The 69,676-nt window shown below is 45.5% G+C and overlaps 6 protein-coding genes across 7 annotated transcripts in view; 4 read left to right on the forward strand and 2 right to left on the reverse strand.

Moving 5' to 3' along the window:
- Positions 1-2,092, forward strand: part of USP4 (ubiquitin specific peptidase 4 (proto-oncogene)) — a 38,484-nt gene extending 36,392 nt beyond the window's left edge. The window contains exons 21-22 of the mRNA XM_004676173.2: positions 735-823; positions 1,498-2,092. Of these exons, the coding sequence (XP_004676230.1) occupies positions 735-823; positions 1,498-1,656 (248 nt within the window). The 3' untranslated portion in view covers positions 1,657-2,092. The remainder of the gene's footprint in view (positions 1-734; positions 824-1,497) is intronic.
- Positions 2,093-2,188: 96 nt separating this feature from the next.
- Positions 2,189-8,259, forward strand: LOC101618571 (chromosome unknown open reading frame, human C3orf62). The gene is made up of 3 exons (XM_012720306.1): positions 2,189-3,502; positions 4,282-4,373; positions 5,833-8,259. The coding sequence occupies exons 1-3, from the start codon at positions 3,093-3,095 to the stop codon at positions 6,096-6,098; spliced, it is 768 nt and encodes a 255-aa protein (XP_012575760.1). The 5' UTR covers positions 2,189-3,092; the 3' UTR covers positions 6,099-8,259.
- A 5,464-nt stretch (positions 8,260-13,723) lies between these two features.
- CCDC36 (coiled-coil domain containing 36) lies at positions 13,724-35,842 on the reverse strand. Its single transcript, XM_004676175.2, has 7 exons — positions 35,785-35,842; positions 32,228-32,402; positions 28,955-29,118; positions 25,744-25,792; positions 25,318-25,405; positions 15,168-15,271; positions 13,724-14,848 (listed from the first exon to the last, which is right to left on the reverse strand). Exons 1-7 carry the CDS (start codon positions 35,838-35,840, stop codon positions 13,724-13,726), a joined length of 1,761 nt encoding a protein of 586 aa, XP_004676232.1. The 5' UTR covers positions 35,841-35,842.
- Positions 35,843-51,007: 15,165 nt separating this feature from the next.
- On the forward strand, positions 51,008-54,108 carry LOC101633689 (chromosome unknown open reading frame, human C3orf84). The gene has a single exon (XM_012720657.1). It carries the CDS (start codon positions 53,572-53,574, stop codon positions 54,088-54,090), a length of 519 nt encoding a protein of 172 aa, XP_012576111.1. The 5' UTR covers positions 51,008-53,571; the 3' UTR covers positions 54,091-54,108.
- A 1,380-nt stretch (positions 54,109-55,488) lies between these two features.
- On the reverse strand, positions 55,489-59,537 carry KLHDC8B (kelch domain containing 8B). The gene is made up of 6 exons (XM_004676177.2): positions 59,439-59,537; positions 58,081-58,580; positions 56,845-57,009; positions 56,318-56,542; positions 56,132-56,233; positions 55,489-55,690 (listed from the first exon to the last, which is right to left on the reverse strand). The coding sequence occupies exons 2-6, from the start codon at positions 58,454-58,456 to the stop codon at positions 55,494-55,496; spliced, it is 1,065 nt and encodes a 354-aa protein (XP_004676234.1). The 5' UTR covers positions 58,457-58,580; positions 59,439-59,537; the 3' UTR covers positions 55,489-55,493.
- A 3,067-nt stretch (positions 59,538-62,604) lies between these two features.
- Positions 62,605-66,249, forward strand: CCDC71 (coiled-coil domain containing 71). Of its 2 annotated transcripts, none has more exons than XM_012735029.1 (2): positions 62,605-62,670; positions 64,589-66,249. In XM_012735029.1, the coding sequence occupies exon 2, from the start codon at positions 64,641-64,643 to the stop codon at positions 66,111-66,113; it is 1,473 nt and encodes a 490-aa protein (XP_012590483.1). In that variant the 5' UTR covers positions 62,605-62,670; positions 64,589-64,640; the 3' UTR covers positions 66,114-66,249. The 2 variants fall into 2 exon arrangements, with proteins under 2 accessions (XP_012590483.1, XP_012590484.1); XM_012735030.1 differs by having other exon boundaries at positions 62,624-62,641.
- Positions 66,250-69,676: the final 3,427 nt, after the last annotated feature.

Below are 69,676 nucleotides of genomic sequence, written 5' to 3' on the forward strand. Positions count from 1 at the left end.
AGTTTTCTTTATCTACAAGATTAGATTGACTGTGAAGGACTATACTGGACCCACAGTTGAAACTATTTTGCTGCTGTAACGTCAAGAACAGACAATGCAGACAGGCCCTCAGCCCTTCTTTGCTGTGTTTCTGACCATTACTGCTTGTAGAAGGCATGTAGCTAGGAGAATGTGACAGGATTTATCCAGACTCACATAGTAGGTTCAGATTAGAAACCAGATCTCCTGAAATGAAAAGAAAAAAAAAAAGAAAGAAACCAGATCTCCATTAGATTCTATTGTATCCTAGAGTCTGGTTGGAGCAGGAATTGGGAATTGCTACTTAGAAATAATAAATCAAAACAGGAAGTATTGGCTGTCAGAAATACTTGGACCATTGGGGGAATTATAGCCACAAATTTTGATTCACAATCTTAGAGAAAGATAAATGTAATTCCAAATGCCCTTAACCAGGATTACTTCCACAGGCTCCAGAGCCCGTAAGAGGCATAGTCCAAATTTTTAAACTCTGGTCTCTGGCAGTTCATTTTTAAAACCCTTTCAGCAGCTGTTTGAGAATAGATTTTTTTTTTTAAAGGATGAGTTGTCTTTGGCTGTTAAGACAGAAGCTATGATTCTCTTGAGAGTGTTTCATATGTTAAGAGTTTTGTTACTATTTAGTGCAAACCTAATAAACTAGCCAGATTTTTTTTTCTCTGCTGATGGCTAAAGTATTTTCTTTGTTAACTTGGCAGATACTGCACATGCAAAGAATAAACTGAACGGGAAATGGTATTACTTTGATGATAGCAATGTGTCCCTGGCTTCAGAGGATCAGATTGTGGTGAGTAGACCTATTTTTTCTTTTTTAAGATTTATTTATTTACGCATACAGAACTGAGGTACAGGCCAGAGGTGCAGGGGCCGTGAGAGGCTTCACCAAAGACAGTGTGGGGAGCAGAACAGGCAGAATAATGAAGTACACTGCTGAGAGGAGCAAGCAGCGGGCGGATCAGGAGAGGCCGCGGATCAGGAGAGGCCTGCCACGCCATGTGGATCACCTCTGGGGTGGGGATCGAACTCATGCTGAAGTGGCTTTAGCTTCTTAGTGCTGTGCTTTAACCCGCTGCACCACCAGGGAGGGCCCAAGTAGACCTATTTTTATAGATTAAAACTGGGAAGAGTCTCTCCAGGGCAAGTTGGTTATTGAGTTATCCTGATGGGACAGTGGGAACTGGAAGAGTTAGTGAATGAGTTGACTGTCATTCCTCCTGGAACCCTTCCTAAATGAGGAACTTGACTCCCTAGGGTGATGTGGCACTGGGCCCTTTCTCTACCCGCTGGGCATGGGCAGTATGGGCGCTTCAGGGGTGATGCCCTTCACTGTTGCTACTGTGTGTGGATGCACAGAGCAAGATGGCAGATTCCTGAGATGTGGGTTTTGAACAGTAAAGAAAAACTGGGGTGGAGTAGTTTTTTTCCAATCAGTGAATGGATTTTTCCCCTCTTGTGTTTTAGACAAAAGCAGCTTATGTGCTATTTTACGAGCGTCGAGATGATGAGTTTTATAAGACATCTTCACTTGGTTTTCCTGGGTCCTCTGATGGAGGGACAAGACCAGCCAGCTCGCAGCAGGGCTTGGGGGATGATGAGGCATGCAGCATGGACACCAACTGATGCTGCCTCTGTGACCCTGCTACCCCACAGCACCGGTGTAATCCCCAGAAGAACATCCTTGACACTTGGAAGACTGCTAGGGTTCAGTCTAAAAACCAGATAAGGAAATTCCCTTTTATGAGCAGAAGAAAAAAAAAAGACCTTGTTTGCTCAGAAGGGTTATGTCAAGAGGCTGAATTATTTTTCTTTTTAAACAGGGGGTGAGAAATTTCTGTGAAACCTGTGGAGCTGCAGAGTGGAAGTTGGGAGGGGTGCTCACAATGTAGTGTGTCTGCTGGGTTCCAGAGAGTGCTGAGAGCGCTGTGCTTGTGTGTGCTGTGGCAGGCTTGCTGCAGGCTGCCCTGAGTTTCTGGATGTCTGATTCTGGTGCTGATTACTGGCTACCCCAGTAGCCTGCCCACCCAAACCACACCTCAAGTAAATTTAACGTCCCCTTTTCCCTCTCCATGCACTTAGATGGGTTTATAATTCCCAAAAAGTAGCTACTGACACCCATTTCTGTGTCCTTTGAGTCATCTTGGAATTCCCAATATTCTTCCCCCTCTATCTGAAGTGGAGCCTAGCAGTTCTGTTAGGTCCCTCATCAGCCTTGATGAATCCAGTCAGACAGATACTGTGGAACTTTTTATTCAACATCACTTTAAAGCAGTCGGTACATACAACTCTGCAGGGCATTGTGCCCTGTCCAGTAGTTTCTCCACATTGGCTTGAGAGTGGGAACCCTACTGGGGATTTAAATATCAGGTCCGGAAAGGGCTCCAGATAGCTTGCCCACTTTTGATAAGAAGTGAGTCGCCTGCCCCTCGGAATGTCGGCTCCGTGCCCTTGCCCCGCCCCCGCCGCCAAGTCCAGGCCCAGCCCCGCCTCCCTGTGCCCCGCCCCTTCCTTGGCCCTCCGGGTGGACTGAAGCACAGGGTTGAGACCGGCTTTCTGACCTTTAACCTGAGCCGTGGGGGCTGGGCCCACAGTTACTGGCCCAGGTGATCTATCTGGGACGCGACCGATCGGCGACCGACCGTTAGCGGCGGGTTCCCGGGTGAGAGGGTGGCGGGGTGTGGGCGGCCGCTGCTGTTTGGTGAGGATGCGGTCCCGGACCACCTGCCGCGGGGTGGGGGTGTGGCGGGGCGAGGTGGGTAGTGGTGGGGGTGGGCTGGCCTGGCAGCTGTGAGCCCAGGGCCTGTGGGACTACTGGCTGGCAGGAGCCGCCAGGCAGGAAGGCAGAGCCGGAGTCCCGGGGGCTGCTTCCCAGTACATTGTGTCCCCTCCCCCGAGGGAGTCTCGAGTGTGGTGGGCTTTCCAACTTCCCTGGCGGAGCTAGCATCAAGCTCAAAAAATGCCTGAAATCCCACTGGGGGTACTTTGCAACCTCATCTGTAGCTTTCTTTTTGCCTTGTGCATTGCTTTACATAATAAAGAGGTGGTCGCTTTTAGGGGAAATGTCTGAAAAACTGAGAAGATGCAGAAAGGAACTGACTGCAGCCATTGACCGAGCTTTTGAAGGAGTCAGTCATTCCCAGGAGTGCTCAGGCCAGCAGAGGCTGGCGCTGGATGCGGCGCAGCTCTTTCTCCCCCTCCCGGTGCACCGGCTGCTCTGCAGGAGGCACTCCCTGGCAGCCTGCTCTGTCTCAGCGCCTTTCACTCCTGTCCCATGTGCTCCCGAGAGTGAGAGCTCTGCTTTTGCACCAAACCACGCCCCAATGAGCGCAAAGTCACCAGCTTTGTGTCCCCAAAGAAAACCTCTGATCAGCAAGGAAAATGTATTGATGCATACCTCCATGTTGGCACCTGAAAGACAGTTTTGGAGAGTGGCAGGAGATGGGGAGAACTGGAGAAAAGAAAGTCTAAGGTGATTTGAATTTGATAGTTTCATGGCTACAGTTAAGGGGTCTCCTTTCTGAAATACTTAATTGAAGATCCTAAATTGAGTGTGTCCTGGCCTCCTCTTGGTAAGTTTAAGAACTTGGCCTCAGCAGGCTATGTATGTATGTGTCCTTGCTGTTAAATGTCATGGAAACCACACTGTAGTACCTAAAGGTCAGTGAATGTTATCCTGGTTTTTATTTTTTTTTTAATGCTGCAGAAACAGAAATCTTAGAAACAATATCCTTTGCCCATGCTGAGGTGAGGCTGAATGGTATCAGCGTCATGTACTCTTCTGGCTTCATCCTTGTCTCTGCTCCCTGCCTGCCTCAGAAGTTTTTAGCCTGCCCTGAGTTAAGGTCAGCCCTAGACCTTTTCTCCCAGGTAACAAGTTGCCTGCTCCCAGGCACCTTGTTTTGGAGAAGGATGATCACATTGAATGAAGCCTTGAATTGTTGCCATCTTGGTTGTCCTATTGGTAGAGAATGAAGAAAACATTTAACTTTGAATATTCACCTTGATTCATAGATGTTAATACACAGTCTTTCGTGATCATAAGTCATGATGATGCCGTTGGTCAATTTTGCTGATTTAGCGTTTCCAGTCGTCTCTAATCATACTATAAATGACAATTTTTAAAGTTACCAATAAGTTTTTGTCTTTAACATCTATCACTGAGTTCGAGTTTCCTTCTTTCTTGAAGAGCTAATTCCACCATCCCCCCCCCCCTTATTTTTTTGTTCCCTTTTCTCTGGGGGCCTACAGGAAAGATTTGGAAAAAGATTTGAAGGTTGACTCAAACTTGCCACTAAGCAGTTGTAGCCAAGAGGTCACAAAGGATCTGCTTGATATGATTGGTGAGTAAGGAAGATGGCCGATCTTGGTCCATCCCGCAGATCTCTGCATCAGCAAGTGTCTTAGATTTTAAGACTCCCTTATTTCTCGTCATTTGCTCAGCGGGTTTGTATTGCATAGAGCCCTCTTGGAGCTCACAGCCAGATGGACTCGCATACCAGTCAAGTCATCTCAGATGTTGTTACAATGAATGGGATGCAAGAGACAGGCCCCAGAACTTGGTAGTTGAACTTAGATATGAAGGAAACAAGACATAGATGAAGAGGAGGGAAAGAATGGAGTCTAGCTGGCCTGGGAGATCAGAAGGAAAATGAGAAGACAAAAGTTCTATAATTCTACCATTTGAAAATAGCTACTGTTAACATAGTGCTGTACACCTTGTTACACAGCTTTTTACACACACTGTTGTGTAAACTTTGTCCAACTTTATTTTTTTTTATGGAGGTACCGTTGATTTACAATACTGACTGTTCTAGGAATAGATTCACACCTGCCTCTTCAAATGGATGTTACCACACCACACCCTCACCAGAGTGCTTAGGGCCCCTTCTCCCCTTTGCTCCTACCCTCTCTCCTGCTCTGCTAACCTCAGTTCTTCAGATTCCAAGGTTTGCTTTCATTTGGTTTTGTCTGTTATTTGCTTTCTTCCCTTATATCCACATGAGTGGAATCATCCAGTGTTTGTCTTCCTCCTGACTTTTTTCATTTAGTATAATCCTCTTCAAGTTCATCCATGTTGCAAATGGTAAGAGTTCTTTCTTTTTTTTAATAATAGTAGAGTAGTCCATTGTGCCTATGTATCCCATCTTCCTCATGCACTGCTCTATGGACATCTAGGTTGTTTACATAACTTGCGTATGCCCTATTTTTAATGACTCACACTACACTTTGGACAAATAGCTCATAGTTAAAGGACTTATACCCGTGGGCATTGCCTAAAGTTGTTGGTTCTGAAGGGCATCTGAAGGTTATAGGGTATGAAAGTGAGGCCTGGTGAGGGGAGTTACACAGAGTCATTAAGCGGACCCCCTCCTTGCCCACTACTTTAGTGGATTAAATCTTTAGTAGCCTCAGAGATGAACTGAAGTCATTGTGGGCTCTGTGTAGAATAGGCCTTGGTAGGGCCAGCACCAGGCAGCATTTTGATGATCCCAAAAAAACCTCATTCTTCTCATATGATGTATTATCATCTCTGTAAGTCAAGGAGTTCCTTAAAAGCCAGGACAAGTGTGTATCTGCATCTTCTCCATTCCTGGGGACTGGTAGATAGAGCTGGATGAATTTCTAGGGTCCTCCTAGAATTTGGCACTCATTCTGACAATCTGCCTGCCTTGGGCAGAATTACCCTGCTTTGCATAATCCCAGAAGAATTGCCGCCTTTTCCTGCTTTTTAACTTCTGCTTGACATGTCTTTGGAAACCTCTCACTGGAATTGTAAAACTGAATGTTCTTATATTTAAGACCATACAAGCATCCGAACTATTGAAGAATTGGCTGGAAAACTAGAGTTTGAAAACGAGTTGAACCGTGTGTGTGGTCGTTGTGAAGATTCACCCTTCAAGGAAGAAGCCTGGACCCTGCTGGTGGACGAGAGTCCCCAGAAGGCCTCAGATGCTGACCCTGGCTGCCTTAAGCAGGCCTTCGATGATCACAATATCATTCAGACTGTTCTGGACTTGGAAGAGGATTACAATTTGATGACCTCTTTTAAATACCAAATTGAGTAAGGATGGTTGATTTTGTTACTGATTTTTTGCAGGCTCTTATTAAGGCATCTGTACAGAAACAGTCACAGTTGTCACAGGACCACAGGGCCCATTTTTCTGTTGTTTTGAAATGCTACTTTCTGTTGATTTCTCCTCCCCCGTCCCCATTTTTATGTTCAATATACCCAGTTGCCCAAGGCAGGTATAGATCCTGGGCCTTTGCTGTGTCTCTTGGTGTTCTTTTCCATGAAATCCTGAAAAAGCAATTTGGACACAACCAGGGTGGTTGTATCATACCTCTGGCTGGGCCAGTTCATCCCAGGTGAGCTCAGTGAAGAGTGACACTGGCCCTGTGCCCTCTGCCATCCTTGTGTATTTTGCACACATTGCAGACTATTTCCCATTTGGGGCCCACGCTCTCCTCATGTCCAGACCTGCCCTTCCTCCATTCCCTCATCCTTGTCTGTTCAGCTTAAAGGCCTATTCAAGAGGCCTTGTGATCGTGTCAGAGGGAATGGCAGCATTCCTGGTGCTCTCCTGACAGGACATTCTCACGAGGCCTTCCCGCACACTGCATCACACACACGGGCCCTGAGTTAAGGCGGTGAGTCAAGGAGGCAAATACAGATCCCACCCTTTCAGGCATGCCTGAGTCTCATCAGTCCCATTCCAAGCACAGAAACCCTGGAAGCCGCGCATGGTTCCCATGGCAGCCACCCTGCTGGGCAAGTCAGGCAGGGAGTAAAGGAGAGCCAAGGTCACTAACCCCCCGGAGAGAGCATCACTGCAAAGCTTAATAGGACTTGTTCTAGCCCCACCCCTGGGAAGAAAGAAAGCACATCACTAGAAATTGTTCAGGTAGCTTTCTTAAAACTGTGCTGTTCTTTCAGGAAAACTTAATAAGCTGTCAGGCAATGTTTGATGCCTCCAAAAAACTAGGGAGGAAGGCCCAGGGAGCCTCCCCCGCAGTCAGGCTAATCACCTTGGCATGGGGCATGCTGTAGAGCCGGGGGTAGCCCTTTACCATAGCGCTGACAGCTCCTTTGGGCTCACTTAAGGTGGGTCTTGCCTGGGGCTGTAGTCACTGCCACCTCTCTAGCTGGAGTGGTAGGGTAAGTGGTAGGATAAGGCTAACCAGCGGCTTTTCCTTGGTCACCTGAAGCTCAGTACTACAGGTAGCGAGTGGCACCCTCAGTAAGCACTCGCAGCTTGTGGAATTGGAGGCCAGTTTTGCCTTGAGCAGGAAGGACAGGAGCAAATAAGAAACGCTCACAGCATACTCCGCTGTCCTGCTCAGCTAGAGAAGGAGCTGTATGGATAGAGCCGTGTTGTTTGCTTTGAAAAAAGAAAAAAATAGCAAGGTAGGTCTCAAAAGTGTATGTTCCAGATAATACATACTGATGTGGATATTTTCCTGCAAGGAGGTGGAGCTTAAATCCCTGTATCTCCCAATCCTAACCCAGTCCCAGTTAAACTTGATTGCTTACCCCAAGGAATAGAGGACGATAAGGGGAAGGCACAACTTTTGGGTGGAGAAGCTTAGAGAAGCCACCGAACCAGGTAAATACATGAGCCAGGTGAACACCAGTGATGTCTCCCACCCTGATAGCATCTGCCCGAAGGGCTTCACCTCCGAGGTAGTCTTACCCCAAAATCCACATTCCCATTCTAATTTAGGTAAATGTCATGTGAACCCAGACTGGGGATTTTCTCCAGGTGCCCTGGCCAGTACGCAAGATTGTCAGTATCACAAAGGGCCAGGAAAGGCTCAAAAACTGTCATAGATACCACAGTGTGGTATCCTAGATTGCATCCTAGAACAGAAAGGAGGCATGAGTGGAAAGACTGATTAAATTGAAATAAAGGCTAGAGTTACTATTAAAGTATTTGCTAGGCTCTTTAGTTTTGACAAATATACTACAATTATATAAGATGTTGGCATTGGAGGCTATGCGCACGGTATATAAAACTCATTATCTTTACAACATTTTTATAAACCAAGAGTTATTCCAAAATTAGGGGGAAAATTTTAATGTAGCTGATCCCAAGTTTGTAAAAATGTATGTGCACATGTACAGAAAAATGTTATGGAGGGAGTTTTAGTGTTTCTTTTTTTTTTCTTCTCTGTATTTCCTATTTTAACTGCAGTGCCACGGGTTACTTCTTCAGAAAGAATAAATTAAATTTGTCTTTTGAAACCCTCATCTCCACTAGCCAAGCCTGGGTATCCCTCACCAGCTACTTCTCCGTCAGAGCTGACCTTCACAGCTTTGAGAATTGGGCAGACTTCAGGGCCCACAATGGGAGGGCCAGTGGCACCCTGCTAAGGGCTCATCCTCCTGACGATGCTGGGCCCTCAGAGGCTGGCGGTCCTGGTCTCACAGAGCAGTTTCTCAACTCAGTTCACTCTCCCCTGAGGGACTCTGCTGGATGTGGGGGTCTTACCTTAACCTTAGAGGAATGAAGTGAGAAGATATTTTTCTGCATGTGACAAACTGTGGCCATTGGGAACAGGGGTTAAGCCTGGGAGAATGGGAGAGTGGAAAGAGGGTTTAGGCTCTTCCTGGCCCAAGATAAGTAGGCCTCTCTTAGCAAAATCTTTATGTGATTATTCAGATCTGCCAAAGGGTAATTCACCCTGGAATCCTCACTGTAGAAACACAGCTGTTGGGTAAAGTAGGTGCTCCTCAACCTCTGCCTCACCAGCCCCATTCGGCAGGGTAGCCTCACCATTTCCCTGGTGACAGCTTCTGCCAGCACCCTGGCTCCCTGGGGTGCTCCAAGGAGACCTTCCTGCTTTCGTCATCTGTTTGCTGTGAACATATGCGTACACTCATCTGTACAAGCATAGGGATTAAGCTGAAGGGACCCTGGATCCTGGATGGACACTTATTTTTATAAACTTCCTCAGGTTTGCGGGGAGCTGGGGCCAAAGATTTCTTGAGAAGACACTGATAGTCATATTTAAGGAACTAAACATGTTTTACGTCATTCGGTTCTCTCCCCCGCAGTTCATCTTGGCAAGCTAAACAATCATTGAATTGTTTCCGTGGAAACACCAAACTGCAATTTGGATTAGCAGAATCAAAATAGAAACAAGGCAGTTTCAAGAATAAATAGGAGCCCTGGAACCTGCCAGTCGCAAACTGCAAATTCAAGCCACAGCACAAGGCATGTGAGAAGTTTGGCCCATCCAGCCCTCCAAGGAGAGACTTCCAGGTCCCTGGCTGCATCCTACCAGTGTTGATGCCAGAGCCACTAGAGAGAATCTAGCTCAGTGTACAGACTGACAAGGATTGTATAAGGCAGAAGCTGGTATGGAGAGGATTTAGGAGAGGCTGGTGGGCTGGTGAGGAAGGCTGGAAAGACAAGAGTGAATGGCTGAGTGAAGGTGCAGCAAGGAGCAGTGCAACTGTTCTGCAAGAGGATTCAAGGGTAACCGTGGGCTGAGATGGTGATGGTCCTCGGTCTTGTCCAGGCTGCGATTCCTAGTTTCAGGCATGGCTTCCAGGCATTTGGGTCTAGTTCTGAAGTCTGAACTCTTGCCAAGTAGGAGCACTTCTGAAGTTAGTATATACTGTCTCTGCTCTTTGTGCTTCAGCCAGCACAACTGGGTACTTCTCATATCTGGGTCTCCGGGTTCCCTACCCCTGCCTCCACTCCCTTCACTAGGGAATGAGGAGAGCCACCGACCCTGGTTCCTTGATATTCTCCCAAACCCTCCTTTTCCATTCCAGAGAAGGTTACAAGGGAATCAGGAGTCCAGGGAAGAAGAAACATTTCCTTGGGGCCTGTATCTCCCTTCTATGCCCAGGGATGTGCTGGTGGGGCAGCCAAACCATCTTGCCACTCATGGTTGTGAGCTCTTAATGGTCCAAAGCACTCAGTGAAAAGGGTTTGTGAAAGAGACCTAATTCAGGCCACTCTCCCTCTAGATGGTCAGGACAGGACTTATCTAGTGTAGGAGTGGTACCTCCTCTGAGGGATGGATACTTAATCCAGTAGTGAAGAGCAGTGAGGGGGGCTTGTGAATGAGGGAGACCATAGCACCAGATTAATAATTGTTAAGAAGGCTGTTATTCCCAGACAAGCTGAGGTTCTGGCAACTTGATTTCTCCCTGGAGTTTGTGAGAGAACGTTAATATTTTAGGTCCTAGCTAAATATTTATAGAGGAAACAAAGTTTTGCTCAGGAAATCTACTTGACAGTGGATCTCAGCTCTGGGGAGGAAGTACTTCCTGTCCTAGGCCAACTGGAAAATGCCTGATTTGAAGAAGAGTTTTGGCTCAAGGCTCAGAATTTTTAATATGTTCAAAACTGTTCAACTCTTATAGAAAGCAACTATCTTTTAGGGGGGACAGAAGGCTGTGTCTTCTGGGCATTTTTGATGAAGGGGGTTGCTGGGAGCTGGCCTAAGAGTCAAGAGTTGACATCCTGCAGGAGACCCTTTTCAGGAGCTCTGATGAAAAATAGTATGCAGGGAAGATGCTGGAGAGAGATTGACCTGACTTCAGGGCTTTTAAAATAATAAACAGGCAATTCCTGTCTTCAATCAGTATTTTTCAAGGGTCCTGGATGCTGAGAATACTGCAGGGGTAAGGTTTGTGCTGATGTTGTTTTTGGAGTTTATATTCCACTGGTCACAGTGTTTAAAAAGTATTCACGCTCATACATCATTTAAAGATGGAGCTGTAGGAGAAAATTAAAGCAGGGTTACAAGAATGGGCCGTGAGTAGGGCAAACTCCACAGGAGAAAAGATCAGAAAAGGCCTCTCGGTCGGTGACATTGATATGATACTTGAAAAACAAAAGCAAAAGAAAAAAATATACTCAGTTATATTAAATAAAAAACTAGAGAAAGAAAAAATTAGTACTTGACTGTCAAGACAATTAGGTGCTGCTGCTGTTAGTTTCATGTTGCCCTCCAGACTAGCTGATATCCTATCAGTGGGACCCCTAAGGGGGCTTTCTGGGATGTGGGCCCATAGACCTCCCACCACATCCACCCATGAAAGTCACATGCATCTCCGTCAGCAGCCAAAGAGCCAAAAGTGGTGCATTCTTCAGGGCTGTGCCTGGGTTGTGTCACGCTCACCAAATCTGGCATGAATACAGTAGTTATTAAAAAAAAAAAAAAACTTAGAAAAAAGAAATAATATCTTTTCCTGATGCTTGCCAGAGACAGGCAGTGTAACTTTAATGAACCCAGCTTTCTTAGGAGATACATCTGCTCATTCTACAAAAACACCCAGTTCATGGATTACAATCCCTCCGAACTTTGACTCATTAAATGAAATACTGCTGAAGAAATACAGGCTTTTATAACTCACCCCCAGAAGAATCAAAACTGTGGGGTCCTGCTTTTCAAAACTGGACAGAGCCTTCAATAAGGTCACAAACCCTGTCTCTTAACAGGGTTTTAACTTTGAATTAAAATGACTAAATATTAAACTTTTCAACTTAAAGATTTCCAGATACAAATTTTTTTCCTGGCCTACAAGTCCCATGCTAACGGCTCAGCAGGCACTGTGAGAAGGACAGGAAGACTCCCTTTGTGTGGCTGGGCTCTTCCCCCCAGGCCTGCCCTGTGCACAGAGAAAGCCAGCAGGAAGGCAGTGGAGCCTGGTAGAGAGCGGGGTGAGCAGACATCAGTGAGGCCCACCGGAGAGAAGAGGCCAGGGCAGCCTGAGGTGGCGTCCAAGCCTGCACTTCCTGAGCCTCAAAGGTCACTGTCATTGCCTGTGGTTCCCAACTACTGGCCACAGGAGGCCTGGTGTGGAAATGAGCAGAACAGCTTAAGCTGGTGCCTGTTTTCCCCTGCTGAAGATGCGCTGGCAATTTCAACTTCTCCAGACTTTAGTGGGATATAAACTGAAAACAAAGAATATAAAAATAAGAAATCAAAACCATTGCTTTCTGTAATGGTTCATTCAGAGGCTCCATTGTTTACTACACTGACTTGGAAATGGGCAAATTCCACAAGTCTGTCCATGAGGAGTTTTACTTTCATACAGGAAAAATCAACCTGAGTAGGATATGGTTTATCCAAAGTCATCTTATAAAAACCCCAGAGGACAAAACTGTATATTGTGGGGAGGGTGGGGGTTATTGCAGCACTTTGTCTCCCTCACACAAAAAGTGTTGCGGGGGTCTAATTTTCTCACATAACAGCAGAAAACCAAACTTTGTTGTTATTATTTTTTAATGTATTTAGGCATACAAGAACTGTGGTACAGGCCAGAGGTGTGGGGGTGAGAGAATTCACCAGAGACAGAGTGGGGAGCAGAACAGGCAGATCTACTGAAATACACTGCTGAGGGGAGCAGTGGGCGGGTCAGGAGAGGTCACGCCATGTGGGTCAGCTCCCTAGACAGGGATTGAACTCAGTGCTGCAGTGGCTGCGGATTGCTTTAAAGTACTATGCTTTCACCAGGGAAGGCCCTGTTACCATCTCTTAGAGAACTGAGAGCCTGCAAAAAACTTGACATAAAAGGATGAATACATTCACCGGTGTGAATGCAAACCACTACTTAACTCAAGGCAAGCAACAGGCCTTGGTGCTCTGGTGGGGAAGCAAGGGAAGTGGCCCTAAGGCTTAGACCTTCCCAACCCTGTCAGATCCAAAGGACAGAAGCGACAACTGCCTGCAACTCTTGTCTGTCTGTGGAGCACTTGAAACAGGAAGCCTCACATGAATCCCCTGCACAGATCAGGGATTGGCAGCCTTACAGATTCTCATTGGACTTCTCTATGATACCCTTCTTATCTATTTGATTTCTTTAAGTAAATTGATGGAAGACCAGTTTAATAACCTTAACAAAAGAAGGGAAAAAAAAACAGGTGCCTTTTAACAGTTACATCTTTATTTTTGAATTTTTTATTATTAAAGTAATACATATGTATTGCAAAAACTTAAAAACTTCCAATGGAAAGCCAGACTGATATAGTTCTTTTGCTCTCCAGAAATGATGTGGGCTCTACCGATGCCTCGGTTGCTTGAAGAGAATGGTTGAAAGACAGGACAGAGGTAAAACAGACAGGAAGGAAAGTGGAATTGTGTGGCCTGGGGACAGTGGTCTCGGGCGTTTTATCTGGTAGCTCTAACTGCCTCATGGGCTTCACTGACAGCTGTTTCTCTGTTCACAACAAGACTGACTTAGTGTATCCTTTAATATGTCCACTGACCAAAAAATGCAGTTGCCCTGGTGGCAAAAGTGAAGGAAAAAAAAAAACACAAAGATCTGGACATTTAGGTATAGGAATATTTTGAAGACAAAAAACTTGTGTTTGAGAGTCACGCTGCCACAGCAACAGTTTTGAGAGCCCTTCTGCTGCTCAGTATTCCATATGGAAGTCAGCCCTCTCACTAAACCCTGCACCGTCTTCCTGACGCCCCACACCTAGGAGGCTGCCTTCATCCTCATACTGTTCAGTCTAATATATAAGGATGTCCTTTCACTTACGCTCGTCATGGGCAGCACCTGGCACCCAAACTGTCAGATCTATCCCCACCCCTTTATGGACCCCCTTAGCCTTTGACCCTGAGAATCCCAGTTTTCCAGAACTTTCTACACCTAGCCCAACTGTATAGTTTATCTTTCTGGCTGAGACATATAAGCCATCAGCTGAAGTTACTGAGGGGCTGTTCAGAAACCATCATCACTACTATCAAAACCCAGGTCATAGAGCAGATTCTTCCCCCGCTCCTTGCCCAGAGGGGGCTCTGAACTTCTGAGGTTGAGGTCACTGAACCAGCTTATCTGGTGGTCCTCCTGGGAGCTGTTGTCTTGGGAAGAGAACCTATTGAAAAGCAAGAGGCCCCCTTCCATGGCTGTTGCTGTCTTACTGGGCAAGACAGTACCACCCAGAGCAGGGGAGATTGATTTTATGGGGCTCCTGGGATCCTGCAGCTGCAGTGGCTCAATGAAGGGCTCCTGCTGCTTCTGGGGAGGCCTTTTAGGGCCATAAACAGGAAGTTGAGGATATTTAGAATTGAAAACAGAGGTGTTACTTGGAGTTTGTTCTTGTTTCCTGGCTATGAGCCTACCTCTGTGGGCTTTCCTGTGCTGTTGCTTCTTGCCTCTCCCCACTCTTCCTACAGTTCTGCATTTCTGTTCAGTGACTCTTGTTTGTTCACAAGGGTCACAGGAAAACATGCCTTTGGTGTGGTATTTTTGACAGGTGTTCTGAATGCTGGTTGCAAAATTCAAGGATAAAAGCTTTGAGGCTCCTTGGAAAACCAGGTCCCCATCAGCAGGAACCTTGTGGCCAACAAAACCAGAGCCTGGGTTCTGGGAGCTTATTTTAGTAATAGCCCAATTCTTGCAGTTAGTCTGCACGGCCTTGTCCTTCACTTGCCTGTTTCTAGAAGTGGTTCCAGCTGCCAGCAGCACAGCCTCTTCTTGGAGAGCATCACTCTTCGTTCCCTCACTCCAGACACTGTATTTCCCAGGGCACGGAGAGCCCATACTAAGATTCTTTGCAGCAGGGGGACCTTGGCCCTGCCACATAACTGCTTCCTCAGAGGCATATTTTTCCTGCCTAGTAAAACTTAGGCTCTGGGCCAAAGGTGATGAGGTCTGGGAAGAGCTGTCTTGTACATTCTTGAGTACCCCAGGAAATGAGATCAATTTCTTTAGCTCTGCAAGAATAGTGGGCACCTTCAGCTGGCCCAGCTGTTCACACAGCTGCTGGAAATCCTTATTCTGCTGGGCAACTAAAACTTCAAGGTGCTTCAAGTCGGACTTCATTTCTATAAACTCTGCTTGTCTCTAGGCAAAGACAAGAAAAAGAAGGGAGTTATGGAAGGTGCAACTCTGAATGCACAATACAACATGAGAACAAGCTAAGGTATGATGCATCAGAATCCAGGCTTCTCCTTTGTTGTGAACATTATGAGTAGCGCAGACACTGGAGTAGGGGCCCCAGGTTGCACATCATGCCAGAGAACCTTGAGGGAGGAAGCTGACCTCTGCTCTGGCCCATTATCAAAGGGTCTGTGCTGGCCTCTGTTCTTGGTTGAAAATTGGCAGTTTTAAAGGTCTCTCTAGTCCTCAGTCATTGAAGAAAGAAGTCAAGATATATACTTACAGCTTCAAATCTCTTCTGCATCTCGAGGAGTGCCTGTTCCACCTTGCTTTTGTCCTGCATTGTTTCCAATACTAGATCATTCTGGGCCTGCACAGTTTCTCGCACTAAAAATAGAACAGAACAATGACAACTCACCAAACTACCGCATGCCCCACCCTTCCCAGGCCACAGCAGTGGAGTGAGGATCTAGAATTTGGCATGGTTCACCTGAGCGTACTGTTAGATGACAGATCTATCTGCTCAGATTAGGTTTGATGAAGGGAGGATACCAAAGTAGAGTGGTTCCTCTACAGTCTCTCCTCCTTGGCTAGGGTAGACACAACTTCAGTCCTGTTTGGGACCCTAAAACCTATTGCCCAGAGGTCAGCACCAACCTCCTCCATCGCCCTTCTCAGCCTTATTTTTAGTTTCCTGGTCCCAAAAGACCTTGTGGCAAGATGGCTTTTGGGGGGCTGAGACATGATAACATACATCCCCTTTTCTCCTTCTCCCCTCCCCAGTGAGGCCAGTTTTGGCTATGGCTCCCTGGACATAGGCCAGGCTGAAATTTTTTCCCCTTTGATACCTGGCCTAAGATTTAAAAATAAACCAGTCAGGTGTGAGTTGAATGGACCAGTCAGGTTCAAGCCCACTTCATTAATTTTTTGGATTGAAAAATGGAAAGCAAGTTGATTGCTGCTAAATTACCCAATCAGATGCTTAGGATTGAAAGTGACTCTCTAATCAGGCTTGTAGAGAGTGGGGAACTATGAAGGGCATATAATGGAGAGCCAGCTCCAGTGAGTATGAATCCAGCCTCTGAATAGAGAGGAAGGATTCATTGGACCACTTTTGAAGAAGCCAGCAGCTGTCATTTGAAGAGTTACTCATTATACCACCTTTGAGAAGGATCCTGCTCCCAGCCTCTGGAGAGACAGACACATGAAGCAGTTAACCTCTGTAGGATTCACCAGACCTTTTATTTTTTTTTAAGATTTTATTTATTTATGCATACAGAACTGGGGTACAAGCCAGAGGAGAAGGGGCACTGAGAGGCTTCACCAGAGACAGAGTGGGGAGCAGAATAGGCAGATTGACAAAGTACACTGCTGAGGGGAGCAGCGGGCGGGTCAGAAGAGGTCTGCTGTGCCATGTGGTTACCTCCAGGGCCGGGGATCGAACTCACACTGAAGTGGCTGCAGCTCTTCTTGTTGCACTTTAACCAGTTGCGCCACCAGGCAGGGCCTCCCCAGACCTTCTTATATGTATACTTCATAGACTTTCATTGACCTTTGTGGACTTCACAGAGACTCAACCACTGCACCTGTCTCTGACATCACCTGAAAGGAGCACCGTCAGATTCGGCCCAGCATCTCAAAGAGCTGACCACAGCCTCTAGTCTTCTGCAGCACCTCCTAGTACTGTTGAGTCCATCTCTAACTGGTCCACATGCTGTTGTGAGCTGCTGGAGTGTAATCTCATCTTCAGGTGGCCTTTGTTTGGGACTTCTGGACACTGACGACACTATCTGTGGTAAGAGTCAGCCACTTGTGGCCTCAAAAACTTTCCTTTGCCCAAACTCTTGTTAAATAAAACCTGCTGTTGGTGGTCTCTGAGACTGAGTGGTCCTGCAATTGTGTGAAATGACCTCTCCTCCACCCTGGTGGGCACTGTCCTTTGGCACTTTTTGGCACTTTCTTTAAGCACCCTCCTTTATTACTGTTTGAACCCTCTTTTTCAGTTTTTGTTTTGTTTTAAAGATTTTATTTAATTATGCATACAGAAATGGGGTACAGGCCAGAAGTGCAGGGGTGGTGAGAGGATTCACCAACAGATCGACAAAGTACACTGCTAAGGGGAGCAGCGGACGAGACAGGAGAGGTCTGCTGCGCCATGTGGGTCACCTCCCTGGCCAAGGTCGAACTGGCACTGAAGTGCTGTGGCGAGCTTCATTCATAGTGCTGCGCTTTAACCCACTGCACCAACAGGTAGGGCCCTCTTTTCAGTTTTTGGTACTAAGTAACTAACAAGACCTGGCTCATTTCTTCTTCTGTGTTGCTGGGCTGTTTTCTGGACAACCTCTCTCTCATCACTGACCTTTCTGCATGCTGTTCTCTGGACTTGGAGTACTCTTGCTGATCCCTGTCATCCTGCGCATCCCTCCCTGTCATCCTGCGCATCCCTCCAACCATCACATTAGTCCAAATAGCTCTTTTTCCGCTCTCAGCAATCACTTCCTTAGAAAATATATCTCCTATCTGGCTTGAGAGTTTGTTTTCTGCTGTGGCACCTGTGTAGCTACTATCACTAACACCTTCCATTTATGAATGCTCTATTTATATTTGGGTGTTTTTTTTTTTAAGATTTATTTATACAGGACTGGGGTACAGGCCAGAGATGCGGAGGGTGAGAGGATTCACCAGGAACAGAGTGGGGAGCAGAAAAGGCAGATCAATGAAGTACACTGCTGAGGGGAGCAGCGGGCGGGTCAGGAGAGGTCTGCCACGCCATGTGGAGCTTCTCCCTGGCAGGCGGGGATCGAACTCATGCGGCAGTGGCTTAAGCTTCTTAGTGCAGTGCTTTAACCCACTGTGCCACCAAGGAGGGCCCCTATATTTGGGTTTTAATGAGCGTGGCAAACAATGCTAACTACTCAAGCCTGATATTGATTTCCCTATTTTGCTTGGAGAGTTCCTACACACAAACACACTTAGTAACGTACTGTATTACAATTAATTATTGTCATATTCATTGCTAAACAACAGGTCATATGTGATTGGTACCTTTATTTATGTAATTACTAATTATTAAATACTTAATGTGTTTGTACTATAGTCAAGGCACTAGGCAAGGTATACTGGATAAGAGTGATCAAGATAGATAAAATTCTCTTGAAATTATAAATTCATCAGGTGGTTAATGAGTATACAAAAAACTGTTTACAGATGTAAGTTACAGAAGCTCTCAAGGGAAAAGTAGATCAAGCTTGAGACCAATTAATTTAATCCAATCTTGGGAATGATTTAAAACTTTCCTAAAGAAGTGATAATTACTTGATTATTAATAACCCATGGGAGGAAAATATGACCAACAGAATTACCAGAAGAAAGGCCATATTCTCCAAAAATTAACTTTATGGTCAGTGTTGCTACACCATAAAAGAGGGTAGGGAGGCTTGATTGGGGGACAGTCAAAGGGGTATGTGAGTAAAGTCAAGATTTATATAGCTTGATTCTAAGATTTTATTCATGGACAAGGTTAAGAAGAGAGTTGACAAGATCATATTTTCTCTTTAAAAGAACACTTCCTGCACCATGAAAGATAAACTGCAGGGGAGAGACTGGATATTATGAGACCAAAACTGAGATCAGAAATGACTGAAATAAACAGGAAAGAGAATTTGAAGGCAGTGGGGAAAAGATGGATTATTCAGTCGTGGCATTGGGACAAACTGTTCAGTTATTTACAAGATAATTAATTTGAATCTCTACCCAAGGCTATTAAGAATTTTAAAACTTTACATAGAATATAGAAATTATGAGAAGCATTTTATTTTTACTCAGACTGTTTTCAAAGTCTATGCTTCAAAGCCTGTGGAAGAGAACAAAGAATTGTAATGGCTATTACAAAATCCTTTCTCTGGCTTTTTCTATTTTGGAGAATAAAAATGAATTTTAAGAGGAAAAGCACAGTAAACTATTATAAATTCAACCACATCTTAAATGTACAATACAATTAATAGTCAGGAGTAATATGCCAAATATTATTTTTATCTTCATTTCACTATGTTTTAAGACAGCAAAATTTAAAAATTTTAGATGGGCAAAAAATAATTTGACAAGAACATGCTCAACCTTCACAATAATAATAAATAGGAAAATCAGAGTAACATTTAGTTACTCCAAGATACAAATTTATAACAGATATAAGTTTTACTAGAAAACTTGCCTCATTCTGGTAGGTGCTTTGATTTGTTCCCTGTGTTCTAATTTTTTCTTAAAAGATCTATTCATTTATGCATAAAAGAACTGGGGTATATACCAGGGGAGAGAGAGTGAGAGACTTCACCAGAGACATAGTGGGGAGCAAGAGCAGGAAGATCTACTGAAATATACTGCCGAGGGGAATATTGGGCAGATGCTGCACCATGTGGGTTGCAGAACTGAACTCAAGATGGGAACTGAACTCAAGCCCCAGTGGCTAGTGATAACTTGATAGCACTGAGACTTGACCCAGGGAGGCCTCCCCTCTGTTCTAATTATTCTCTCTTTTGTCTTATCAGTCAAGGTCAAGAATTTAACACTTGGTACCTGATAAATGCTCTTATCATTTCAAGTGATTTACTTCAGAGTGTCTCTTTAAATTAAAACATAATTCCCTCCCTAAAAGGAGACTTGTTTTTCAGATTTCTTATTCTAACATAAAAATTTTTAAAGATTTATTTTGTTTATTTATGCATACAAGAACTGGGGTGTAGGCCAGAGGTGTGGGAGTTAGAGGGTTCACCAGAGACAGAGTAGGCAGCAGAATAGACAGATATACTGAAATACACTGCTGTGGGGAGCAGTGGGAGAGACAGGAGGGGTCTGCTGTGCCATGAGGGCCAGCTCTATGACTGGGGACAGAACTCATGCCACAGTGGCTGGCAACAGCACTAAGACTTTAACACCTAGGTTCTCCCTGGTGGCCCAGGGGTTAAGTGTTAGCACTATGAAGCTACCTGCAGCCACTGCAACATGTATTCAATCCCTGGCCAGGGAGGTGACCCACATGGTACAGCAGACCTCTCCTGTCTTGTCCACTATTCCCCTCAGCAGTGTATTTCAGTCAATGTTCTGTTCCTCACTCATCTCTGATGGATCCTCTCACCCCTGCATGGTTACAGGAAGATGGCCTTGGGAGTAGAGCTGCCTCTGGCCCTTCACAAAGGCGGGGTCAGTGAAATGAAGCACCTGCACAGGCACAGGTGGGCAGAAGGAGTGCTGACTTATCTGAAAGTTTATTATCCACCACTGCACTAGGAGTTTATAAAAAATCTTGAACAAAATATTCTACTTAAATGAAATTTTCAACCCAGAAGACAAACATGTACACAAATAAATGAAAATTGTTATAATAAAAATAAGAGAGTGGGAGGGCACCTACTTTAGATAAGGTCATTACAGTTAGAGAGATCTAAGATGAAACCAGAATGATAGAAAGGAGTTAGCCCTGCAAAGACTAGGGGAAGAGGAAACAAAGTACAAAAGTTCTGAGGTAAGAAAAAACTTATTATGGCTAAGAGGACAAGCCGATGTGATCTTGCAAAAACAATAATGGTAAAGTTTATGTTCTATGTATTTTACCACAATTTTTAAAATATTTTTTTACAAGGCAAAATTTTTCTAATATTTCACAAGTTAAATTTCATGTGTCACCATGGAATATTACTCAGCAATCAAAAAAGATGAACTCATGCCTTTTGCAGCAACATGGATGGAAGGGATCATGCTTAGTGAAATAAACCAGAAAGAAAAAGAAAAATTCCGGATGGTTTCACTCATAGCAGGAGCATAAAGGACTTGGGGTGGGAATGGGGGTAAATAATAATGAAACAACTATGTACCAGAGACATTTTACAGGGCTGAGTGGGGAATGGGATCAAAAATGGCGGGGGGGAGTGCACAGGACTATGGTGATGGCATATGGGTGCATTAGTGATGGGAAGTCCACAGGGATTACAACTGAGATGGGAAAAGGCACAAAATGATATAAAAATAAACTATTATTTAAAAAATTCCATGTGTCATTCAGTTAGAAGATTGTTTACTTATGTTTCAAGTACTGGGTTCTTTTTGCCTAAACTTAGTCAAATATTTTTCCAGATACCCATGTAGATATTTGTAGAAGAAAGCAAATGTAATTATCCTAGATGAGTTCCTAAATAGCAGTGCTTCTTAGCAACAGTGAACATTACCAACCACAAAAGCCGAGAATGAAGAAAGCAAAACAAGTGTTCTAGATTCTGTGTTCTGGAAGAAATCTGTGATACTCGCATATTCTTTCCTTGTCCCCTGGAAAACATCTTGAGGCTCTTCTCTTGGATCAAGGTCATTACTTCCAAAGTCTAGCGCTTTTTTTTTGTTGTTTTTTTTTTCTTTTAAAAAGTTTATTTATGAAAATAATTCAAAGCCATAGCAGAATATATGTATAGGCCTACAATGTTAAATAATCAAATTTCTCCCACGGAGATCTTGGTTTACTTCCTGAATTTATCATTACGAGGTTTATGGAATTTTGCATTCATAGGTGTGCATATCCATTTATAGATAATAAAACATGTGTGTGTGTGTTCTCTAGAAAGAACTAATTTCTGCTTTTACAAAGATACCATTTTAAAATCATATTCTGGACAATATCTGTTTTCTTGTGAGATAATTATTTTTGTTGTTCCTATTTTAGTGATTTGAGAAACGCCCAATAGAGATCAGATTTTGATGCAACCTGGAAAGGGATATTTTTTCACTGAGGGTTGATGATTTTCCTTTCATTCTTTAATCTTTTCTCTCCCTGCTGTACTGATGAGAGACGGAGGAAAGGTTTCGAAGTCCATCCATGTTACCTGCAAATGCCAACATTTCATTTTTTTCATAATTTAGTATTCCATGTATATACATGCACTTATCTGTGTATATACATATGCCACACCTTTATCCATTCATCAGGGCCACTCAGACACTCAGGTTGACTTTATATCTTTTTTATTTTAATTTGTTTTATGTGATTTCATTTGAGAAAAGCTGATACCTATGTAAAGCCCAGCTTGCCTTCTTTTGGTATCTAGATTAGAACAAACACAGCTCTCTTCTAAAAATCCTAGTGAAGCAAAACTTTCCGGGAATCAAATTTTAGCCTTTCTTTAAGTGATGACTTGTTAACTCTGAGTGCTATGAGTTATTCCTGAATGTAACCAGAAAATTGGAACAATTTTTATTAAAACTGCTATATTTTTAAGTGTTTATTAAAAGTGTAATATTAAATACTCCTGCCTCATTTTCACTATAAAAGTCAATTCCAATCAGTCAGCTTCTTGCTGAAAATTATTTATCAAGTTTGGTAAATGAATTTGCAATCATTTTCTCTCTGTTCTGATATCAACTGAAAGAAAAAGGCACCGAAGTTTCCAGTGATAGATAATATCTTTGATAGTTCAAGTGTAGATACAATATCTCATGGTGCATCTAGAAATTGTAGAAATTTAAAACTGGAATGGAAGATGGTGTTGCTGTAGGCAGAGGAAGGGAAGGTAACTATTAAATAGGTTTCTTAGAAGGCTTAGGAGTTATGCTACACTCCTGAGTGTCCACTACAATCCTGTTTCCACATCTGGGAATAAATAAAGCAGCGATGAACATACAGTCCACATATCTTTTGAATTAGTGTTTTGGTATATGCTTCAGCAGCACATATACTGAAGTTGGAATGATACAGACAAGATTTGTGTGTCTCCGATGCAAGGATGAATTAGTATTTTTGCATTCTCTGGCTAAATAACAGAAGTGGAATACCTGGATTATATGGTATTTTCTATTTTTAATTTTTTCGGGAATCTTCATATTTTTTTCCACAATGGCTGTACCAGTTTTATTCCCATTAACAGCATACATAGGTCCCCTTTTTCCACACCCTCAGCACTTGTTGCTTCTTGTCTTTTTGATTAACACCCATGCTCACAGGTGTCAGGTGATATCTCATTGTGGTTTTAATTTGCATTTCCCAAACAACAGATGATGGATTTTTTTTTGATGTGCCTGTTAGCCATCTGTATGTCTCCCACTATCCCTTTGTTTATAAATGATACTTTTTTTGAAACACTTTTCTTTATAGCTCTTAACTCACTGGCATTCCATTGTACACTGCTGATACCATCTATAATATCTTTTTTTTAAAGATTTATTTATTTATGCATACAGAACTTGGGTACAGGCCAGAGGTGCAGGTGTGGTGAGCGGATTCACCAGAGACAGACTGGGGAGAGGAGCAGGCAGATCAATGAAGTACACTGCTGAGGAGAGAAGCAGGCAGGTCAGGAGAGGTCTGCTGTGCCATGTGGGTCACCTCTGGGGTGGGGATAGAACTCATGCTGAAGTGGCTTTAGCTTCTTAGTGCTGTGCTTTAACCCACTCCACCGCCAGGGAGGGCCCCATCTATAATATCTTAAGGGTCAAATCCAACAATATTGCAGCCCACAGATTGTGCAGTCCGCAGGATCTCTTTAATGCTGCCAGAGAGTTCTCCAACTAAAGATCAGTGCTGCATCTGTAGGACTAAACTGACAATCTCATCAAAAGTGATATTTCCACTGTGCTCAATGCTTTTCTTCTTCTTTCTGTCTTGTACAGTTTCCTTGAGTGCTTTGATGATGAGGGCAGAGGCTGAAGGTATCACCTATACCTGGACTTGTCTGTTGTGAGTGGTCAATTTCACTGTAATCCTCAGACCCATCCAATATTATACTTGGTAAACAATAACTGGCAACAAAACAAGTATGGACTGAAATATACTACTGAGGGGAGCAGAAGGCAGGACAGTAGAGGTTTGCTGTGCCATGTAGGTTAGCTTCCTGGCTGGGTAACAAACTCATGCAGCAGTGGCTGCCAAAGCTTCACAGTGCTGAGATTTAACCCCTTGTGCCACCAGGATGGCATGTTAGTAGTACTTTTGATGAGCAGAATCAGAAGGGGTGGGTGGAGTAGTACTCAGTCTTCTTACATGTTACCAGCAAATTGAACAAGAGGGAAGAAGAGCTCAAGAAAGAGGACAGAAGAGAGGGCTCCTGGCCTGTGTGTTGGACAAAACTGGGACATGAATTAAAGGGGTGAAGACCTGCTTGGTTACTTGAACTAGATTTCTATTTAATATTATACTGAAGTATTTATTATTATTTTCCCTATCAGTGTAGCTCCCTTTCCTAAATCTTAGGTGCTGGAAATTTAGAAACCATCAGGGTGAAGAGTCAGGATACATAAGCCTTCTAAGTTCTAGAAGTTCTAGCCCTCTCTCTGCCTAGATCCTGTGTTGGAAGATCAGGCACTTCCATCTCCTTTTCTGGACCTTAAATATTTTACCTTTGTTGCTTTACTCCTTATTGAATTTCACCCAGTTAAAAATGTGGAATGCAACAAACAAACAAAAAACACAGAAAATAAAAAAGCTCCTTGGACACTTACAGATGAGTTATTCTATCATGTTATACAAAGGAAACATCCCTTATTTGCTTCTTCTCTATGTCTTGTTACTTCTTATGAGGGTAACAGTCCTAAGCTTCCAGAACTGATTTCCAAACAGATGCACATTTGCCCTGCATGTGGGATACCCAGATTGGAAGCCAGCAGAGTACAGTGCTTCTTTACTGACAGATGGGGATTAATTTCTAGGCCCCACAAAAGGATTAATTTTTGTAAATCATGAGCAATCCATTCTATGGCATTTGAATGAATTTTCAATTTGTTTAAAATAAAAAGTAACAAACACACGGATACATGCAAACAAGTACAGATGCAGTTATCATCTTGCTATTTAACTGAGAAGTTGTTGGTTCCTGAGAGGTCTCCTCCCAAGAAGAGCTGTGTTATGTTGTGGCTCTCTTCCAGCTAGTAAGGGCCAGCACCATGGCTTTCTATTTCATCTAAACAAAAATCACTCACTGGCCAGGCAGGGGACTTGACAAACCATAAACCACTGGAACTGAGAAATATGCTGTGATTCACTATTAAACAGTTCTCACTGAAACCAAGGCAGCCAGAAAACTGGAGTATTTCTAAATCCTAAGGGAGTAGTGTTTTTAGAGGTATTATAGCCAGTAATTCATTTGGGACTCAGGGATACTGCTGATTCAATTCAGGCAATGAGGCAAGAAATCTGGCAGAGCTAAGGGTTCCTAGGAGGGGATTAATGTTTCACAAAAGGCATCTAGGGACCAGAGGCATTCCCACACAGAGGCAGGTCCTACTACCAGAGTCCTCCACAAGTTTTCAGGGGTAAAATTCTCATGTGCCCATTCTTTCAACTGAACTGCTGTATGAACTGCTGTATGGAACCTCACCCATAGTAGAAACCAAGTTAGGGTCAAAGTTCAGTTTACTGTTCCTCGAGTGCCCCCTGCTGATAACCTCAAAAAGGAAGCACTCACCTGTCTTGGCCACTGTCTCCAAAGAATCCAGAATAGACTGACTTCTTGAACTGAGATATTCCTCAGATTTTTCCACAGATGTCTGCAACTAAGAAATCCAAAATTAAGAAAAATTTCACAAACTGTTGCTCATTCTACTAGCTTGGGAATTGTCACTTAGTGGCTTTTAAAAGAGGAGTTAAAACATTGCTATTCCATAAGAACTGAAGTAAAACAGTATGATAAGTACGAATATTTTAAAAATACAAGATGTTGGGGCTTCCCTGATGGAGCAAGAGGTTAAAGCACAGCACTATGAAGCTATCTGCAACCACTGCAGCCTCTCACCCCCCACACCTCTGGCCTATACTCCAGTTCTTGTATGCATAAATAAGTCTTTAGAAAATAAAAGATTTTCTAAACTTCTTGAAATATAGCTATACTTACTCTATTAATGCTCTCTCTGACATGGGAAATGAAGTTGTAAAGAGACTCACTATAATAGGAAAGAAAAAAGAAAATAAATCGTGAAACATTTAAACAGTGTGTCCCGGAATTGATTACATGAGCGCGGAAGGCCTCCATCTAGTGCAGCATCAAAACAGAAAAACCTTTGCTGGGAAAAAGAACATAGACCTTTCAAAGCCATTTAAAATTCACTATATATGTATCTTGAATGAGGTTAAATTTGAACTGGGTTTACCACAGTTTGGCCGTCCACATTCTTTTTTTTTTTTTAATGGCAACAATGACTTCGGGACACTGTGACTTCTTTCTGATAATCCAAGACTCCTGTATCCATCAGTCTAATAATTATTATTTTGACTGCAAGATTAAGGTAGTATAGAGTACATTCTGGGAACAATATTAACTTTTTAAAAGATTAATTTATTTATGCATACAAAAGCTGGAGCTCAGGCCAGAGGTGGGGGCATGGGAGGTGAGAAGATTTACCAGAGAGAGTGGGGAGCACAACAGGCAGACCCACTGAAACACTGCTGAGGGGAGCAGTGATGGAGACAAGAGAGTTCTGCTATGCCATGTGGGGTCACCTCCCTGGCCAGTGGTGGAAGTTGTGCTGCAGTGGCTACAGATAACTTCACAGTGCTGCACTTCAACCGCTTGTGCCACCAGGGAGGGCCCACATATTAATTTAGAAGAAAAAAGAAATTATCACAATTATTTCTCAAATAAATATCCTACTTTTGAAAAGATTAAGACATGGATTGTTATTAAAGGTATGGGTACTTTGGTAGTGGGTGTGCTATGTTTACTACACCTGAAGAGAGAGATTCTATACCTCCCAAACTGACAAGGATGTATATCAATTATACTTCAATTAAAAAAAAATAGCTTCCCAATGAATGGTAACTTTTTGTGAAAAGTTCAGTTATGAAGCTTCTGATATTTTTACTGTCTCCTAAGCACTTTTTAAGAACTTGTGGTAAATTAGAATTTTTTTAAACTTATAAGTATTTTTTATAGGAAGTTATTTATTTATTTAATATATAATAGTTTATTTTCACATCATTTTGTGCATTTTTCCATCTCAGTTGCAATCCCCTTGGGATTCCAATCACCAAATCACCCATGTGCCATCACCATAGTCTAGTGCATTTCCCTCCCACCACTGTGGTAAATTAGAATGTAACATTTCAATTTCAACTTTGTGGAATTGAGGATTTTTTTAAAAGATTTATTTTTATTTATTTATGCATACAAGAACTGGGGTATGGGCCAGAGGTGTAGGGGTAACCACTCACAAGAGACAGAGTGGGGAGCAGGCCAAGCAGATCTACTGATCTGCTGAGGGGAGCAGCAGGTGAGACAGGAAAGGTCTGCTGTGTATTGTGGGTCAGCTCCCTGGCAGGAGAATGAACTCATGCTGCAGTGACTTCTGATAGCTTCATGGCGCTGAGACTTTAACCCCTGTGCCACCAGGGAAGCTCAGAATCAAAGCTTTATAATCAGCTAACTAATTCATAATGGCCAAGGGTTGGCAACAACCTAAGTGCCCATCAGTAGATGAATGGATAAAGAAGATGTGGTACTTTTGGGTATTTACCAAAAAAATACAAAAATTCTAATTTGAAGGGATATATGTATGCCAATGTTTATTGCAGCACTATTTATAATAGTCAAGAGATGAAAATAATTTAAGTACCTATCAACTGATGAACAGATAAAGATGTGGTGTTTATACACACACACGATGTGATATTATTCACTTATAAAAAAGTGATGAAATCCTGCCCATGGTTGGACCTGCATGGATGGACCTACGGGGAATTATGCTTAGTGATATAAATCAGACAGAGAAAGACAAATGCCATATGTTTTAACTCATGTAGTATACAGAGAAAACAAACAGATGAGCTAAATAACACAAAAATAAATTTTTGGACTGTAAAATCTATCTATCTATCTATCTATCTATCTATATATATATATACACACAGAGTGCTACTCAGCTATTTTTTAAAAAAATGAAATCCTGCCATTTGCAACAACATGAATGGAACAAGACGGTATTATGCTTAGTGAAATAAGTCAGGTGGAGAAAACATACCATATGTTTTCACTCATGTGTAGTAGATAAAGAAACCAAAACAAACAGAACAAAAGTCTTTTGACGATAAGAACAAAATAGTGGTTATGAGAAGGGAAGAGGAAATATAGGCGATTAAACTAGTAAAAAGGGTCAACTGTATGGTTATAGATAAAAACTAGAATTTTGGTGGTAAACACTATATACAGATGGTGATTTATAAGGTATACAACCTGAAACCTTATAATGTTATAAACAATAAAATATAATAGTTAATATAACAAGGGACCTATCAGTTAACTATAAAATATTTTAATATTAAATTATATATAAAGGTATTTAATTTGTATGATGTAGTATAATGTTGGAATATTGATTCCCAAATGTGCTAAGAGTGAGTGAGGTATCTGCCTCGTTGGTGGGACAGGAGTCAAGTGTCAGAGCTAGCACAGCCTCAGCCTGGGTTCCATCCCCAGCCAGAGAGGGGACCCACATAGAACAGCAGACTTCTCCTGACTCTCCCGCTGCTTCCCTCAGCAGTGTATTTTAGTAGATCTGCCTTTTTTGCTCCCCACTGTCTCTGGTGAATCCTCTTACCCCCAGCACCTCTGGTCTAGACCCTAGTTATTATATGCATAAATAAATAAATCTTTTTAAAAACTGACATTAACATTTAAGAGTATATAAAAATTTAGGATATGGCTTTAAAAATATGAACATTTCAAATTGAGAAAATCATCTTGAACGATGACATGAGAATTCATGTGCTATATTCTTGATGCTGAAACAAGTGTTATCTAATATCCTTATCTTGCTTATCTGAAAAGAAAAGAAATTAAAAGGCAGAATAAATATAACATTAATTGAGTACTGACTTTCTCTAAGAAGTTCAATAGCTTTTCCTTTTCAGAGGGACCAAAATTGTGGTTGTCCTATCCAAATCTGTCATGAATCACATTACTAACAAAGCAAATAAAGAATAATTATTAAATGAGCTGTTAAAGACAAGAGTATTATCATGTTGAAATTCAGTTAGTTGGCTATTAAACTTTCCATTTTCTGTGTGCTTCAGAAAAAATAAGACATTATTCATTTTAAAGGTTTGCATACCTGTCACATTTATCTTTTGCCCTTTGTTTTTTCTCCTCAAACTGTTCCAAGAGGCCTTTTGATTTTCCAACTGATGAAGGAAGAGGACATAAGCCTGCATCTTTTGCATCTCCTCCAAACAGCTGTGGTTTTGTCTGGTACTTTGTGAAAATACTAGGTTCACTCTGTTAAAGAAAAATCTTTATAACTTTTCATACAGAGAAATGTTTATATAATAATCACTACTTTTGTCACCAGGTGGCAGGGGACCCTAAACTGGTCAAGGCCCCACTGCCCAAGTATTTTCCAAATACTTTCTGGGATCTTCACCCCTGTGCACAACTGCAAGAGTGCTCAGGTTCAGGAAACAACAAAGGGAATTATTTAACAAACAGGATAAACAAGAGTTACTGAGGCCAATAATGGCCCTTTACTTTACCAAAGTCGTGTCCAGTACTGTCCTGCACAAACACCGTTGTGATAGTGTCTTCCCACCACTGATGATACAGGCAGACTCCAGGCCAGGAGACGCTCCCAGAGCTGCAGGATGCTCCAGCAGAGCACCAGACGAGTGACACTCAGGACAGCAGCCACAGTGACCAAAGACCTGACAAAACGGCCTCACTCCCACAGCTGAGCCAGGCTATATCCCCAGCCTGGTCCCCGGGGTTCAAAATCCTGAAGCAACTCCAACCTAAAATCCTGGAGCCTAGACAAACAAACTTTTTCCTTCCTTTTTTTTTTCCAGTTGCCCCTCAGGGTGTGAAGACAAAACAGCCTCGATTTTGAAGAGGGGCTATCTTGGGGAGGAAGTACGGGGACTGTTTTTGCTTCAGGATTTTGGGGGCCAGTGGCTTTGAACCCCGGGACCAGGCTGATCTTGGAGAAGGGCGCAGCGGACCTCTGAAGGTGGAGGCCCGAGGAAGAGGCTTTGCGAGTAGCTACTTTTACTGAAAGAGAGTACTTGGTTTTGCTGGGGATACAGCCTGGCTCAGCTGTGGGAGTGAGGCCGTTTTGTCAGGTCTTTGGTCACTGTGGCTGCTGTCCTGAGTGTCACTTTTCTGGTGCTGTGCTGGAGCGTCCTGCAGCTCTGGGAGCGTCTCCTGTTGTCTTTGTGAGTTGGAACCTGGCCTGGAGACTGGTTGCCGTGTGCCTCAGGTCTGTAGAGGCAGGAAGATGCGATGCCACCTTAGACTGGTGGCCCATTGTTTGGGAGAGTAGCCGCACATCATCAGTGGTGGGAAGACACCATCACAACGGTCTTTGTGCAGGACAGTACTGGACACGACTTTGGGTAAAGCAAAGGGCCATTATTGGCCTCAGTAACTCTTGTTTATCCTGTTTGTTAAATAATTCCCTTTGTTGTTTCCTGAACCTGAGCACTCTTGCATTTGTGCACAGGGGTGAAGATCCCAGAAAGTATTTGGGAAAATACTTGGGCAGTGGGGCCTTGACCAGTTTAGGGTCCCCTGCCACGTGGTGACAAAATGGCTTAAAGTCAATTGCATAAATTTAAGGCAAGAAAACAATTACTTATACACTGAGAAAATGTGTTAAAGACATATTAATTAGTTTAACTTAACCTGCTGTTGCTCAACTGCTGGTAAACTATATTTATTGATAAATTTAACATGAATTTGACACTGGCCATATTGGTACTTGATAAGCCATTTCCTGCATTCTTAGGCAAAACTTGCTCTGAAATATTCAGAGAATACATTTACTGCTTTATATTACTGGGTGCCAATTTTTTTCCCCAAGATTTATTTTTGGGGCTCACACTGGTAGTGCAACAGGTTAGAAGCTAGTGGCAGCTGCCTCAGCATGAGTTCAGTACCAACCAGGGAGCTGACCCACATGTCATGGCAGACCTCTCCTGATTCACCCACTGCTTCCCTCAGCAGTGTACTTTGTCAACCTGCCTGTTCTGCTCCCCACTCTGTCTCTGGTGAATACTTTCATTCCTGCACTTCTGGCCTGTACCCCAGTTCTGCATGCATAAATAAATCTTTTTTAAAGATTATTTTCTTTTATTTATGCATACAATAACTGGGATGGAAGCCAGACGTGTGACGGTATGTGGGGGGGGGGGCTAGAATGTGTGTGAGAGGATTCACCAGAGACAGAGTGGGAAGCAAAACAGGCAGCTCTATTGAAATACACTGCTGAGGGAAACAGCAGGTGAGACTGGAGATATGTTGCCCCATGTGGGTTAGAACCCTGACCTGGGATTAAATTCATGCCACAAAGGCTGATGATAGCTTGACAGTACTGTGACTTTAACCCCTGTGCCACCAGTGAGGCCCTGGGTACCAATTTTTGTAGAAAAATATTTCTCCCTGAGCATACCCTAAGCTTGTTCATTTTTTTCTATTGATGTGTATAAACTTAAGCTAGTAGTTTTAGAACAAAAATAAATAAATAAAAATATTTCTGACTCAAAAGCAAAAAACAGACTGGTCTCAAAATTCAAGCACTAAAGAAGTGTTTTGGGTTTTTTTTCTATAAAAAAATTATTTATTTATGCATTCAAGAACTGGCACACAGGCCAGAGGTATGGGGGGGGTGAGGGGGTGGTGAGAGGATTGTCTGGAGACAAAGTGGGGAGCAGAAAAAACATCCACTGAAATACACTGCTGAGGGGAGCAGCAGGCAGGTCAGGAGAGGTCTCTACAACATGTGATTCCCTCCCTGCCTGGGATCAAACCTGAGCTGTAGCGGCCACAGACAGCTTCACAGTGCTGTGCCTCAACCCACTGTGCCACCAGGGAGGGCCCAAGAAGTTTTTTTGTTGTTATTGGCCCTTATTCATTAATTTAAGTCTCAGAAACCTCATTTCTTCAAGGAGTTAATACAGAATAGTAGACTGAAATCCATGAGCACCTGAAATTTCTTAGGAAAAAATACTGATCTAAAACAAAATTTGTTATTTTATTACTACTTTACTAAAGTTCTTTTTTTTTTTCTTATGAAATTTTCACAGACAACTGTATGACTAGTCTTAGAAAATGCCAAGCAATATTTGGCTTCCTAGGAGAAGAAAGTAGTGACATTATTCTACATTTCCAGTAGAAAGAAGAAAGTGCAAACTAGAATAGAGGTTTAAGTATAATAGTTTTTTCATTTCAGACTAGCAAGTCAAATGAAACACCAATCAAGAACAAATCTACCTAGAAAATTAATCCTTAGAGATATAAAATTCCTACATATACTACAACAGAGTAAGTCTTCTTTATAATTTATCTCCATAATAACTGTGAAATGTGTATAGAGAAATCTGGAAATCAGACTCACATCCAAAGAATTTTGTTGTGATAGCTTCGGTTGTCTCAAGTGGATACCAAAATCCAGTGGCGCTGAGAGGCTCTCTGAATTTTCTGGACAAAATTGGGATCCAAAGAGGAACTGAGAATCACTGAGGCTGGAGTAATCAGTCTGATTATTATTCCAACTAGAAGACTTAGTGGCACTGAAGTTAAGGAAGAAAAGTATGTCAAACTGACAAATGTTCTAAACAAATAAAATCATAAATCACAATTATTCATTTCAGAATATTCTGGACAAAGTGCTAACTTGTTCTGACCTCCTAGTTCACTACACACTGCTAGAACTTATACAGAAACACGAAGCAATTTTTAATGGAAACACTTTTATTACAATAACCCAGGAATAACCAGATAGAAATTCAGACATTAATGATTAACACATTTATTTCTTGTACAACAGCACCATGGACATAATACCAGTTTGGAGATCAAAATTTGTAAAACTCAGATTAAGAATATATTATCCTTTGATAAATTTAATCTGTTTATCACTAATTGAGTAGATTTCAAAAACATGGTATGTGCATGTAACTGATGGAAGTCAGAAGCAATGACCTAGAGGGACTCCCTGTGGCACAAAGGATTAAGTCTCAGCACTATGAAGCCACACACAGATACACAGTGAAATACTACTCAGTAATCAAAAAAGATACATTCATGCCATTTGTGGCATCCGTGCAGCAACAGGGGTGGCACTAGAAGGGTTGATGCTAAGCAAAATAAGAAGGAAAAAGATAAGTATCAATGGTTTCACTTATATGTGAAATATAGAAAACAACAAAGGGCTAGACAAAGACAAATTTTGAAAGTTGACCATAGATATGAGGCATCCATGTGAAGAGGGGGAGTGGAAGGTTCAGGAGAGTGAAAACTGTGTGTGGGGAGAGCACAAGGGAATGTGGCAACAGACTGTGGGTGCTTTGATGGTGAGGAGGACTACTGTGACCACACAAAAATTAAATTACAAATAAGTAAATAAAAAAATTTAGCAAATTCATCAACCTTCTGCCAAAATGGTTATAGCAGTTCACACTCCCACCAGCAATGGATGAGAATGCCTGCTGCTCAAACATCTTCATCACCTTGTACTGACAATCATTTAATTTTAGTCTGATATGTGTGTGTGTGTGTTCAGCTGTGTTTTAAACTAATGCACCTTAAAATTATTCATTAATTAGTGAAATTATTCACTAATCATATGGATATTCTCTTTCTCTCTTTTTTTATTTATTTATGCATACAGAACTGGGGTATAGGCCAGAGGCATAGGGGTAGTGAGAAAATTCACCAGAGACAGAGTGGAGAGCAGAACAGGCAGATTGACAAAGTACACTGCTGAAGGGAACAGCGGGCAGGTCAGGAGAGGCCTGCCATGCCATGTGGATCACCTCTGGGGATGGGGATCGAACTCTCACTGAAGTGGGTCCTAACCCATTGTGCCACCAGGGAGGGCCCAGAAGGGGTTATTTTAAGAAAGTTCTAAATACTAATTTTTTCTTCATCTGAACTAAGTCTGAGTATTCAGAAATACAAAAATTAATACAGGCTTCTGTTTAGAAATATACCTAATGTTACATTTAGAGTTAAATTATTTTCCTGTCTTGGGAAAAGCAAGGCAACTGCTTAGCCAAAAGTTTTGTAGCAATTTGTCCTTTTCTCAAGTTAGCAAAGCAAAAAATGTAATACATTTATGAAAATCTAAAACAATACATCCAACTGTGGACTTCCATCTTGCTTCTCCTGGATATCTGCATCAATCTTTAAACCTCACATATGATGGGAATAGTAATAATGATAGAGTCACACTTGAACAAGTATACTGAGCCTACTACGGAGACAACATGCATGTAGGCAGACAAGTAAAAGCCAGTCTTTAGGCTTTATTTGAAATATATATCAATAACAATTGCGATACTTAATATTGTGTAACCTGAGAAAAACATATTTCTCATTAAAGTATAAATGAGTAATTTCTCTTCCAAATATTACATTTAAACTAGGTAGTGTATAAGTACATATTATATACTACAGGAATCTCTATATCCTAATAAGAGGCTAACAAAATATCCCAAATAGTTTAGCACAGGGAAGAACAATTATTTTAAATTATAAAACCATTTTCTAAGATTAGCTAAGGTAATGGACTACACACATATAATATTGTGTTGCAGTATAACAATAGGTTGAATAATCATTGCTCAAAATAGCTAAATAGCTCCTATAGGTCAAAGAGAAAATTATCTATACTAGAAAAAAAAGACCTGGCTCAGTGAGCTTATAGAAATCATGTAGGACTTACATCTTAAAACAATGATCTAGAACTAAACATAGATTTTTTTCCTATGCTGTGTAGGAAAAAGTACTTATTTTACATTTTGATAATTAAGCAGAACAGTGTTCTAGGTTTTTGCAGAATTAATAACTGTCCTTAGGAACATTTTTAAGAGAAAAGAAACTATTTAATGATAAAAACATATCAAAAGCAATTAGAAATCCCTTAAATATATACTACTTACAGGGCACACCCACCATATTAGCAAGAGTAGGCCTACTGCATGGATAATGTACATCAATGAAAGTTCCTGGGTGAAATAATGTATAACTCCATACCACCTACAAACTGTAACACACAATTGAATACAAATCTTGATTTTGCTCCTTTCTGTTTCAATAGAATTGCTCCAACTGAGGTAAGAATATGTTGTACCACATCTAAGTCTCATAGGCCTCATAGTAGCCTGTGATTGATTGATTAACTTAGAGCTGAAATGACATTACCTTTATAATCAGGAAATAGGCAGTAGGAAAAAAACAAGTATGGAAAAGTATAGTGGTGACAGGGAAAGGGGAGAGAAAGTCTAGAAGTTATATGGGGTAATCCTGTTATTATTATCTAGTAAGATGGGAACCTCTTTCTATTAAATCAATGTTACTATAAAATCCTTTTTTACAAAGATTTATTCTATTTATTTATGCATACAAGAGCTGAGGTGTAGGCCTGAGGTATGGGAAGGGTGGTGAAAGGATTCACCAGAGACAGTCAGGAGCATAACAGGCAGGCTGATGAAATACACTGCTGAGGGGAACAGTGAGTGGGACAGGAGAGGTCTGCTGCACCATTTGGGCTAGCTTTCTGGCCAGGAAACCTCGACCCATGCTGCAGATAGTTTCATTGTGCTGAGACTTAACCCCTTGTACTACCAGGGAGGCCCCTATAAAATCCTTTTAGGGCCCTCCTTGGTGGTGCAGTGGGTTAAAGCACAGCACTACGAAGCTATCACGTCACTGCAGCATGATCCCCAGCCAGAGGGGTGACCCACATGGTGTGGCAGACCTCTCTTGACCTGCCTGCTGCTCCCTTTAGCAGTGTATTTCAGTCAACTGCCTGTTCTGCTCCCCACTCTATCTCTGGTGAGTCCTCGCACACCTCCAAACACACACCCCTGGCCTGTACCCCAGTTCTATACGTATAGGTAAATATATCTTTAAAAAATATGTATCAGAAATTATAGCCATAATACTTACATAGAGCCTGAGGGAATACTAAGCATCTCTTTGATATTCCAGACATTAAAATTCATTTCTTATGGTTATCCCTATTAAAAAGAAGAAATATTAATTTAAAACATTAATATAGTATAATTTTCCCCAACTGTTGCTTTATTCATGACTCATATAAATAAATTAAGACATTTCAACAGTTATGTACCTATACATTTGGTGATGATTATCATTACCTATGTACCAGAAACATGTATTTTGCTATTAAACAGCATATAACTTTCCCTTTCTTAATACTCACCATGAAATGGTAAATTTGCCTTCCATCCTCTGCTGTTTTTCCTTTTTTACTTACCACCCTACTAATACTCTACTTTTAGGAAAGGACAAATAAACCTCATCTTTCATTGTCTGATGCAATGACTGTAACCACTCCCAAGAATAGGAATTCTTTTTTTTTTTTTTTAAGATTTATTTATCTATGCAAACAAGAACTGGAATACAAGTCAGAGGTGCAGGGACACGAGAGGATTCACCAGAGACAGAGTGGGGAGTAGAACAAGCCGATTGACTGGAATACACTGCTGAGAGGAGCAGTGGGTGGACAGGAGAGTCACCTCTGCCATGTGGGTCACCTCTGTGGCTGGGGATCGAACTCGTGCTTCAGTGGCTGTGGATAGCTTCATAGTGCCACCCTTTAATCTGTTGTACCATCAAGGAGGGCCCAAGAATGAGTTCTTTCCAGACCATAGGATACTAGAATGTCAAGAAAGTCATGGAGTTTGGGCACTAAAGAAGTAGATAAAAAGCAGTGCTTTGGGTAAAAATGCCTTCCCACACCCCTTAGAAATAGTTGCCTACTTTGTTCATTGTCAATCTAACACTCATGCTACAGTCTTTGAAACAACCCCAATTCTAAAATTTGTCTTTCTCCTTTATCTCACGAAACATTTATGTTTATAAATGTTATCACTGAGGGCATCAGAAAAGGATTTCACATATATAGTAGCTATAACTAATCAAACATTATTGTCCCAACATAGACCTAGATAAAATGAAACAGAAGTTCTGAACAAATGAAAATATTTTAGTATATTTTTTATATAATTTAACCTTGTTAAGAGGAATGTTACATTGAAGTTTTCTAATTTTCTATTAAATAGGTGCATTTAGGAGTATAGACATATAGGTGCATTTAGGAATATAGACATATGTTTTATAAGAATGTTAAGAGTAGAACACAGGATAAAGGTCTAAACAGGGCAATACCATTTTCACAACATATACCAGGCAGTTCTACTAGCTGTGTTGCAGGATATAAGGTTAATGATTTTGTAAGGCAGGTATTATTGTTATCCCTGTTTTTAAGTTTGTGAAGGTAAATGCCAAGATAATAATTTTGTCTCAATCCCATCGAACGTAGTGAAAATTTCTTCTTTGAAGACTACTTTAAAGAAGTTCAGTGCAATATTACTTTTACACAATGTAAACAAACTAATAAAATACCTCACTGAGATGAAAACTAAGGAAAATTTATTTTTAAAACAGACAATCACGTACAAATGGGTTTACAGGCAAATTCTACCAGACATTTAAGGAGGAAGGAAGTTATATCAATTTTCTACAATCTCTTCCAAAAGGTAGAGGGCAAACTTTCTCATTCAATAAGGCTAGCATTGCCCTAATACCAAAATCACACAAAGACATTACAAAAAACAAAAAACAAAAAACTCTCATGAACATAGATGCAAAGTCCTCAATAAAATATTAGCAAATTCAATCCAAAATTATAGAAAGAATTATATAGGCCCTCCCTGGTGGCGCAGTGGGTTAAAGCACAGCACTGAGAAGCTAAAGCCACTTCCGCTTGAGTTCGATTCCCGCCTGTCCTGGAGGTGACCACATGGCATGGCAGACTTCTCCTGACCTGCCCGCTGCTCCGCTCAGCAGTGTACTTCGTCGATCTGCCTGTTCTGCTCCCCACTTTGTCTCTGGTGAAGCCTCTCACCGCCCCTGAGCCTCCGGCCTATACCCCAGTTCTGTATGAACAAATAAATAAATCTTAAAAAAAAAAAGAATTATACACAATGCTAACATGTGTTTTATTCTAGACATGCTAGGCTAGTTGAACATTTGGAAGTCAGTTAATATACCCCATTACATTAGCAGAAGAACTAGCTTAAGAAAGAGAATGATATGAGCATATCAATAGTTTTCAAAAAATATTTGACAAAAATGCTCATTCATAATAAAAAAAAAACTCTCAAAAAGTAGGAAATAGAGCAGAACTTCCTTAATTTGATAGAAAACATTACAAAAACCCCAAAGCTAACATCATGCTTAATAGTGGGAAACTAAAAGCTTTCTAAATAAAACCAGAAACAAAGCAAGGATGTCCCCTCTCTTCTAACCATAACATTACACTAGATGTCCTAGCTAATGAAATAAAACAAGGAAATTAAAATGTACATGTAAGAAAAAAAGAAATAAAATTGTCTTTGCTCAGAGCTATTCAAAATCCAAAAGAATAGAAAAACGATTATAGCAACATTTCAGAATAAAGATTAACATATAAAAGTCAAACACTTATTTACACGTATGAACAATGAAAAATGGAATTTGAACCACAGTACCATTTATATTAGCACTCCCCCTTCAGATTGAATACTTAAGTATAAATCTAACAGAATATGTACAAGAGTTATATATACTTCAAGTACCTAAATCTGCACATTTACTGCATATTTTATTAAAGGTGTTATATTTAGGGCCCTCTCTCATGGACAATGGGTAAGCACAGCACCAGGAAGCTCTCCACCCAGACAGGAGCTGACCCACATGGTGCAGCAGACCGGTCTGTCCCACTCACTGCTCCCCTCAGCAGTGTATTTCAGTGGATCTGCCTGTTCTGCTCCCCACTCTCCCTCTGGTGAATCCCCTCACCCATCCCCCACTCTGGTCTCTACCCTAGTTCTTGCATGAATATAAAACTCCTTAAAAGATAAAAAGAAGTGTTATATTTAAGTAAATAAAGGATTCCAGATTCTCATGGTTATTTTTTGATAGTCTTGGGTTTTCTCCCAACCACACTAGCAGAAATTTCCCCTTCTAGAGTGGATCTTTAGAATTCAAACCATTTTATACAAATCACTACAAGAATACTAAGGACATTGTTACTAGGCATTACCTAGATGCTATATTGTCTACTAACTGTCATTTCTATTTATGCTGATAGAGAGTAAGTTATATATTCTGTGGCTTGGGAATTAGAATGACTTCTTCCAGGGTTTCAGACCTAACATTCTTTTTTTTAAAGATTTATTTATCTACAGAGGATTCACCAGAGACAGAGTGGGAAGCCGAACATGCAGCCTGACTGAAATACACTGATGAGGGGAGCAGCCCACGGAACAGCAGGGTCGGGAGAAGGTGCTGCACATTGTGGGTCACCTCCCCAGTGGGGACTCCAGCTCTGCTACAGTGGCTGCGGGCCACTTAATGGTGCTGCTCTTTAACCCGTTGCGCCACCAAGGAGGGCCCCAAACTTAACTTATTAAGAGGTTTCTTAAACGTGTTTAAGAAATCCCATGATTACACCCTTTGACTAGGGCTAAGAACCACATGGGACTTGAGGTGCTCAGTCTCAGGTTTATCCGTCTTGTGCATTTACCAGTCTCCTACCTCTAGAGGCTTAAGTTCCCAGAAAGCAAAAAGCCATCTGCCGAAGGCGCTCCTCGCAGAGCGCTTTGTTACAACACTAGTAGTAACGAGGTAACCCTCCTCAGCTAGGACACTGGTCTTTCTGCGGTAAAGGAACTTGAGTGCACACACTGAAAACGGTCCAGGGCAGGGTTTCCTCCTCCTCTCATTTCCCACTCCTACTTAAGGAAGCTAAGGAAGGGAAGGTTGAGTGTAAGCAGGGATGCAACTGTTCCCACAGGGTCCCGAGGTGGGTAGCAGAGGACCGAGTGTGCTGGAGACGGCCCTGAAGGGCAGAGCCCCTCCCTCCCACCCTGTCTGCACCTCCCCGTAGAGTCCTTCTGAGACCCCTCCTGAGCCTCCAGTCGTCACAGGAAACGCTGATCTTTGCTTCAGACTTCGTGGCCTCTCTGGCTTTGACCAGGCCCTCAAATTCATCCAGACTCCTCTCTCATTATAGCTCTCCTCATCCAGGAGACACGCGCTGGGCTCCTAGACATCATTCCGACGTCCTTCCCAGAGCCTCTTAGGGACTTTTCATAATAATCATCCAAGTGGGCTTCCCATTCCACCCTGGCTTCCGGGCCTTGTGTCTCCCCAGGGGCGGCCCCCAGAAAATCTGACAAAAACAACTAAGGATGACCACAGAGGTCTCTGACGAGCCAAAGCGCCTTCAGTCATAAGGGAAGAAAGGGCGGCTGCGAACTCCGAGGCAAGGCTCAAGTGAAGAACCCATGGTCTCGCAAAACTCTAAGTCCGGGATAATGCTCAAAGGTTCCGCAAGTCCCCCTAAGGTCCCCCTTCCTCAAACCACCCCCCCGCCCCGCCCCCTGCATTCCACCCTCCCAGTTGGCCCAATCCAGACCCCCATTCTCCACCTCTGACAGCCGGCATGCGCCCTGGGGCTGCGCTGATTTGACCGAGGGCTTGCTGGGTCCTGACAGAGGTACCTAAGCGTGCGCGGCCCCGCCCCCAGGTCAGCTCTGACCAATGAGGATCACCCTCTGTCCTCTGGCCCCGCCCCACTGCCGCACGCGATTAACGGTTTTAACGGTCCTGACAATTTGAAATGGGAGGGCCTCCCGCGGCTGGCCACGTCCCTCAGACCAGAAACTGCCACACGCTCCATATCGCCCTCCTACCTCTTAAGATACACTCTCGCTTCCACCCATCCACAACCCTTCTGCACCCCCTCAGCCAATGCAGACCGGGTCTCGACTCACCTGACAGATACCCTGCTGTTTGTGGACTGGGCTTGGTGGTCAGGAGTGAGAGCTGCTCAAGGAGGCAACCAGCAAAGGGGCACGCAGAATTGGGGGCCGGAAGGGAAGGGTAAGAGGAAAGAAATCACCCAGGGTTCCTGACCTGCTAGACTGGGGGAGGCTGACAGTAGTGTGGACAAGGGCTGAGGGTGTAGGGCCTGAGGGATCTCTAACTCCGCCTTTGATAGTGAAAGATGAGTGGTGAACTCCACGAATCAGGATGAGTCCAGCAATGAAGTATGGATGGGAAACAGATTGTCTTGAGCCCTGGGATTTTACAGATCCAGAGGAGGAAAAAGCAGAAAGGGAATTGGCGTATTTGTGGTCAGGGACAGAGAAGGACTCCAGAAAACTGTAGTGGAAGCTCCGGGCTATCCCTTGAAAGGAGGAGGCGGCAGCCATCAGCTATGTCAAATGCTGCAGATACATGGTCAGGGAAGGCGGTGATCTTGACAGCAGCAGTTTTAGTGGCATAGTGGGGTGAAAACCTGACTAGCGGGCCCTCTCTGGTGGCGCAACGGGTTAAAGCTCAGTGCTACGGAGCTAGGAGCAAGCCGCAGCTGCTTCAGTGCCAGTCTGATCCCTACCCCAGAGGTGACCCACATGGCGCAGCAGACCTCTTCTGACCTGCCCTCTCAGTGTACTCAGCAGTGTACTTGTCATTCTGCCTGTCCTGCTCCCCACTCTGTCTCTGGTGAGTCCTCTCACTGCCCTTGCACCTCTGGGCTGTATGCATAAATAAATCTTAAAAAAAAAAAAAAAAAAAAAAGAACAGGCAAAATCCAGAACACTGACAACACAAAAGGTTGGTGAGGTGGTGGCACAATGGGTTCTCTTATTCATTGCTGATGGGAATGCTACTTACAGCCACTTTGGCAGTTTGTTTCAAAAATTAAACATACTCTTACCATAGGGTCTAGCAGTTATGCTCTATGGCATTTACCCAAAGGAGTTGAAAACTTCCCGTCCATACGAAAGCCAAGTACATGAATATTTACAACACCTTCATTAATAATTGCAAAACTTGAAAATTAAGCACAATGTGACTTTCAGTATATGAATGGGTAAACAAACTTATACATCCAGATAATGGAATATTATTGTGGAAAGGAGTGCTCAAAGTTTCTTGTACTATGTTTATTCTGCTTTACTGCACTGTAATTCCACATTACTGAAGTTTTAACTTAAAAAAAAAACAACAAAACAAAACACTGGGCCCTTCCTAGGCACAACAAGTTAAAGCACAGCAATGAAGCCACTGAAGCATGAGTTCGATCCCCCCAACAGGGAGGTGACCTTCATGGTGTGGCAGACCTCTCCTGACCTGCTTGCTGCTCCCCTCAGCAGTGTATTTCAGTACATCTGCCTGTTCTGCATCCCATCTGTCCCTGGTGATTCCGCCCCCTGCAACTCTGGCCTGTACCCCAGTTCTTATATACATAAATAAATAAATCTAAAAAAAATACTTTTTTGACTAGCAAGAACCAGTTTCCATTTATATATAACCTTCTCTAAGAACTGTGCAAAGGTATTTTTACCTCTTCTCTCCATAGTAACCAAGATAAGTTTGGCTAAAAGCCATTGAACTCTTAAGGAAAAATAGTCTATAACCTATAGATTCGATGGTTTCTATAATCCTGTCATTTTTCCCCTTTAAAGCCCCCTTAAAGATCCCAGCGAGACAGTATGAGGCTGACTCTTGAGTTTGTGCTCCTGATTTGCAAATCTAAAACACTTCCTCAAAGTATTTTAGCCTCATGCTTTTCTCAATGGATATTTTTAATTGAGCTAACCAGCTATGAAAAGATAGATTTTGCAGAATTTGGATTCCCAACTTTGGGCTAATGGCAAAACCCCTCAAAGGTCCAGACTCTGAACCTTTATTTTGTACTCCTGAATGCCCAAGCTTTGGATTCAGGAACACTGCTCTCAGCACTGCCTTAGGGAAGCCAGACCCCAGAAAGTTTTTCCAAACCTGTGTATATGAGAAACAGAAAGTCAGTCTGGAAGTGTTACTTCAATTACTAGAATCAGAAATGCAGCTCATCATATATCTCTCCAAATAAACAGCAGTAGGGGCTGGTCACTGTGTTTGCAGGCATGGCCTTCTGCATGATGCAGAGAAATTTACCTTAGATCAGCTATCACTGCATATATTATATATGAATCATGCCAGATTTTAATAATTTTCTGTCTATTGCTACATCATAATATGGAACAATGATAATATGTATTCTTATTACTCACAACAATGTGTCTATCTTTGCATAATTTCAATGAAGAATTTTACTTGTTATTCATCAGAAAATTGGAACTATGATTTCATTAAGCAGGATTTTATTAAAATGCCATAGTTCAAACCTTCTGGGAGTTGAGACTGAGCAAAACCAAGAACAAAAGAGCCTGCCATCTTCCCTGTAGGGTTCTAAAAACCTCCCAGTAGGAAAGTTTTCCTCCATTGGCAGTCCTGGGGACCTGAGAGCGAAAATATTGCAGGAGTGGTCTTGTGATATCATCCTATGTCATGACTCTCAAGGCCTGGACATACCAAATATTGAAAACTCAATCTAAGATCTGTTATGGAAAGTTCCAACAGAGTCAACAGAAAGTTTCCTTGGATATTTTGCCCTATGGGCTTGTGCAAAAAAACATGTAAAATAGATTGGAATTAGATTTAATTTACAGATGCATCTTGCTTTATTATTTGGTAAAATTAGGAGGAAGTTTCAAAAATTATTTTTGTAGCATATTTCTCAACCATTTTTGAGTAGTTTTTTTTCTTTTTTTTTTTGTTTAAACAGATTGATTATTGTCTAGAAGTCATGACTGACTGCTACTTTCTTTTAATACACTGCAGCCCCAGTGAAAACTGTCTTTTGAGACTACACCCCAGCATCCAGCTTTCATTTCCATAGAAATGGAAACAGAAAATCGAGAGAAGGGAAATTGTATGGGGAACAGTGAGGAGCAACCTCCAAACAGGTGGGTGGGGCTTTTGCCAACTCAAAGGTAGAAAGTGTGGCTTCCCAGACTCCACCCTCTGAGTAGGAATTGATGGGAAATAGGAGTGGAGCTGGGGCTTTTGGCAGTTGAACCTCTGGGCTTTGGCAATTAAGCTACTGGTGTGTAGGGGTGTCTGTGGAGAAGCTGCCAGCTTGCCTCGTGCAACTTCAGCTTGGACCTCCTTCTCTACTCAGCAGAAGCTATCTGGGATAGGACAGATGGCATCTGGCTATGGGCCAGCCTGTAAGTTCCCCCTCTCTTTTTCTGCTCTCTCTTTTCTCAGTCCCTATGTAAATAAATCCTGTTATTGTTGTTTCTCACCATGTTTCTGCTTTTGTGTCTGTCCTGTGTGTTTAGCATGTGGTTGTGGTCCCACCAAGCAGGTCAGTACCCCCTGGTTTGTTCCATTTCATTTACAGTCCCCCCATGTAGATGCTACCGGTGAGAACATGGGAGAGGGGATCTCCAAGGTGACTATCACACTTCATATTCTGACTAGTAGGGCTTTTGCCAAGGACATCAGCAGGGTGTGAGCATTTCCTATGGTTGAATTTTTCATTGGCACATGTTTAGAGGCTGATTGCCATCTTCTTTTGGCTAGAAAAATGGGCAAACTGTTCACATCCTCATGTTGCAAATGAGAGAATTTCCCCAAGGGTAGCTTAGAATGGAACCGTGATGTCAAGTATTTGTCTGCTTCCTCATTTGCTCCTCTTTTATGTATGTGTTCCTCCTTCATTCAGGTCCTCACAATATTCGTCTGCTATAGCATTCCCCACCACCACAAACTTCTGAGAGAAATCAACAGAACCTTATTCTGAAGCAGCATTTTTATCCTAAAAGCCACTAATCCCTTTAACATTTTTTTTTCTGACACCATGGAATGTTTTCTAAATTTATATTGCCAGCAATAAGGTTGCACAGCTTTAAAAATGCAAGATTCACTTCTAAAATGTTTTAATATTTCATTGCCTGATTCGTCAAACTGCACTTTGGAGATTTGTATTTTTATATGTGACTCTCCCAGGCTGTCAGTGCTGAGGGGCAGATTTCTTTCATAGAAAAGTCAAAAGGACAGGAATCACAGAGGGGTAACAGCCTGGATGCTGCCTCAACAATCAGCAGCATTATGCTGTCACTACCTCCCTTTGTCACTAAGCAACAAGAAGTTGACCTCCTCACATTTAGCCTCAAAAGTCAAGAGGAAAATTTGCCTTTTCTACTACTTCCTTGGAAAGATGCAAGAAGCTATAGTGGGCTCTTGGGTAAGAGTGTACTTTGCAGTTAGTCCTGTCCCCTGACCCTAGGATAATACCTGAAATTTATTTTCCTTTTTTAAAAAGATTTATGTATTTATGAATACAAGAACTGGGGTGTAGGCCAGAAATATAGGGGGTGGAAGGTTGAAAGGATTCACTGGAGACAGAGTGAGGAGCATAACAGTCTGATGTATTGAAATATACTGCTGAGGGGAGCAGCAGGCCAGACAGGAAAGGTCTTCTGTACCCTGTGGGTCAGCTTCCTGGCCAGCCTGGGATCAAACTCCTGCTTCAGTAGCTGGTGATAGGTCGATAGCACTGTGTTTAATAAACCCTGTGCCAACAGGGAGGCCTAGAACCTGAAATTTAAATAAGTCATGAGAGCAAAGTGAAAAGGGTTTCATTCTTCATCCAGGCTAGTGGAGGATGTTGAATTGCCCACTTCCCCTTTGTCTCCTGAGGTCACCCCTGGAATCTATCTAGTCTTTCTGTCACCATGCCTTAGCCTATGTATTATGATATCATGTCAACTAATTGAACCTCTAAGTCTTCCGGTCACTCTATTTATTCCTAGTCATTTATTCCTATTGATAGCCCCAACTTCTGGAGTTTCACTGTGCTTTATACTGAGGACATCTTGAGAGCAAAGTGTGTTTTCTTGTGTATGCCCCATACTTGTGCCCTGAAATACAGGACTGTCTCATTAAATACCTTTGAACTAAACTAAATGGAGAGTAAGAGCTGTTTGACAGATAGTAGAAAAATGGAGAGACAAGTAATGTGACCTACGCTCTCAGTGGCATGAAAAGATCAGGAGTTTCCCAGTTGTATTGACAAGCCCAACATCATGGCCAGAGGCTAGTTTAGGACATGTTATTTGTACTCAGGGCCATGATCATGGTGAACTGGACACCTGTCCTCTTCAGGGAGCACTCAGGATAGACAGTTTGAGCTATAAGTATCCCCTACTCAGACAGTCATTCAAAGAGTGCCCGTTTAATTACATCAACATAGTTAAGCTCCTCCTTAGATCCCCAACAGGTACTCATATCTGTGTTCTGCCATATCTGCCTCTTAAATTTTCGCCAGCACTGTTGGTATATTTTTTTAACTAAAGTATTTCTTTTTTAATTTGATACACCAAGAGCTAGCATTGCTTCTGCCACAAGGTAGGTATCTTGAATGACCAATTCAAGAAAGTTCATTTAATCCAACTTAATGAAGCCTAAATTTTTCATGTACTAGTGGAACCACATCGAGTTCCTATTTTATCTCCTGATCAAACTGTGTTGTTTGGAGCAGACGTGGTAAGAGCAAGAACCCTGGCCAGATTTTCTCAGGTGGCTCCAGCAGAGCTGTCGGTGGCCCATCTTGCTATCTCAGGTGCTACAAGGCAAAGGGCAGTGAAGTATTTGTTTTGGAAAGTTCATCCTTTGCTAAAGTGCTCCAGTTTCAGAATCTTCTTGATCCTGAATAACAAAGTGTGGCAAATAGGTGTTCACAGCTTTGTCAATGGATGCGGAAGCTGATCTGTTCATCCTTCCTCTTCAGGGACCCCTGATTTACTCTTAACATTGGGGGGAAGGACCATACCACCAGACAGGGGTCCTCAAAATGGCTCAGCGTTCTAAGTCACCCCAACTCAGAATCTGACTGGTTGCCCTGTTGAAACATCTTCCATGACTCTTAGAAGAAAATCAGTATTCCTAATCTAGTATAGGCCTTGTCTCTCCCTGATCTCATCTCACTTCTCACCAGTTTAACACAATCTTTCAGTAAAATGCCTCTCTGTTTCTTCCAACACGTCTCCCTCTGGACTTTGGACTTTTGCCAGTGCAGTTATTGCTGCATAGAATGCTCTTCTACTGTTCCTTTCATGACTGACTCTCCTCATGTTTCTGTCCTCTGTCCCTTGTCATAAGGGGACTGCCCTTGTTCCTGGCCACTCTTGGTCTAGTTATTTCTTCTGTGACCCTACTTGCTCTGACTCTGACTCTGCCACCAGAAGGAATGTTTATAGGGCCCAGGACTGTTCTGTCTTCTCTCTGATTTCTCCCCAGCCCATATTATATCTAAAGAATGAGGGTGCAGGCCAGAGGCTAAGAGGATTCACCAAAGACAGAGTAGGGAGCAGAACAGGCATTTTACTGAAATACACTACTGAGGGAAGCAGTGGACAGACCAGGAGAGGTCTGCTGTGCCATGTGGGTCAGCTCCCTGGCCAGGAGTCAAGCTCATGCTGTAGTGGCCACAGATAACTTCATAGTGCTGTACTTTAACCTGTTGCACCACCAGGGAGGGCCCCAAATTAGGATCTTATTCTTAGTGCTGCGTTTTAATCCACTGTGCCACCAGGGAGGGCCCAAATTAGGATCTTATTAAAGAAAAAGAAAGAAGAAGGAATAGTGCTGCTTTCCTCACACATACACACAGCCCTCCCCAGTGAACCAGTTCTGTTGAGGTCAACTGTTCCAATGAGGACTGGTGGCCACCTCTCTGCTGGCCCTTGTCCAGGGAAGTGCCACCTCCCAAAGTCTTTCTGTTTTGTCAGGAACTCCCAGGCGAGGCTTTTGATCTGGGGTCTCTGAGTGGGGGTTTAGATGAGATTCACCCTCCTATCTGCCTTGTTATAGCACAACACTGGCTTCTATGGGCACTACAGAGGCCGATTCAAGAGTGAAAGTGCTCAAGAATACCGCCTTGCAGCCAAGCCCCAGCCTCCGACAGTATTCCTACGGCGATGTCAGGTACAAAGCCACCATGGGGAAGCTGGGGTGGCTGGGTAAACTTTTGACTTTGCTTAGGCCTGTATCATCCCCAGCCCTACTGTAGCTGGATGAACACATGAAGCCAGTCTATCCCAAGACATACATGAGGTCTGGCCCACTCTTCCTGAAATGTCAGGGGTTCTCACTACAGACAAGGTGAAAGAGATCCAACACCAGGCTGGACCATCTTGCTCAACATTCCTTTTAGATGGGGGAAGGGTCAGGGCCCAGGTGAAAGTGAAAGGTCATAGGGAGAAATCCTCTAGAACACAGGAAGTAAGACAACTGCACTCAAGCCTAGATGTCTTGATGCCTTGAGCTTCATAGTCCAAGGATTCAAGTGTGAGTGGGAGGTTTCCTCTGGTCAAGGAAGAGGCATAGAAAGTGATTGGGTACCCACCCACATGTCTGGTCAAGGAAGCCTAGAAGTTAGTAATTAGTAGCAAAGGTGGCTGGAAAGGCTTCCAGACAACAGGAGAGTCAGAGGAGCTCAGGTCCTCTACTGCCTTGAGGCCTGGAGATAAGGAGGAGGAACTGTGCATATACAGAGTCCCAAAAGTAAAAAGAAAGCTCAAAACAAGAGAACTTGGAGGATGTGCATGTAAGCACACAAAGGAACAGATGTGGCAGCTACAGGGCAATGTGCTCTTACAGGTGTGTCACAACCAAATGATCAGTACTGCCTGACAAAGGGACTAATGGAAGGCTTGACTCCAAGAACCCAGAATGAAAGAGTGGTGTGGACAGAGCCAGCTTGAGACAGCAAGTGGTAGTTTTAGGTGGGAAGGCATGGCCAAGAGAGGTCTGGGAGGAAGCCCAAAGAAGAAATGCTTCTTACCTCCTTCCATCTACCCCTTCCCAGGGCGTCCCAGTGGTCAAAGGGAAGGCAGCCTGGTGAGCAGTACAGGCAGGCCTAGGTAGGAATAGGGCTGAGGAGGCCCAGAACATGCTCTGCCCACTTAAGTTTCTTATTTCCCAGCCTCTATTTGATTTGATTTCCCAGTTCATATTTTATTTGTAAATGTATTCTCCAGGAATTTCTTTCCCAGTCAACAACAGGAACTCGGTGGCTGCCATGTTATAAAACTGACCTTCCTTAGTATTCCCAGTAGGTTGCTTGGCTTTGCCCACTGAGCCAGACCCACATGCAGCTCCAGACTCCTCATCTGGGGTCATCTCCCCTTTGAGAATGATGGGGCTTGAATAGCACAGGCATAGAGGCAATCTGGGGACTCTGTTGGGTGTTTGGATTAGCCCTCAGGGCAGCTCTTGTCCTAAAGGCTGGAATATCCCCCTCTCAATCTGGAACAGGAAGGAAGGAACAGAAAAGGAGACATGTTTTAACAGAAGGGAAGACTTGCTACATAAAGCATTTACTGGCATTATCAGCACCCCCATGTATCATGATCTGTGTGTCTTGAGTTCAGGTTGTCTCATGGCTCTTTCTAGGTCTAAAGCTGTGTTAATGTGTGGGACTGCTCAGAAAAGATGCATATTATTAGCTGAGATACCAGGTTTCAGCTGACTGAGTGGAATAATTGTTGAAAATGTTCCAAGATGTAGCATTCACTTTCCTTTGCTTTGGGGCAGAAAGAAATTTTGCCAATATGATTCAGATGCAAGAATTTTTTTTCTCTTTTCTCTTAAAATAGATGAATTTATTTCTAGCTTCACCTATCTGACCCTTTGCAAATCCTAGTTCTGTTTATTCTTGAGGTCAGATAAGAGTCCAAGGTAGTTCTTTGGTGCTCCAGCAACCCCCCACAACCATGCCTCCATCTGCTGCAGCACCCCACTGACAGCAGTCTGCCTGCCTCCTACTGTCCCATGCACAAACACTGTCCCATGCCAAGAAATTGCCCCCTCTTGGACTAGAACCCCAGTTCAAGCCCCACCTACTCAGAGGGGACCATGGGTTTCACCATTTGGGTGGAAAAGGTGTCCTGGCTGGTTTTGAAGCAAAGATGCAGATAAAATTATCCTCAGGGGCAAGAATTCTCAGAACAGCCTGGGTGGAGCGGAAATAACTGCACTTCTCACCAAGCTCCCACAGTTGTGAGAACAAAACTTGAATCAGTGGGAGTCAATAGTTATCCTGCCACTGTAACAATAGTGGATTTCAAAGTCAGAGCTGCCTCCACCGAAGTATCCACATTTTAGGGCTATATAAAATTCTATAGCTGAGGATAGAGAAGGGAGAGAGGTTTGCAAGTCGATTAGAACTTGCCCAGATCCCCAGGGTTTTTTTAATTAAAAATTTTTACTGAGATTATTGTAAGTTCATAAACAGCTATAAATAATACAATTTTCTTCCATACTTTGCCCAGTGGTAACATTTTGCAAAGCTTTAGTAAAATATCCCAACCAGGAAATTCACAGAGGCCAAACACCCATCTTCCTGTTTCCCATTTACCTGTGCTCATCTCTGTGTATATAAAGTTCTGTAAGAGCTAGCACCTGTGTAGGTTTGTGTATCCACCACCACTGTCAAGATATTAACGTCACAAGAATCTCCAGGACTGCCCCTTTATGATCACACCACCAGCCTCCCACTCCCATACTTTTCCCTGTCCCTAACCTCTGGTAAGCACTAATATCTCCAACATTTCTAAAATTGTATCACTCCAGAAATATTTTATAAATAGAAGAATACATTAGATAATCTTTGGGTATTGGCTTTTCTTGCTCAGTATAATTTCTTAGAGATTCTTCCAAGTTGTTCTATCAGTGATTTGTTGGTTTTTTTTTTTCTGTTACTGAATAGTGAATGTGTATATATATATGTACACACACACACACACACACACACACACACACACCCTTTACCCACCCATTAAGAGATACCCAGGCTGATTTCATTTTTTGGCTTCTATAAATAAAGCTGCTTATAAACATTTGCTCACAGGCTTTTGAGAGTAAATGTCAGTTTTCATTTATTTGGGTAAATGCCTAGGGGTGCAATTACTAGGCCATAGGTAGTTGCATGTCTTGTTGTTGTTGTTTTTCTTTTTTAAGATTTTATTTATTTAAACATACAAGAACTGGGGTACAGGCGAGAGGTGCAGGGGGTGAGAGAACCCACCAGAGACAAAGTGGGGAGCAGAACAGGCAGATGTACTGAAATACACTGCTGAGGGGCGCAGTGGGCTGGTCAGGAGAAGTCTGCATACCATATGGGTCACCTCCCTGGCCAGGAACCATATACCCCATGCTGCAGTGGCTGTGGACAGCCTCACAGTGCTGTGCCTTAACCTGTTGTGCCATGAGGGAGGGCCCTGCATCTCTAGTTTTTTAAAAAAATAAACCATGAAAATGCTTTCTAGAATGGTGGTATTATTTTACATTCCCATCAGCAACGTATAAATAATCCAGGTTTCTCTGCATACTCACCAAAATTCAGTGTTTTGGGTTTTTTTTTTTAATTTTTAAGTCATTCTGATTTAATTTGTATTTCCCTAATGTTTAATGATCTTACCATCTGTTAATCTTCTTTGGTGAAGTCTTCAGGTCATTCACCCCCATTTTTCTTTGGAATTGAGAGTTGAGAGAATTCTTTATATATTCTAGATACTAATCCTTTATTGGACATGTAATTTATTAATATTTTCTGTCTTATCTTGTCTTTTCATGCTATCCACATGTACTCCCATTGAGCAAGACTTGATGAGGCTGATGAGGCCTAACTTTATCAACTGTTACTTTCATGGCTCTTACCTTTTGGGTCAAGTCTAAGGATTCTTTACCTAGCTCTAGGCTCTGAGGATGTCCTCCTGCTCTTTTCTAAAAGGGCCCTGGGTCCTTTACTTTGCAGGAAATGAAAGACTAGGACAGCTGGCTTCCCACCTCATGGAGCTTTCATTCTGTTGGAGGCTACCAGCAATTACGGCAGCTATTCCAAGGAGGAGCTTGTTAAAGACACATAACAACAGAGGCTACCCTAAAAATTATGATTCGAGGATCTAGGGTAGAACTGGCCCCTGCCTGTTATGCAGGAATCTGCTCACAGCTCTGGCTCATAACCCAACCCAGCAAAGCCTGATCTACCAGAGTAGGCACTTTGTTCAGATCTGCAGCTGGAGAGGCCTAGTGACTGACAAAGAGGGGTTCTGGGGGGCAGAGACCAGGCACAAAGGAAAGGTGAACAGTCTTAGCAAAGATTGCTGCTGAAGTCGAGAGATGGTCTTCCTCTGCCTGGGAATGGGTTGTTGCCCTCTGGCCCCAGCTGGCCCAAAAGAGATGCCCTAGGGACCTTCTGTCCCTATTCATTGATACAACAGCAAACAGGTGTTGAGAACAGTGCTAGGTACTCTTCTCATTAGTGTTGGAGTTATTGCTGTGAGAAAGACAGTAATCTTTGCCTACAAGGATCTTATGTTCTAATCAGGGGCATGAGATGATAAGCGGTAAGTAGCATGCTATATAATCATATAGTATATTAGAAGATGAAAATGAAGAGACTGCTAATGTAGTACTCAAGTACTCCCAAAAGACAGGTTAGAAGTCATGGCCATCTGGGAGAAGGGCCAGGTGGAAGGAAACAGATCTGAGATGGGAGCATCTAACATGTTAAAGGAGCAGTGAGGAGGCTGGAGTCAACAGATGCCTCAAAGTCTTTTGGATCTCATGAACCACAATGATGACTTTAACTGATAAACAAAAGGAACTGTTTGTGGCTTCTCAGCATACAAAAGATGTGTGGTGGGACTTACTTATCAAAATAATCGTTCTGGCTACTGAGAGGACAATAGCCGGAGGGGCAAGGTAAGAAGCAAGGAATGGGGGAAAACTGCTTACAATCGTTCAGTCAAGAGTAGAAAGTGACTAAGAACAAGGAAAGCAGTGACCCCACTGGAGTGTTCCTATCCTGGGTATATAGCAAAGGAAGCATCCCCAGGATGTGGACTACGAATGAAAAAGGAGTGAGGTGTTTGGCAGGACCTAGCTGCCATGACCCAAGCTGGGAGGGCTATAAGGGGGTGAGGTTGGGGGAATGACCCAAAGCTCAGTCATGATTTGGGGAGATGGTTGTTAGACATCTACATGGAGATGTGGAGTAGGTCGTTGATTATTGCGTCTGGAGTTCAAGAGGGAGATTAATCTAGAGACAGAAATGTCATTTTCTGGGTGATTCATAGGACCAGGAACGTGGCCCTTATTGGTAAGGGAGACAGCGGAGGAAAGAGAACTCAAGCCTAGTCCTGGGAGATCTAAAGTTAAAGGGCCCATTGTGAAACTTGAACCTATGTTAGGGTGTCCTGGAAACTGCTTTAGCCCCTTCCTTTCTCAATCAGTAGCCCCAGAGGCCTCTGGTTTGGGGGCAAGTGCCAGGATGACATGTTCCAGTAGTGAGGCATTGCTTTCATTTTTATCTGCCCTTTCAAGGTGTTTGGCAGCTTAGCAGTGTAGGGGCAATAACTCCTAGCAGCTCCCCTCTAGTGTGAGTACTGTCTTGAGAGCAGTAAATTTCATTTTCCCTCATTCACCTCCTTTCTCACTGTCTTTCAAGGAGCCACCACAGCAACACTCCTTCTCCAAGCATGACAACCGAACTTCCTTCGACAAAGTGAGTGCTGGAGAGGAGAGTGGGTAAGCCCCCAGCCCAGATGGAAGTTAAGGTAGCATGGAGAGGATAAGGCATCCAGGGAGGGATAACTCATTATACAGAGGTCTGTCTTCCTGACAACTTCTCTTTAGGACAGCCCATTCCCCCGAACAAAGGGAGCTCTGTTTTGGTGTCCTCCTCCAGTTTGCCTGATAATGTGCAAATACCCTAGGAGCTACTACTGATTTCTGGGGGGGATTCACTCTAGAATAGAAAGCATGGCTGAGAAGGCCAAAGAAGACAGGGCACAAGCCAGGCTTAGGTGTAGGAGGGATCAAGAAAGTGCCTGGTGCCAAGACTGTGGGCCAAGGGCCCATACCGTTGAAAAGGGCCCCTACTGCCTGCTGCAGGGAATCGGAAAGCGGAAAGACCTGGAGCGTCTGTGGCAGCAGCATACCTTTCTGCACTGGGCACCCTGTGAGCTGGAGTTACACCAGCAGCGGCCCCTTAAATCCTCCTACCAGAAAAATTTCCGGTCAGGCCCAGGATTCAGAGACCTCCCCCAGCGCCTTGTCCACTTTATGCAGCTCCAGCCTCCCCATGTCAGCACCACGTACCAGCAGAACTTCTGCCAGCCATCACGGGGTGGTCACTGTGGCAGTGACAAAGTGGGACCCCAGGCTCCAGTCACCGACACGCTGCCTGACCTCCCAGGGATCCCAAGACGCAAGCTACTGCAGCACTACCTTCATGCTGGTGTCTCCGAATGTCTAAACTGGTCCAAAGCATTAAACTAGGATGGCTGACACAGAGGCCTGTCTGTGCTTGCAGCCTAAGTGGTCTCAGAGGCAGAAAGCAGTGGGTACTGGCAGGCCCTGCAACTGGCTCCCATGACACTTGTGTAATGGACCCTGGAAGCTCTGCCACTGAGGTAAAAGGGGTGTAAGGGCCTGCAAGAGGCTAAGGGGTCCAGGGGGTTCCCTGTTTGGGTTGCATAGAACCCAGAATCTATTCTTACAGCAAACCAAACTCCGATTACCGGTCCTCAGTGCAGCTACAAGAAAAGTCAGCCAGCAAAGGCAGGAGAGGGAAGCAAGGGCTGGCAGTCTTACTTCTCAGGGAAGCCACTGCCTAGAGGTGTCTGGTAGATGGCCACACAGCCCTGCCTAAAAGACCGATTCCCCATAATTAGGACAAAGGTAGACGGCCCTGGTTACTCTCCTGCTGGACCACTCTCCCAATGGAGGTGAACATAGCCTTTGGCCTTTTGGAAAGCTGTGTGACATGAACTTGAAGGTTATCCTGACCCTGTGACATTTTCTTGTAGCTTTCTAGGCTCTTCTCTCTAAAGAGAACCCCCTAACACGCAGGACAGTAAGGGACACTATTCACACTATGTCACCAAAGAGATGCCAAGGTTTAGATGAGGCTAAGACATTAATAGGCTGGGGGCAGAGGCCAGGTCCAAGAGGCTCCTTTTGGAACCTCTCATCAAGGCCCCTAAAAAGGACCAGAGGCTGCAGGGGAAACACAGGAGTCCACACCAGGGACCACATAGCAGCAATTTTACTTCTACAGCTGAACTCCCTGGGTCCTCACAACAGCCCTGTGAGGTAGGTAGGGCAGGAAGGTTTCAGAGATCCCCATTTACAGATGAGGATGCTGAGGCACAGAGAGGTGAAATGACTTGCCCAAAGTCACACAACCAGAAAGAGCCCAAGGCCAGAGAAAGGCTGGCTTCATGCTATTCCTGCATCTACGTCTTTGTGTCCTCTGCCCTCTGAACTCTCCTGAGTCCACAGGGGCCTTCAAGGCAGAGTGCTGACAGCTGGGATTTTTCAGGACTACCCTGAAACACCATTGGGGTAGACTTGATCATCTCCAAATAGGCACTGACCCTATGAGGCAGGAAGCCAGCTCTCCCCTCCTACCACTTCCCAGTTGGACAAAGGGCTCAGTAGGTTCCAGAGCAAGAGTGGAGCTAGGCATGGTCCATGAATGAGTGGGTGTAAGTGGGTGTAAGCATATAAGTGTCTTGCACTAAAGACAAAGCCCCCCCCAAGTCTCCAAGGCAGTGTTTCCATTGCCCACCCCAGTGCCTCCCTCATCCCAGAGAGCCACAGTGAGTTTCGTCAGCAGCAAAAGCATATATATCTGCCTCTGGCACTGAGCTGCTCCATTAGACAGTTCCATTAGGCATTCAGACCCCATCACGAAGACACAGTGCCTCCACAGCTTGGCTGGGACCCTGGGCCACACCCCCAACGACAAACAGTCGGGGCCCAGCTTGCAGACTAGAGCAGGAGCAGCGGGCTGTAGGCATGGTAGGCAGTGCCTCCCAGCGCCGCCGTGCAAGGCTGAAGCCCTCCACAGAACCCAGAGGGCACGGCTGGTTTCCTGCAGGAAGGAGACAGAGACTGTAAAAAGCACAGATTGCAGGGGTTCTCCTCGTTTGCTCCCTGAGCCCAGAACATGATTGAGCAAATACCACTGCAGGATGGGTTATCAGTGCCTTACTAATCATTCTTTATTTATGTTTACTCATTTCTATTCATGTATCTATATGTCCTATTCATATCATTTGGTCATTTGCCCTGTTTCTAGGCTCGTGCTGACACAAGTGCTGAGGGATACGCCAAGAGCTGGGCCATACAGACCACACCCCACCTGGTTCACAGACTGGAAAGTTTGTCACCCTTAGAGTGCCTGGAGAAGGCAGGAGGCAATACTCAGGCTCAGGACTACTCCTTCGTGACTCCTCCCCTCCCATTTTTAGCCCCACAGAGATTCACCAAGGTCCCCAGTGTCCCCCCCATTCCCAGTCACACAGAGACTCACCAAGGCCCCCAATGGCCACGATGTGGCCCCCAAGAGAGCCAACCACAAAGTCAGCCCTCTTATCCCTCATGCGCAGACTGCGGGGCAATTTGGTCCAGGACCCTGAAGGAAAGGGAAAGAGAGATCTAGCCCCCCATACATATTCCACAGAGAACGGAAAGATAGGCCAAATCAGTCACTGCTCACCATGCTCCAGGTCAAACATCTCCACAGTGTTGACAAAGTGTGGGCGGGAATAGAAGTTGTGGGGCCCGGGCTGCTGTAGGCCACCCAAGCTAAAGACACTGCCTTCAGCCATGGCGCAGCCAGCAAAGGCCCGGCGGCTAGGTAGGCTTGGGTGCCGAGTCCAGGTACGGGCCTCCAGGTCAAAAGCCTCAAAAGCAGTCACTGGGAGCTTGCCTTGGCGGCCCCCTGCCAACAGAATTGGGGTACTCAAATGGGTTCCGCCTTTACCACTACCTCCACGCCCCTGCCCCAGCCAACCATGCCGAGCTATATACACATAGGAGTATGGATCATCCACTCCACAGACACTCAGGCACTCAGGTTTGATTTCCCAGCCTCAGCAGGACTACCAGAAGTCAGAGCCTGTGAGCAGGCCTGCTTACCCCATCAAAATTGTTCTTGTCCCACCAGACTGACTGATCTCAACTAATCCACATGTATATGGATTTCTATGGGTGGGGGGTTTCCGCGTGCTCCCCAGACCTTACCCAGGACATAGATCTTGTTCCCATGCAGAAAGGTGGAGGCCGCGTAGCAGGGTGTGGGCATGGAAGGTAGTGAAAGCCAACAGTCTCGGCGGGGCTCGTACACCCGAACCTGGGCCTGGGGGGCCGTGTCAGGGCCCATTCCCCCCAGGGCATATACCATACCATCTGCAGAGAAAAGAGTAGTTCATACTGTACCCCAGCCTGGTCAAGGCATCTCACCCAACAACTGCCTGTTCAGATCTGGGGTAACTGGAGGCCCATGTTTGTGACACTCCTCTCCAGCAGAAAAAACTCTGCTGCCATCCTAGAGTGGGGGCTGGGAGTGTTTGGATTCCCGCTCTGGCCAGGGCCCCTCCAAGTGAAAAACAAGAGGGAGCTGATCTAATTATAACCTGTCTCTGTCTCCCTGGAGACGCTATAGCAACCAAGTCTGGCATCCAAGCAGACGGTGGTCAGACCTGGAGGCCACAAGGTGGGGGCTCCCTAAGGGGAGGGGCGGTAAAAGATAATTCAAGCCATGGTTAGGGGCATAAGTGAATCTGTTTAGCATGGAGCTCGGATTAGGGAGGGAGGGTCTGGGATGGCTGAGGGGGAGAGATGGAGGGAAGGGAGGTGGGTATGAGGTGGGGTAAGAGAGGGGCTTGGATTTGCAGGATGGGGATACTGGGCTCAAGCCTGCTACACAGGAACCCTTTCAGCACCTCTACACCTCGCTCTCACTGGAGTGATTCACACCCTCAAGAGTTAGTTTGGGGGCATGTCTGGGGGGTCCTGGGGAAATGGACTAGTCAGCTGGAGGCTTCCATGGCAACTGTCCCTAAGCCAGCTTGGCCTTTACCTCAGGCTCCCTGGTGTGTATGAGTGGGGAGGGAGGGGTTGGGGGAAATCTACGCACTTGCTGGGCTCTGAGCCAAGGCTCAGCTCACCTCCCCTTCCCCTAGACTATTTATAACCCTGGGAGTCATTGGGCCACCCTCCTTGTCTCTTAGGAGAAATGGGACAAGGAGGTGCCAGCCTAGGCTCTACCTCCCACCTCACAGTAAGGAAAGGCAGTTAAGGCTGCTGAAAACCCAATTCAGAGGTAGGTAGGGGAAGAGACAAGAGGCAAAGACACAAATCCAGGGCACCCAAGCAAAAATTTCAAATCTTGCCCATTATCTGAGAGTAAGGGACCAAGTCAAGGAAGATTGGAGGGTGTTGGGGCATTGGAGGGACCTTCCTTGGGAGGCCACTCACCTCTCTCCACAGTTGCAACCCCCATGGCTGCCTGAGGGAGGGTGGCCCGACGCTCCCAGCGGCCTTCGTCAGCCAGGAAGGCCTCCACAGCAGCTACTGGGCTTTGGCCCTCATCCACACCACCCACTACAAGCACCTGCTTGCCCAGCACCACAGCAGCTGCACCAGCCCGGGCAGTGGGCAGGGGTGCCAGTGCCAGCCACGTGTGGGAGGCCATGTCCAGTTTCTCAGCAGTGTCCAGGGGCAGTCCAGCCCGGCCACAGCCTCCCAACACTAGCAGGTGCCCATCCTGATATGCCACTGTGCCATATACCCGGCAGGTGGGCATGGGTGGGAACACCTGCCAAGCAAAGGCCCGGCCACCTCCTGCAGCCATGGTGTTCACCTCCAGTGGCAGGCCATGCTATCTTCTCAGTATGCAGGCCTCACTGAGGGGTGTGATGGGGCCTCATCTTGACTCTACCAGTAGGGTCTGACCAGCCCAGGAGCCTTGCCTTGACCTGGAGGAGAAAGGGAAAACAAAGGTTCAGGACCACTGAACCGCCTCTCAGGGAACTGAAGAGCAGCCAGCCTATTACTAAGGGCAGGTGTGGCCCAAAATACTGGTGGGGGAGGCAAGGGAGGACCCACCCTTGTTGACCAGTACACCACTGTGGCGGCCGTCCAGGAGTGGGTAAGAGGGTAGACTCCTGGATACCTAGGCAATACCCCCTTCCTATGGTGCACGAGGGATTCTCCTCCAATCTCCTAGCTCCTTTTCTTCCCCTAACAATCCTTACCCTGGTACTCTGCAAGAAGCGAGTCCTATTATATCCTCCCCTTTACTGGCTTTCAGAACACTCTGGATAGCCATCAGGGTCTTCATCATCTGCTGCCAGGGATCAGACTCTAAGGTATCCTTACAACCCCCTTGGAGGCCATTCCATAGAGTTCATCTATTCCCACCAGCACAAGGCTAAGAACAGGGCGTTTTATGGAAGGTTTACCCATGCCAGGATATGGGGAAACCTGAGGGTTTCCCCATGCCTGGTCCTCAGAGTGTAGCCTCCTTGGTATGCAGAGGGAGGGAGGAAAGGGAGGTGATTTGGGGATCCCAGGAGCACACAACTATAGGGTCCCAGAGTCCAGGGCATTTTCAGGAGGCTTAGGCGTTTGGATTTCTGAGCCTTCTCAGAGCAGACCCCTAACTTCTCCTTTCCCGCAAGGGCCACACTACTAGGACCCCTGGAGCAAAGGCCTCCTGGCCCCAAACTTCCAGCTCAGGGGAGTGGGAGGGGGGGGCGGGTCCGGGTGAGTGAGCTTGGTGTTCTATATCCCGCGCCCCAAACTTCCCCTAGCGCGGCACCCGCGGGACTCACCAGCCGGGGCTTTGGCGCCGCCAGGGCACGGGGTCCGCCGTCCTGGCTCCGCTGGTACCGGCTTTGGCTGGGACTGAGGCCGGGCTCCGGTGGGGTTTCGGCTCGGCTCTGGCGCGGGGCGGGGCTGGACGGGGTCCGCCCCTCGTCCCCCCCCCCTTCCCCTTCCTTCCAGCTATGTAAAACCTCCCCCCAACTCCCGCCCCCAGACTTAACCCTGCACCTGCCGTAGCCAGAGTAGGGAACGCAGACCCATCGTCACCTGCAAAAGGGTGGACTGATAGAAGTGAAAACTGGGCCTGTCCAGGATTGGGTCCGACCTCGGGCGGGGGAAGAAATGAGGCAGCGGTGAGCAGCACAACAGCACAACACATGTGTGATAGGGGTGGGGGCGTTTTCTGCAGGATCCAGCCAGAGCGCACCGGTAATGGAGTGACCCAGCAGAACCTGCGGGCTCTAGGGGCGGACGCCCCCCCACCGTCACTGAGCTCCGAGGAGCCCAACGACTGGCTTCACTGCTCTGCCCCCTGGAGGCCACTTGAGGCATGGCGTGAGCATCTGGTAGGGCTGGTGCACTGGGGTGCTTCCCCAGGCACAGAGAATGGGTTCTAAGGTGCAGACTGAGGATAGCAAGAGGTAGAGAAGCAGGCAGTGCTAGCCTGCTTGCAACCCTACTTAAGGGTAGATAGACCCTTAAGTAGGCCAGAGTGGGAGGGTTTTTTATGGGGAAAGGTAGCTCTGAGCAGAGAAAGAGCTTGAAGAGGCCCGAGGACTTCCAAGAAAGGTTATTCTGGCCTCATTCTGTAGGGTCTGAGGTCTGGGTTGCTCTGGGGCCCAAGGCAACTGTGACTATCCATCTTCAGGTTCCTGAGTTTGTCTGTAGCCAACTCGGGGGGTCAAGAACAAGTTGGTGTGACAGAGCACCTTACCTCATAGCCAGACCCAGATTCTTGCGCAGAGTATTGGCTAAACCTGTGAACTAAGGATCTGTTTATAAAGGTGACCACTAACTTGCTACTACTTCGTCCCGCTTTCACGGACTGTGCTTTGTGACTTTCCCCAGAAATACACCTGGAAACAATCAAGTGCATATAGTTAATGTGGGAACTGAGGCTGGCCCAGAAACAACCAGCAGAGGAGTGGCAGAGACAGGGAAGCAGGCACTTTGTGTGTGTGTCAAGCAAGTTACCACTGTGGTCAACTGGGGCCAAATCCTGCTGGGGACATTGGAAGCCAGTGTAGCAAATGGACTTCATATTACCCACCCACCACCATAACCCCCTTCCTACACACAGAGCATGGGTTGTGAGGTACTCATTCTCAAGTCTCTTGTCAGTCATGGATTGAGGGCTGCTTGGGGGTATTAGTTCCCAGGCTGGCTCAATATATGGGCTGTCCAAAGTGTGGGAAGAGCCTCTTGCATGTCCAGAGAGTCTTCAAAGTCCCTTTCAAAGCTGCCCATTGAAGTGGAAGGCCTGCATGGAAATGGTACAGTTCCTGGCTAGGTTTCCTCCCATTCCATTTGCCTCTTAACTTGGGACACTGGGACCACCCCCTATAGGGTGTTCTCACAAAGCTCTGCATACCTCCTTATATTTCCCATGGTTCCTTTTCCACACCCCCTCCCATCTCCTTTCTAGCACCCCTTTAAATACCTTTTAGCACTCCAAATTCCTCATCTCCCTCCCTCCTTGCAGTCAAATTTGAAGCCATTTGCTCTCACAGATTACACCCTTGATACCTGCCTCCTTATGTCTGCTGCCCCTGCTCCCCAAAAATTGTTCTTGCCAAAGTAATCATGGAACATCATAAAGGTAAAATTAGAGGGTCACTGTGGTCTTTATCGCAAGTGAAATCTTGCTGGCATTTTCAGAGTCAAACTCTATGACCGTGTCTTCCTCCTACTGCTTGTCTTGTCTCTCGGAGTCTTTTATAGGCCCTACTTCCTCTCTTTCCTTAGGAAGTGGATACTCAAAACCCAGTCTTGGGTTTTCTTTCTAACACACAGAGTGGGGTGATCACTCCCATTCCCACTCAAAACTCAGCACAGTTAGGGACTATGAACAGAGTGCTATGGTGGAATTTTCTGATTGCATCCCCTGCAACCTTAGACCAAGAGTTGTGGCAGTATTTCTACCTCCTAGTTGATTTGACTCAAGGGCAAATGCCCTGACTACCTCATCCATGAAACCTGTTCTCCCATGATGCCTCCCGACCTGGATTTGGGGGTCCTTGACCAAGAGGGGTCTTCGGTCAGAACACTGGATGTTATTCTGATCCTTCTCACACTGGGAGTTAAATTTGACCTGTGTCCTCTCATCTGATGCTGTTTGGCCAGTAATGCTCTGTAAGCATTACTGCTTTGTAAACCCCAGGTAAGAAGAAAAGACTGAGGTGCCTATCTCCTAGGCAGAAGGACAGGGATTCTAGATAGAGTTAACACTGGATGCAGGGACTCTAGATAGAGTTAACACTGCCTTGAGGGGGCTGAGGCTAGGCTAAGGAACTTCCATTACACCCATATACACCTTCCCAGGCAAACACACTTAGGCACACCCTGATACACTGGGGCTCTCAGATTGGACATGGCCAGTTTTGGCCTTAGGTGTAGCACATGTATACATACAATAGCCATTCAAATCACATGATATAGGCCTCATTCTTGGAAAGAAAGCAGGCCCTGATGCCTTCAGAAGAGCCATCCCTTATGCAAACATCATGCAACAACCAGCCTAAGGGCCACTCTTTTGTGCTCTGGGGGAAGTTAGGAACCTGGGACAGATGCAAGGTCTTATAAGTGGTTGCCAAGTAGCAGAGAAAGGAGGATGTCTTGGATCTTGTCAGGAATCCCTCAGAAAGTCCCACTCACATATCACCACAAGATGAGGTCCCTCAGTCAGGGTTTCAGTAATGTCCCTAATCCAATCCTAACCAGGTTCCTATACAGTTCTGTTGAGGCTATATCAGAGAGGCCCTCTGCACCTCACACTTCATTATAGGTCAGATGGGATCAGGGCAAAGCACGTGGCCACCACCTCCAGGAAGCCCTCCTTGGTACTCATCTGCCCCGCCCCCAGATATTGGTGGGGAAGGGGGTCTCTGGGGGTCAAGGGTCATTAGGACGGTCCAGGTCCCGGAAGCGGAAACGTAGCACACTTCCGGTGCGCAGCGGGCGGCCATGTTGGAGCAGCGGAGGCGGCGCAGAGGTGCGTCTTGGGTCCCCGCGGCGGCGCCGGTAGGTTGGAGCCGCGGGCCTAGCCGTGCCCTGGCGGGGCCGTCCGCGAAGCGGCAGGGTAGATGAGCCGGGCGACTGGCTCTTCCCCGACTCGCGCCTTCCGCCGGCCTCGCCGCAACCCCCCACCCCTCCCCCACCCCCACTCGGTGCCCAGCGACTCCACCCTGGGGTTGTGCGTCCCGGTCGGGCTCGCACGCCTGCTCCGCGCTTTTAGCTTCTTCCAACACTTCACCTTCTGCCTGCAACTCGGGCTCTGGGGTAATCCCAGCCCGAAGGCTCTGATTTGCTTCCGCCCCGGGTTTGCTTGGATGGGGCCTTTCCCATCCCTGTCTTCAACTTCCCCTGCTAGTCCTGGGGGCACGAGAGAAGGGAAGTCGGGGGTCGGGCTGCAGCCTGTTTCCGGAGCTTCTAGGAAAGCCCAGAAGACCCCTCCTAAGGGCCCAGACAGATTTGGGCGGAAGAACCTCCATTTCACCCCCAATATTTTTGTGCCTCGGGGAAAAAACAGACCTCGCTGTTCTACCATTCACAGCCGTGGCAACTACACCCCTTGGGGGGAAAAAAAAGGAATAACAATAAAGAAAAATCTAAGATCATGTGCAAAGATTGTGCTAATAGAATAGCTCTGGAGAGGGGAAGTACCTGAGACACCTGAGGATCCAAGCGTGTTCCAAACAAAGAATCCCAGGGCACTTCCTCCAGGGGATTCTGAAAACTTTCTTTGCTCCTTAGGGTTGTAAAAAGAAACTGCACAGAAGCACCTCCGGACCCCAGGGATCTTCTTGATCCCAGTTGATCTTTTAATGTTCTGGTGCAGCTGGGGAGCTGCCTTTGGGGAACCCTTGGGCGCGAAGTGCTGGGTTGGGCTTTAGCTATTAGCCATGATTGACAGGACAACATGTGTTGCCTGACAGCGCCATTTGGGCTGAATGTAGCAGTTTGTGACACACCAAACCCTGGTTGGGAAAGCTCAAATATCTGGTATCAAACATATTAACCATCCTACTTAGCCTTTGTCTCCCATTGTCAGACCTTGGAGAGGTCTGGCTTCCTGATTGCCTAAAGATGTCATTTGTATCTGCTACTCATCTTTTTAGTTTCTGTTAAAGGAGAGCTTGAATCTCCCTGGACTTCACGACTCTAGTGCTGGGAATCAGACCTGCAAGTAGCCTTTTTAGGGACTCAAACCTGAACATCTGGTAGACTGGGAGATTCAGTCCTTGGGGTGAGAAGTGGGAGAAGAGTTAGAAATGGACTTGGATATAAGTCTGGACCCTTTGGGCAGTAATCAAGGCTGGTGATACTCTACTTTCACCTGTTATTCCAGTTTGAGCTCCCCAGCCTCACCCTAAATTCCAGTCACACAAAGTATGCCTTACTCTTTCTCACCTCTGAGACGCTGCATAGGCTGTTTCCCTTTTTGCTCCATTTTCATCTCTTCATAATTCATCACAGCTTCGTGTGACCTCTCTGGAATCCTCTGCCTGTTGGCACTCTCAATGAGTTGGGTGCCACTCTCAAGAACTTTGGTAGTGTCTGTTTTGCACACTGTTCAGGAATCCTTGAGGAGGACAGAGATATTTGCCTGTGTTCTCAGGGTTTCTGGCTTTAGAAAATACAGTCATGAATTAAAAGGGGCCCACCAAGACAGAGCCTTTCCAGGGGCCCAACAGTAGGTTGGCTGACTCTGCCGAGCTTGTGGGCTTGTCTCCTAAGGAAACTGCCTCTGACCCACATGGCTTCTCCACAACTGTGTTAGTACAGGAATCTAGGGTTCTGCTCCAGGAAACAGCCAGCTCTAGTCAGACCCTGTGTCAGTGGATGTTAACCATGGAAATATACAGGCTCTGATTGGCCTACCTATCTTGGTCCATATCTTGGTGCCATTTTTATTTACTCTCTTCCTCTTGCCTTGGAGGTGCTGAGCGCTGGTTTGCGGATACCCACTCAGATCTACAGTGCCTAATGCCATGAGCGTGGTGGTGCAGCATGTGGAGGAGAAAGCTGTGCACTCCTGGTCACGGATCTCCACAGCAGGGAAGAAGGCCTTGGAGGAGGCGCTGCTTGTCTTTAACCCCATGAGCCAGGATCTCAGTGCTACAGAGGCCCAGCTTGTGGCCTTCCTGCAGGGCCTGCGGGATGATGGCTTCCAACCTACCATTCTACGCAGTGGTGATGTCTATGGCTATAGCTCATGTACAGCCAACCCCCCAAGTGAAACGAAACTGCAAGCTCGTGCCCCTACCCCAGCTGCCACTTCACCTCCAGACAGTGCACCCCGAACTGCAGTACAGCTGCCTGCTGGCCGGGCCACATTGCTCCCCATGCCACTGTCTGGCAGACTGGCCAAAGCATCCACTCCACCCCTCACCAAGCATGCTACCACCAACTTGCTGCTGAGCTCTCTGAAGCAATCAAGTGCCAGCCGTGCCCGGGGTGCGGCAGTGGGCTTCCCCGCCCGCCTCTATCCAGGTGTCTACCCTGCCATGCGGCTCTCCGTTGTCCTTGAGGCCCTGGTTCCACTCAAAACTCCCATGCCCTGCTTGGGTGCCAAGCACAAAGCACTACAGCTTTCACTTGCAGAGTCTCCTCTGAAGCTACGAAAAAGTGCAGGGAAGAGACCAGGGAGCCCTCACCCCAAGGCTCCCAAAAAAGCTACCAGCAAAGGCCCTAAGTGTCCGTCTCATAGAGGCCCCCGACCTGGACCCCGACAAGGCACTGGGCCCCAGAGCAAGACCTATAAAGCTGTTGGACCCCTCAGTGGCCACCGAATGAAAGTTTGTTCTGCTCTGGGCACCAAGACAGCACGAACACTGGCCAAAGGAGCCCATGCCCAGGCCAAGGTGGCTCGAACACAGACCAAAGCTGCCAAGGCCCGAGCTAAAGCCAAGGCAGCACGGATCAAGGCCAAAGCCAAGGCAGCACGGATCAAGGCCAAAGCCAAGGCAGCACGGATCAAGGCCAAGGCCAGGGCAGCACGGATCAGGGCCAAGGCCAGGGCAGCACGGATCAGGGCCAAGGCCAGGGCAGCACGGATCAGGGCCAAGGCCATGGCGTTACGGGCCAAGGCCAAAGCTAAGGCAGTACGTGCCAAGGCCAAGATGTCTCGGGCCCAGCCCAGGGGCAGGGGCAGGCCAAAAGGGTCTGTTCAGGCCAGGACTGCAAGGAGAGGCCAGAAAAGCCACTCTGAGACTGTTGGGCAGAAGAGGAAAAGGGCTGAGGAAGCAATGGATCTTCCTCCCCAGAAGAGACCACGACGAGGACCTCAGTCCCCTAAATCAAGGGTAGGGCCTGGAACAGCAAAGTTGCTAAAATTCCGGGTTATCAAGGTGGACAGGCAGTCCTCAGATGATGAGGTACGGCAGCGGGCTCAGAGGATCCTCCATGTGAACTTGTCCCCCGTAATACGGCTCCAGCCATTGTTGCCATACTCAGCACCGTGATTCCATCACATAGCAGTGTTTGGGGGAGCTGAGCTGTCTGACCAGTGACACAGTGTGAACGACCCAAGGACTCCTGGTGCCTCACTCTAGGTCCCTGGCAACCACTGGCCTCCTTTAAGTGACTAGAGGACGTGGGGTGGGGTGGGTGGGCGGGAAGGGTGTTCTCCTGGCGCGATGCACTGTGACTTGTTAACTCTTCAAGTTGTATGTCCACTGTTCATCTATCATGTTTTATACCTTTCCACCTCCCAGTCTCCCTGCCCACCCTTCAGAGTCTTGGGGGGAGGGGGGATTTAAGGGAGGGGGTTGTGCGGAGCCACTCTGAGGTGGGAAGACCCCTTGGGGCTGCCCTGGCTTGTGATCCAGATGGGCCCTGTGCAAGAGTGGTACAGTAGATGGCTATGTAGGGACCTTGCTGCCCACAGGTTTTTAGGTCAGGGAGGGGGAATTTTGGTGTCGCTCCCCAAGGGCCAAGCAGACCATCTGGCCTTGTCTCCCAGTCAACTTTAGCTGGCATCATGGGGCTTTTCCTGGACTTACCTAGATTGAGCGGAGTGCCTCTGCCTCTCCTCACCTCTGCTCCTCCAGGAGAGAGAAAGTAGCTTCCACTTTCCCGGTTGGTGTCAGGGGTAGGGGTCCAGTCAGCTTGGGGTTCTGGCTTCTAGGACCACAGAATCTGCCCTCACAAACAATGAAATTTTTACTAAGTGGGGTACTACTTTAGCTGAGCCAGGAGAATTTCTCTCACTGCCTTGCTCATCAGCAGTATGTTCTGTCTGTGTTCCAAGTACTGTGTTCCCAAGTGCAGCCTTGTTTGTCCCTCCCACTGGGCCTGTGTGTTTCAGGCATTATCTGGTCTTCCTACGGGAGGGTGTGCTAGGCTCTGGGCCCTAAACCTGAACAAAACTAGTTCCTCTAACCCTCTGCCAGTTCTGTGCTGGCTGCCCATCCTTGAAAGGCAGTGTCTGGGACTGTCAGGGAGAGGAACACATTCCCCACAGGCTCCTGGAGATGAACAGCTTCCCCGCGCAGCAAGGGATGGGAGCCTCATTTGAAAGAGAATTGGAACTCTGGATTGGGCTGAGCCCTAGCCCCACTAACTCGGGCTACACTGGATGGCAGACCTGCAGAGAAGCTCTGCCTGCTTCCGACTCCCCACATTTCTTCTACTTTGGTGGCTGCCATTAAAATCCCCTGGGTGCAGTCTCCCAGTTCCCGAGCGTGGGGAGGCCCTCACACCAGCTGCACCGTGATCCCTAGCCTTCCATGCCCCTTGCTTCTGGCATCCCTGATTTCTTCAACCATGTGAGCATGGGGGTGAATGGAGGACCACACACTGCTGCTCAAGAACCCCCCAGTTTGGTGGGCATCCTCTCAGGCCTGATTCCTGCTCCCAACATCCAGGACCCCCAGCTGGGCTAAGCCCCCCTCCTTTCGCTTCTACTGCTGCTACAGATGAGTAAGGGGTTTGCTCTTTCACTAAGAGCCAGCCATAGGGGTAGTAGAAATCTCAGCTTCTCTACAGGTAGGGTGTGGTGGGGGGGAGGGGAGGGCTCCTGTAGCATTCCTATTCAGACCCTGTTCCTCCAGTCCAGGCTCCTAGAACAAATGCCCAGAAGGTACCAGACGCGCTACCCCCATCTGGCTGAGCAAGTGCCAGCTATGACCCACCCACTGGCAGCCTGATTGTTAGCCAGAGCCAGAGCCTTCGAACTTCAACTGCTCTGTCAGTCACCTTCAGGTGGGCAGGAGGGTGAGGGCTCTGGGGCTGGTGTCATTGACTCCTGGGGAGGTTCAGCCCTGTAGGAGTTCATTGTTTCCCGGCTGGAGGGAAGGAACCATGCTGTGAGGTTTTGTGAGAGCTGAGGGTTGAAACCGTAGACTTGCTCAGCTATTTGGGCTATTCTCCAGGACTGAGATTTGCTGCTTCTTTGACTCTTGGGACCAGGGAGGGTCACAGCATTGAGAATGTGATCCCCCAGAATGGTCATGGAGGCGTCAAGACCTGGTGGCAAGCAGCGAGTAGTGAGGGTGTCAGTCTACCTGTTTGGGTCTAGGGCATGGGGTCAGGTCCCAGGCACTACAAGCCCTTGTGGTTCCAGGTGCTGAGAATGTCACCAGCCAGCCAGACCCAGAGGGTGCCTCCTATTTTACTCACCTCATCGTGACTTTCAGGGTGACCCCATTTCTCTAGCCTGAAGGCTTGCTCTGCTTTCCTGTGTGATGGCCATCTGTGATGTGTGCCCCTGAAAGATATGCCCCCACCTCCACTTGTCCCCAGACATTCTGCCCAGCAGTGCTGCACCTTGAATGCTCAATGGGCCATGTCCACTCCTGGCACGTATACGGATACTTTGCCAACAGCCGCTCAGTCATCTTTCTTAGGATCCCTCCTGCCCTTGGCCACAGGGTCAGTTACCTCATCTGTGACCAGTGTTACTCAGATACTGAACCTTCCACTGAGGGCCAGGTCAGGTTCCGAGGAAGGAGCAGGGATTGGGTCCTGGTGGAAGGCCAGTGGCTTAGGCTTGTTCTTTCCTCTCAGGTAATTTTCACAGTTTTGGACCCAACCATTCTAGTGGAAGACCCATACAACCCCAAGATCCAGGGTCACCATCCCCACAGCCAATTCTGTACTTTTGTGCATGTCCGGACAGCCAGGTTGGTGGTGGAGAAGGGCCTGGATGGGGTCATGTGTGGAGTAGGGTGGCAGGCAAGCCCCCTCAATCCCCCAGCACCAGTATCCATGGTCCTCTATTGTGGCCCTTGCCCTGCCCTCCCTGTTCTCGTTCCACCACTTTCGCATGCCAGTGCCTAGACTGGCATGGATAGCCGTCCTATCACTCCATCGTGGAGTCCGATTGTCCCCATCTCTGCTTCCCATGCCAGTTCCCATTACAGTCGCACATAGCCCTCCTTCGTGAGCCCCCATCTCCATGCCCCATCACTGCTGCTCCCCACCAGTAGCCTGTCCCTTGGTCTGTAATCCTCTCTTCAGTTGGTGTCCCTCATCCCTGAAGCTGCCTCTAGGTGGCGCCAGGGTGTCTGACCTCTTCCTAGTAAAACAAAAGTTCTTAAAGCATGATACAGGCTATGTACATACTTAGAAAGACAGCCTAAAGCATGGCCAGGTGAAGACAGATGCCACTAGTTTTTCTCTGCCCATCTTAACTGGTTATCACCAACGACTCACCCAGAGCCTCCACACTTGGTCCCTGAGCAGCGGATGTTCGATTCTCTAGGACAAAGGGGAAGCAAGGCTCAGGAGAGACGAGAAGCTCCAGTTGGTGACTGAGCTATAGAGGAGGTAGAGCACTCATCCCACCCCTTCATCCATGTTTACAATTACCTAGTGCCCACTGAGCACCATTGTGTGCCAGGCATTCCCCACAGCACTCAGTGGGGGAGATGAGTGGGCCTGATAGGAAGTCAATAGATAAACAAATAAAAGCTTAGGTAGATTGGCTGTGTAGTAAATTAATTCCTACTTTGGATGAGGAGTTGGGGAATGGAATTATTTAGTACATTGAGGAAGCAGGTGTTAAGAACCTAGATATAAAAGA

This window comes from Condylura cristata, unplaced genomic scaffold (assembly GCF_000260355.1).
Source record: "Condylura cristata isolate star-nosed mole 26May11 unplaced genomic scaffold, ConCri1.0 scaffold00004, whole genome shotgun sequence".
Lineage (NCBI taxonomy): Eukaryota > Metazoa > Chordata > Mammalia > Eulipotyphla > Talpidae > Condylura > Condylura cristata.

Excerpts from the sequence above, each read along its gene's own strand:
- CCDC71 (XM_012735029.1), top strand. The coding sequence starts at position 64,641 with ATGAGCGTGGTGGTGCAGCATGTGGAGGAGAAAGCTGTGCACTCCTGG.
- KLHDC8B (XM_004676177.2), bottom strand. The coding sequence starts at position 58,456 with ATGGCTGCAGGAGGTGGCCGGGCCTTTGCTTGGCAGGTGTTCCCACCC. Across the intron at positions 56,543-56,844 it reads GAACAAGATCTATGTCCTGG|GGGGCCGCCAAGGCAAGCTC; the intron begins GTAAGGTCTGGG and ends TTCTGTTGGCAG. Across the intron at positions 56,234-56,317 it reads GATGTTTGACCTGGAGCATG|GGTCCTGGACCAAATTGCCC; the intron begins GTGAGCAGTGAC and ends CCTTTCCTTCAG.
- CCDC36 (XM_004676175.2), bottom strand. The coding sequence starts at position 35,840 with ATGAATTTTAATGTCTGGAATATCAAAGAGATGCTTAGTATTCCCTCA. Across the intron at positions 25,793-28,954 it reads GCAAAAGATAAATGTGACAG|TGAGTCTCTTTACAACTTCA; the intron begins GTATGCAAACCT and ends TTCCTATTATAG. Across the intron at positions 15,272-25,317 it reads GGAGACAGTGGCCAAGACAG|TGCGAGAAACTGTGCAGGCC; the intron begins GTGAGTGCTTCC and ends TTCTATTTTTAG.
- LOC101633689 (XM_012720657.1), top strand. The coding sequence starts at position 53,572 with ATGGCTGAGAAGGCCAAAGAAGACAGGGCACAAGCCAGGCTTAGGTGT.
- LOC101618571 (XM_012720306.1), top strand. The coding sequence starts at position 3,093 with ATGTCTGAAAAACTGAGAAGATGCAGAAAGGAACTGACTGCAGCCATT. Across the intron at positions 3,503-4,281 it reads TGGAGAAAAGAAAGTCTAAG|GAAAGATTTGGAAAAAGATT; the intron begins GTGATTTGAATT and ends GGGGGCCTACAG. Across the intron at positions 4,374-5,832 it reads GGATCTGCTTGATATGATTG|ACCATACAAGCATCCGAACT; the intron begins GTGAGTAAGGAA and ends CTTATATTTAAG.